At 43.0% G+C, this 72,089-nt stretch overlaps 1 protein-coding gene and 2 pseudogenes across 1 annotated transcript; 2 read left to right on the top strand and 1 right to left on the bottom strand.

Moving 5' to 3' along the window:
* The first annotated feature begins 3,349 nt into the window (after nt 1-3,349).
* On the top strand, nt 3,350-5,140 carry LOC149752707 (uncharacterized; annotated as a pseudogene).
* Nucleotides 5,141-34,732: 29,592 nt separating this feature from the next.
* LOC148702272 (uncharacterized) lies at nt 34,733-35,377 on the bottom strand. The gene has a single exon (XM_088705291.2). It carries the CDS (start codon nt 35,375-35,377, stop codon nt 34,733-34,735), a length of 645 nt encoding a protein of 214 aa, XP_088561417.2.
* A 13,240-nt stretch (nt 35,378-48,617) lies between these two features.
* Nucleotides 48,618-55,195, top strand: LOC149752706 (uncharacterized; annotated as a pseudogene).
* The last annotated feature ends 16,894 nt before the right edge of the window (nt 55,196-72,089 follow it).

The following is a 72,089-nucleotide window of genomic DNA, read 5'->3' as shown; positions in this document are numbered from 1 at the left end:
ATAAATAATAATTTTTAGAGGTATGAAAAAGATATACCAGAAATGATATGACACCATATATAATTTTTGTTGTCGCATATGGATCATATTCCATCAACGAACTTCAAAATAACATCCACTTGGTTATATCCAAACAAGCATTTCTAGTCATGGAGTTAAACTATCTATAGTCGATGCAAACACGCCAGCTAGTGGTCGTGCATGTGGGTATCAACTCTCCTTTTGCATTTTCAACTACAGTAATGCCCGACTTCTTTGGTACTACTTGAGTAGGACTCACCTAGTTGCTATCAGAGATAGGGTAAATAATTCCGGCATCTAACAGCTTTATTACGTGAGTCTCCTTTGCATTTCACGGGTAGGTTTTGCATCTTCTTCTAGGTGAATTCGATGCATGCAAATAGATGGGTCAATCCCCTTCAGATCGGTTACGGACCATCCAATTGCATGTTTATGTTCTCCTAGCATGCTCAAAAGTTGACTTTTCTGTTTGTCAGATAGGTCAGCCGCGATGATTACAGGTAGGATATCTTTTGGTCCTTGAAAAGCATACTTAAGCGTTACCGGAAGTGGCTTTAACTCAAGTTTGGGAGGGGACTCGATGGAGGTGCAAAGTGGCACACTAGAAAGGGTAGGAAGAGGTTCATATCGGATTCGCCAAGGATGATAATTTGTGGGGGACAGATTGTCGAGCAGGACATTGACTTCTTCTATGGTCTTGTCTAAATCAAAGTATCAATATCAAAATGGGCTAAGCATGCTTCTAAGGGGTCATCTGCCAGAATATAGGAAAGGACTTCTTCTACAAGATTGTCCATTTTGTCTATTAGGAAGCACTTATCTTCTCTTGCAGGTTAATCAGAGGCATGGAATACATTTAGCTTGACCTTCATGTTTTCAAAAGATATATCCATCACCCCATTTCTACAGTTAATACATGCATTGGCTGTAGCTAGGAAGGGGTGACCAAGAATCATAGGGATCTGTTTCTTAAGGTTCGACACAGGTTCCATATCAAGGACGATGAAATCGACTGAAAAATAAAATTTATCTACCTTGACTAGGACGTCTTCAATTGTTCCTCGTGGTATTTTTACAGATCCATGACTAATTGCAGAGACACCGAAGTAGGCTTTAATTCACCTAATCTAAATTTCTTATAAACTGAGTAAGGAAGAAGGTTCACACTTGCCCCTTCTAGTAGTGCTCGATCAATAGAATTGTCTCCTACCACACAAGAGATGGTAGGTGCTCCAGGATCTTTGAACTTAGGAGGGGTTTTGTGCTAGAGGATGGAGCTCACTTGTTCAATTAGGAAGACTTTTTTGGGCACATGTGTCATAGATTTTCGTTTTTGGGTACAAAGGTCCTCGAGAAATTTGGCATAGGATGGAACTTATTTTATGGCATCAAGGAGAGAGAGGTTGATTTTGACTTGTTTAAAAACCTCCATTATTTCTTCTAACGAAGTTCCTTTCATGCTAAAGGTAGAAGGTTCATTTAGATATTGCCGGAAAGGGGAATTCGGTGTAAAATGTGTGGTCAATACTGAACTAGATGGTGACAAAGAAGAGTTTGGATTCTCCTTAGGCATAGTCATACCCTTGTTGTCACTTTCCTTATGCTCTTGTTCTCCAATCTTATTGTCCACTACACGTCCGCTTCTTAAAGTAGTCATAGCATTAGCTTGTTCATGGTGAACATCATTCGGTGAGTCTCTTGAGCCATATACTGCCCCCTCGGGTTATTCACTGGTTGGCTCGGAAGCTTGCCTTCCTCTCTCCTATTTAGTGCACTTGCTAGCTGCCCTAGTTGGGTTTCTAATTTGGCAATAGACTGGGTATGGGAGTGCAACAATTGTGTATTGGCTTCTAGTCCTTAAAGGGCAGTCAATATTTTTTGCTCAAAAGCCATATCTCTTTGGGGTGCTGGAGGAGAGACATGTTGGAATTGTGAATAGTGAGTAGGAGGACGGTTTGGATGAAAATTCTGGAAAGACTAAAAATTTTGGGAATGAGGTTGGGAAGTACTAAGAGTTTGCTGCTTCCAAGAAAAATTTGGATGGTTGCACCATCCCGGGTTATAAGTGGTGGAATATGAACCATTATCTGGTCGGGACTGTGTTTGGGCAGCATTAACGTGTTCTTGTACAAATTCAGGAAATTGAGCTGCCGAAGGGCACTCATAAACAGTGAGACGGGCTAGAACAGAGGGCACATACTTGTGCTTAGGGAAAGTTTAGAAGCTGTTCTCTATACATTAATTGATCAATCTTGTGGAAAAGTGCATCTACTTTGTCAGATAGACCTATGGACTGGCTAACTTCATATATGATCCCTTTTCTTTGAGAATTCGGAGGTACTTGATGAGCGGAGGAGGCATGGTGGAGGAAATTTTTATTGAGGTTTTCAAACAACTGCCATGCCTCATGCTCACTCTTAAGCATGAAAGTTCCCCCACAAGAAGCATCAACCATTTGACGGTTTCATTCAGACAACCCGTCATAAAAGCATTGCACTAATTGCCATTTGGGTATTTGATGATGCGGGCATTTTCGGAGTAAGTCTGATAAAGACGCAACCAGCCCATCTAAAGATCCTTTGCATGGAATTGAAGGTCCTATGACTAGGGCCAAGACTAAGAGGATGAAACAAGCTTTGGAAAGCCTGATCATAAAAATCAAAGGAAAAGAAGACCAACGTGAGATAGAGGCTGCACCTAATTAGGTCACTTTCATACAATTGGGTGAAGATGCTTTGAGTCCAACCTGAAGACAGCACTTTGGAAAGTCCAAATCACATGACAAGAAGCATTCATGGGAAGGCCAACTTTTCTATTATATTTGGATTTTCGTGCATATTTTTGGGATGATTTTTTAGATGATATTTTGTATTCCCCAAGTCACATTCAGACTTTCTTGTAGTTCCCAAAGTCACTATAATTACTTTGGGATCTTTTTCCTAAGTTCTGGTTACTTTTCTAGGAGTAGGTGTAGCATGCATTTTTTCAAGCCTTGGTAAACGCAGCCTTGGTAAATGCATGACAAGTAGTGCTATGTAATTTCCTACGAGTTGCTTCTCTTTGAAGCCATTTCAGCCTTAAAATAGCACCTGATTGTACTTGAGAGGAGGAGGACGCATGAATGAAATTTGAGAGTTTCTCTTATGTGAGAGCTTCACCTCTGTTCTTGGATTAGAACTTGATAGTGTTGGTTCTACCGGCAGGTCGCGGTTAGGGTCACGCTTCTTTTGATAACTTTGGTTCTACCGGCAGGTCGCGGATAGGGTCAAGTTCCTCTTTCTCTACCTGTTTCCAGGACGGTCCGAAGTGTGCTCTTATCATTTGGTATCAGAGCCCGGTTCCTGAAATCAGGTGTTATCTATCCTTTGAGTGTTTATGTTGTTTAATTCAAAAAAAAAAGGTGTTCCGCTATTGTTTATCTCTATATCCTTGGTGACATCTTCCTTTAATCGATTTGTGTCATCATCCTTTGTTCTTTTCTGTTCTGCTATTTCAAAAAAAAAAAAAAAAGAAGAAAGAAAGAAGAAAGGAAGAAAGAAGAAGAAGAAGAAAAAAAGAAAAAAAAAGAAAAAAAAAAGAAAAATTCGGGGCAGATTTTGCTTCTAATTTTCTTGTGGGTTCTTTAACGCTTCCATTGAATTGTTCTCAATTCAAACCTTCCTTGAACCCTTTGTTGGTTCCAATTAAATTGTTTCTTGCGAGTTTTTGTTCCCTAAGGTTATCATCGACTCCTTACTGTTTCCCGTTGTATAGAAACATCCAAAAGGTTCTTATTTAAGAGCTCATAAGGTGAAGCTAAGTGGTAAAAGGCAAGAGGGTGAGATCATCATCAAGAAAAAGTCATAAAAGAGTGTCCACCAGAGAGAGGAGTTTGTGAGGACCTATTTCATTTATACTAATCTTTTGATTGCAGCATACAAAGATGAGTAGTGAAAGTAGTGAACAACCAGATGTTGATATGAAGTTATGGATGAAAGCCATTGCTGATCAACTTACTAAGCCTGGTGCACGAGTGAATGATTTGGAATCACCAAGCAGACTCAAACCTTTGAGGGGGCGGATGTTTGAAGAAGGAGAAGAAGAGGAGTATTCGGATGGAAGAAGTAATGGAAGGAGGCAAAGAGATGAATCAAGAAAAGACAGTCATTTGGGAAGTATTAAGATGACAATCCCTGCATTCCAAGGTAAAAATGATCCTGAATTATATTTAGAGTGGGAGAGAAAGGTTGAACATGTGTTTGAATGTCATAATTATTCCGAGGAGAAGAGGGTTAAACTAGCCATTGTTGAGTTCCATGATTATGCTAGTATTTGGTGGGATCAAATTGTGACTAGTAGATGTAGAAATGGGGAGAGGCCTATTGGTACATGGGATGAGATGAAGGCTGTCATGAGAAAAAGGTTTGTACCCAGCCACTACTATAGAGATTTGCACAGAAAATTGTAAAGTCTAACTCAAGGCTCCATGAGTGTGGAAGATTACTATAAGGAGATGGAAATAGCCATGATTAGAGCCAATGTTGAAAAAGACCGAGAGACAACTATGGCTAGATTCATTGGAGGTTTAAAGAAGGAGATAGCTGATGTGGTAGAATTGCAACATTATATAGAGATGGAGGATTTGCTGCACAAAGCTACTCTAGTGGAAAGGCAATTGAAAGCTAAGAGTACTTCCAAATTTACTACTAGTTCTTCATGGAAATCGAATTGGCAAAACAACAAATCTGTGTCAAAGCCAAAAGAAGATGCAAAGGCCAAAAATTTGATTGCTGCACCTAAAGGTAAAATGGAAACTAATTCATCCTCTAGATCTCGTGATATCAAATGTTTCAGGTGTCAAGGTGTTGGACATATTGCTTCTCAATGTCCAAATAAAAGAGCCATGATACTGCTGGATAATGGAGACATAGAGAGTGTGAGCTCAAGTGATGATGACATGCCACCTGACACGAACGAAGGGATTACAAAGCGAATCCCAACAACGTGCGGCTCAGTCTATCAAAGATAACCGATCAGCCTTCCTGGCGTGGGTACCTAGTCTCTATGACTTAGGTCACGCCTAACAACAATAATGCAGCGAAACACAACACCAGAAAATACCACGAAGGAGAAGAAGAAATGTAGGGGAAGAGAACTTTATTGAATAACCACTCAACTGATTACAATAAACTCTCTTGGCCTCTCCAGCTCTACCGGATACCAATCCCTCCCCTTTGAGGGTCCTCTTATAGAGGAACAACCTCCAGTTACAAGTCCCTCACGAACTCAACTTCCCATGCACAAGATAAGGATGAATTCTAGATAAGATAGGAAAACCCCGATTCCCGCAGGATTCTGCGCAATCAGATAAAACAGCCAAGTTCGTGCCTCAAACGAACTCCGATTACCATGAAACTAGATTCGTTGGATTCAGGACGAAGAATCCTTCCAGATGGCACCTTTTCCACTTTGAACAGACTTCTGTAGAGTTCCCAAAATGCCCCTCAAAGTGAAAGCGCGTGGAAACAGCGTTTCAGCCACGTCTTCTAACCATACACGTTTTCAGTTATAAAAACGTGTTAAAACGTGTCCCTTGCCATCTGGAGACTTATGCCACGTTCCTCCATTAGTGGCACACATTTCCATGCATCCCAATTTCCCGGATTCAGTCCATGCTTCGAGATAAGCCCACAACGCTGAATCAGTCTCGTTGCAGCAGCTTTCCTCCTAATGATGAACCAGCATGTATTCTCAACAATACACGCCTTGGAGCACGTGCCCACGGCCCCATGCTCTTGGGTATTCCACCTACATCTTGCACACGTTTCCCTAGGTGATCCTAGGGTCCAGATTTGGTCTCCAAGTTGCCCAAATCTCTAGAGAGCACCGTCAGACCTCGAACCCGTCAGCGACCTGATCTGGTTTATACCTTGATCCGCGTCCGGTCCAGCCCCGATTCGAGGAGCCGTGACACCCTCCCCCACCTAAGCCGAAGTCGCCCCTGACGAGGCTAGGCGGTACTCGTTGATGATGTCTTCGAACTGCCATAGTTCGTCACCATATTCCCAGCTTGCTTCTGAATCTGATAATCCTTTCCATCGGACTAAGTATTGCACACGGTTACCCTTTTTCCTGTCCGCCTTGATTTCAGAAACCTTCTTGGTGTAATGAACTCGTACGGCCACTGGAGCTCGCCCGCTTCGAGCCCGGGAAGGGTCAGTTGTGTCCTCTTTGAATGGTTTCAACAAGGACACGTGGAACACCGGGTGCACTTTCAGCTTGGAAGGCAGCGACAATCGGTATGCTGTCTCTCCAATTCGATGTGTGATGATGAAGGGACCTTCATACCTCCTCACAAGTGCTTTGTGGTAGCCCGACTTCAATTTCATGTGATGATAAAGCTTCACCAATACCCGATCACCAACCTGAAATTCAGCTGCCCGCCGCTTTATGTCAGCCCACTTCTTCATCCGTTTGGTCGCCTTCCACAAGGAGACCTGAACCAAATCTGTATCCTCCTTCAGATCCCTCACGAACCTGTAGGCGGTCGGACTACGTCCCATGTAGTCCGCTGCGATACTTCCTGGAGTGTCTGGTTGCAGCCCTGTAATCACCTCGAATGGTGATTTACCTGTCGACTCCGATCGCTGTAAGTTGTAGCTGAATTGGGCTTGGTCCAAGAGTCGCACCCAATCCCGCTGGTTGGCACTCACATAGTGCCTCAAATACATCTCCAATAATGCATTGGTTCGCTCTGTTTGGCCATCGGTCTGAGGGTGGAAGGCCGTGGACATCTTCAGCTCCGTTCTGAGTATCCGAAATAACTCCGTCCAGAACCTTCCCGTGAAGCGAGCATCACGATCAGAAACGATACTCCGCGGTATCCCCCAATATTTCACCACATATGTAAAGAACAACCGCGCCACGTCCTCCGCATGGCAAGTAGTAGGTGCTGCAATGAAGACTCCGTACTTCGAGAAGCGATCCACCACTACCATGATAGAGCTGTTCCCATCCGCCAGAGGTAGCCCGATGATAAAGTCCATGGAGACACTCTCCCACGGACGCTCTGGTATAGGTAATGGCTCCAACAACCCCGCAGGCCGTCGATGTTCAACCTTGTCTTGTTGGCATAGTAGACAAGTGCGAACATACTCCTCGATGTCATCCCGCATCTTCGGCCAATAGTAGTTATGTTCTATGAGAGCTTGGGTCCGATGCACCCCCTGGTGTCCCGCCCACATAGAATCATGGTGTTCTCGCAACACCTCGCGCCTCAGCCCTCCATCTGAAGGCACATAGACACGTCGCCCTCGTGTCAAAATCAGCCCTCCTTCGGTCCAGAAACGGCGCGCCTTGCCGTCCTTGATGAGTTCACCCATGGAAGTGGCCCATTGATCCTTCTCCATCTCGGTCTTGACCCTCTCCATTAGGTTACTTGCTGGTCCGAAAAAGGAAGAGACTGCAGCCAGCTGTGCCTTTCTACTCAAAGCATCAGGGACTGAATTTGTTCGGCCCGGCTTGTACTCGATGTCGAAATCAAATTCAGCCAGAAACTGCTGCCATCTCGCCTGCTTGGGGGTGAGTTTTGGTTGGGTCTGAAAGTAGCTTGTGGCCACGTTATCCGTGCGCACCACAAACTTAGATCCGAGGAGGTAATGACGCCAGGTTCGAAGACAGTGCACAATTGCAGTCATTTCCTTTTCATGAACCGTATACCTGCGCTCGGTGTCGTTCAACTTCCGACTCTCGTAGGCCACTGGGTGCCCTTCCTGCATGAGCACCCCTCCAATGGCAAAATCTGATGCGTCGGTGTGGACTTCAAAAGAAATAGAAAAGTCCGGTAGCACGAGGACCGGCTCCGCCGTGACCGCCTGCTTGAGACGATCAAATGCCTCCTGACATTGGTTTGACCACCGCCATGGACGATCCTTCTTTAACAAATCCGTCAGTGGGGCGCATAACTTCGAATATCCGGTGATGAACCTCCTATAGTAATTTGCCAAGCCAAGAAAAGAGCGTAAGTGTGTAACACGTGTAGGTACCTCCCACTCGGCTATGGCTGAAATTTTTGAGGGATCCATCATGAGCCTTCCATCCCCAATGATGTGCCCGAGGAACGGCACCCTCTGCTGCGCAAACACACACTTCTCCTTCTTCACAAAGAGTTGGTGCTGCCGTAGGGTAGAGAAGACTTGCCTCAGGTGTGCCACATGCTCATCCAATGTCCGGCTGTATACAACAATGTCATCCAAGTATACTACCACGAATTTATCGATGAAGTCGTGGAGTACACGCTGCATCAAAGCACAGAAAGTTGCTGGTGCGTTGGTGAGGCCGAAAGGCATGACAAGGTACTCGAAGCTCCCGTACCTTGTCACACATGCAGTCTTCTCAATGTCCTCCTCCGCCACGCGAACCTGATAGTACCCGCTGCGAAGATCCAACTTGGAAATCCATCGTGCCTTGCCAAGTTGATCGAACAAATCATCAATCCGAGGAATGGGGTACTTGTTCTTCACCGTGAGCTTGTTGAGGGCCCTGTAGTCGATGCAGAGTCTCAACGAACCATCGTGCTTCTTCTGAAAAAGTACCGGTGCTCCATACGGACTCTTCGAAGGTCGAATGAACCCGCTGTCCACCAACTCCGTTAGCTGCCTCCTCAGCTCCTGGAGTTCAGGTGGGGCCATCCTATATGGTGCTTGAGCTGGTGGACGTGCTCCATGCACCAAATCAATCCGATGATCGATTTCTCTTTCTGGCGGCAATTGCTTGGGTAACTCGGGGGGCATCACATCTCCGAATTCAGTGAGAACACCCTCGATGGGCGCTGGAATCTCCTCTCCTTCCAGTAGTTCTTCCTCCTGAAGGGACGCAATATATGTTGGAAGTCCCCTTCTCAGCTCCTTACCAAGTTGCATCGCCGATAGGACTCGCTGCGGAGTCCCTTTAACTCGCTTCCCTGGAACTACGCAAGCTCCACTCGGATTCAGGACCACCACCACATCTGAATCCGGCTTTATCATGGCTTGTAGCTGGGTAAGCAAAGACATGCCGATGACCACCTCGTAGTCGTCGATCGGGGCGACCACCGCTGTCACCCGTCCGGTCCATGCGCCGAATTGGATCTCAACATCCTTCGACGTTCCGCTGGTAGCCTCTTCTGCGGAATTGACCGCCTTGAACGTGTGTTCATCATGTTCAATCTTCAGATTTAACCTCTTTGCCGTAGCTAGGTCCACGAAGAAGTCAGTGGCACCCGTATCAATGAGTGCCTGGAAGATGTGACCACCAATGCAGATAGGTGCATAGAGCAGACCTCGTGGCCCCTTGGCCTTCAGGGCATTGAGACTGAGTGAGCCCATCCTTTGGTCGGTCTCTTGCTTCTCCTCCACCGCCATAGATGCTATCTTGCCCCTCAATGGACAGTCCTTCACCTTGTGCGGTCCATTGCAAATATAGCATGAGATGGTGCTGGTACCTTGCGCCACCCCTTTGCCCTTCGCTTGGGAAGCCCCTCCACTCGAGGAGCTCGGATTCGAGCCCTTTGTACCTCCTTTGTGACCTGATTTCGCTCCCCCACCTTTGCCCTGTTTCGATGCTTGGGCTTTGGGAGCTGTGGGTTGAGTCTTGAACTCGATGAGAGCCTCCGCTTGAGCTATCGCCTCGTTCAAACTCTGGACTCCTCTTCGCTGCAACTCCATCTTTGCCCATGGTTTGAGCCCGTCAAGAAAAGTGAAGAGAGAGTCCTCGTTGCTGAGGTCTGGTACCTCCAACAACAATTCGCTGAACTCTCGCACATACTCACGCACATCGCCCTTTTGCGTGAGCCGCCGTAGTCGTGCTCGAGCATCATCCTTAGCGAACGCGGGGAAGAATTGCTTTCGAAGTTCAGTTTGGAACTGTACCCAAGTGGTGATTGGAACAGCCCCTCGCTTCACATCGTCGGCCCGACGTCGCCACCAAAGCATCGCCACATCCCTCAAGAACATGGCCGCCGTGCTCACCTTCATGGCTTCCTCCCTCACGCCGGTAACCTGCAAGTATTGCTCCACGGCGAAAAGAAAGTTATCCACCTCCTTCGCGGACCGTCGTCCGCAGAACTCTTGTGGCTTGGGAACATCAAGCTTGTGTAGGGGGCGCGTAGCCTCTCTTGCGACCTCCATTGTCAATGGAGAAGAGGATACGCCTGTGGTGGTACTCTCCTTTAAAAGGCCAACCACCTGATTTTGGAGAGCCTTCACCATGATCTCCAACTCCTCGTTACGCCGCAGCACTTCCTTATAGCGCCGCTCCATATCGAAGGAAATCTGGTTCAGCTGAGCGGCGATCTCACCTCGGAGGGTTGCGTCCCTACCCTCAAGGTCCTCCATCCGTCCTTCAACCTCAGCTATTTGGGCCTCGCACCTCCGTAATCGATTGTCGGCGGAGATAACCGGAGATGCAATACGTAACCCATACAGAGATTCATCAACTAGATGCGCTCCACCCATCGCCGTGCCTCCTCCTGAGGCTGGATTGGGATCCATGGTCGAGGATGATGCGTCCGCCATTCCCACCTTGGAAGTTACCGTAGAGGTCGTCTCCTTCATTTCTGGTATGGCTCTGATACCAAGTGACACGAACGAAGGGATTACAAAGCGAATCCCAACAACGTGCGGCTCAGTCTATCAAAGATAACCGATCAGCCTTCCTGGCGTGGGTACCTAGTCTCTATGACTTAGGTCACGCCTAACAACAATAATGCAGCGAAACACAACACCAGAAAATACCACAAAGGAGAAGAAGAAATGTAGGGAAAGAGAACTTTATTGAATAACCACTCAACTGATTACAATAAACTCTCTTGGCCTCTCCAGCTCTACCGGATACCAATCCCTCCCCTTTGAGGGTCCTCTTATAGAGGAACAACCTCCAGTTACAAGTTCCTCACGAACTCAACTTCCCATGCACAAGATAAGGATGAATTCTAGATAAGATAGGAAAACCCCGATTCCCGCAGGATTCTGCGCAATCAGATAAAACAGCCAAGTTCGTGCCTCAAACGAACTCCGATTACCATGAAACTAGATTCGTTGGATTCAGGACGAAGAATCCTTCCAGATGGCACCTTTTCCACTTTGAACGGACTTCTGTAGAGTTCCCAAAATGCCCCTCAAAGTGAAAGCGCGTGGAAACAGCATTTCAGCCACGTCTTCTAACCATACACGTTTTCAGTTATAAAAACGTGTTAAAACGTGTCCCTTGCCTTCTGGAGACTTATGCCACGTTCCTCCATCAGTGGCACACATTTCCATGCATCCCAATTTCCCGGATTCAGTCCATGCTTCGAGATAAGCCCACAACGCTGAATCAGTCTCGTTGCAGCAGCTTTCCTCCTAATGATGAACCAGCATGTATTCTCAACAATACACGCCTTGGAGCACGTGCCCACGGCCCCATGCTCTTGGGTATTCCACCTACATCTTGCACACGTTTCCCTAGGTGATCCTAGGGTCCAGATTTGGTCTCCAAGTTGCCCAAATCTCTAGAGAGCACCGTCAGACCTCGAACCCGTCCAGCGACCTGATCTGGTTTATACCTTGATCCGCGTTCGGTCCAGCCCCGATTCGAGGAGCCGTGACACACCGTTGGAGGATTGTAGTGATGTTGAAGTTGCTGAACCTGTTGTTGGAGATGTGCTTGTTACTAGGCGTGCTCTCAACATGCAACCTAAGGCGGGTGGTAATGAGGAGCAACGTGAGCATATATTTCATACAAGATGCCATATAAACGACAAGGTATGCAGCTTAATCATTGATAGTGGAAGTTGTGCTAATGTTGCTAGCACCTTGTTGGTTGAAAAATTGAGTTTGCCCACATTAAAGCACCCTAATCCATATAGACTTCAGTGGCTGAATGATTGTGGAGACATAAGGGTGACTAAGCAAGTGATGATTTCATTTTCCATTGGTAAATACAAGGATGAAGTTCTTTGTGATGTGGCACCTATGCATGCTGGACATCTACTTCTTGGGCGTCCGTGGCAATTTGATAGAAGGGTTATTCATGATGGGTACAAAAATAGATACACTCTTGTTATGAACAATCACACCATTGTTTTAACACCTCTCCAACCAAACGAGGCCTATGCTGATCAAATCAGAATTACAAGAGAGTGTAAGTTGAGAGAGGAGCAATTGAGCATTCAAGAAAAAGAGAGGAAAGATAAGAAAAATGAGAGTGAGCAGAAGAAAGAAAAGAATAAATCAGAATCCAAAGAAGAGAAAAAAAAGAGAGTGAGTGCATTTGCAAGCAAAAGAGAGGTTGAGAGTGCCTTGTTAGCAAAAGAGCAGCTATTGTGCTCATACAAAAGGATGTTTATTTCACTAACGAACTCAATTCTTCTTTGCCTAGTATGGTTGCTTCTTTGTCACAGGAATTTGGTGATATTTTTTCAGAAGAAATCCCCCATGGATTACCTCCTACAAGAGGTATTGAGCATCAGATTGACTTAATTCCAGGTTCTTCAATCCCAAATAGACCAGCATACAGAACAAGTCCAGAGGAAGCAAAAGAAATTCAAAGGCAAGTAGATGAGTTGCTGCAAAAAGGATTTGTGAGGGAGAGTATCGATAAAGGATTTGTGAGGGAGAGTATCCCAAATAGCCCATGTTCTGCTTCCGTGATCTTGGTTCCGAAGAAAGATGGGACGTGGCGCATGTGTACGGACTGCCGAGCCATAAATAAAATCACTGTAAAGTATCTATATCCTATCCCTAGATTGGATGATATGCTTGATGAATTGCATGGTTCGTGTGTTTTTTCTAAAATAGATTTGAATAGTGGATACTATCAAATTCGCATGAAAGAAGGTGATGAATGGAAAACAACTTTTAAAATAAAATATGGTTTATATGAGTGGATGGTGATGCCATTTGGCTTATCTAATGCACCCAGCACCTTCATGAGGTTAATGAACCATGTTTTGCGTTCTTTCATTGGAAAATTTGTTGTAGTGTATTTTGATGATATTTTGATTTATAGCAAAACCTTAGATGAACATGTTAATCATTTGCATGTTGTTCTTAATGTTTTGAGAGAAAACAAATTATATGCTAATCTTAAAAAGTGTTCATTCTGCCATGAATCTGTTGTGTTTTTGGGTTTTGTTGTAAGCTCGAAAGGAATAAGTGTGGATGAGAAGGTAAGGGCAATTAGAGAATGGCCTACACCTAAGAATGCAAATGAGGTAAGAAGTTTTCATGGTTTAGCAAGTTTTTATAGAAGGTTTGTAAAGAACTTTAATTCTATTGCTGCACCTTTGAATGAACTTGTTAAAAAGAATGTTGTGTTTAAGTGGAATGATGTGCATGAGGAAGTTTTTAATTCATTAAAAGAAAAATTGACCAATGCACCTTTGCTTTGTTTGCCTAATTTTGATAAAGCTTTTGAAATTGAATGTGATGCATCTGGTGTTGGTATAGGGGCCGTACTAATGCAGGACTCTAAACCAATTGCTTACTTTAGTGAAAAGCTTAATGGGGCATCATTGAATTATTCCACGTATGACAGAGAGTTGTACGCTTTGGTGAGAGCTTTGCAAACTTGGCAACACTACTTATGGTCAAGGGAATTCATAATTCATTCTGACCATCAAAGCTTGAAGTTTCTAAGATCTCAAGGTAAGCTTCAAAAAAGACATGCCAAGTGGTTGGAATTCATTGAGATGTTTCCTTACGTAAACAAGTACAAGAATGGTAAGGAAAACAAAGTGGCTGACGCATTGTCCAGAAGGTATGCATTGCTTACTTCTTTGCAAACTAAATTACTTGGTTTTGAGTTTATAAAGGACTTATATGCTAATGATTCTGACTTTGGCCAAGTATGGGATTCTTGTTCTAAACATGCTTTTGGGGACTATTATAGGCATGATGGTTTCTTGTTTAAGAAAAATAAGTTGTGTGTGCCTGTTTGTTCCTTGCATGAAATGCTAGTTAGAGAAAGTCATGGTGGTGGATTGATGGGACATTTTGGGATAAAAAGGACTTTAGAAATATTGCATGAGCATTTTTATTGATCTAATATGAAGCATGATGTGCAATCTGTCTGTGATAAGTGCATAGCATGTAAACAAGCTTAATCTAAAGTCATGCCCCATGGCTTCTATACACCTTTGCCTGTGTCTAATCAACCTTGGATTGATATTTCAATGGATTTTGTGTTAGGATTACCTCGATCTCAAGGTGGCAAAGATAGTATATTTGTCGTTGTTGATAGGTTTAGTAAAATGGCACATTTCATTGCATGCTCTAAAACCAATGATGTAACACATATTGCTGATCTATTCTTTAAAGAGATAATGCGCTTGCATGGATTGCCTAGAACAATAGTAAGTGATAGGGATGTGAAGTTCCTAAGTCATTTTTGGAAAACTTTGTGGAATAAACTAGGAACAAAACTCTTATTTTCTACTGTTGCACATCCTCAAACGGATGGACAAACTGAAGTAGTAAATAGAACACTTACTACCTTGTTGCGTGCTATCATTCAAAAGAATTTGAAAAATTGGGAGAAATGCTTGCCCCATGTTGAGTTTGCTTATAATAGAACTATTCATTCTACTACTTCTTATTCTCCTTTTGAAGTTGTGTATGGCTTTAATCCTTTGACTCCTTTGGACATCTTACCTTTGCCTACTAATGAGTGTACCAATTTGGATGGTAAGAAAAAGGCGGATACTATTAGGGAGTTGCATGCAGAAGTTCGAGCCAACATTGAGAGGAAGAATGAGCAATATGCAAAGCAAGCAAATAAAGGGCGTATTAAAGTTATTTTTGAACCGGGAGATTCGGTTTGGGTTCATATGAGGAAGGAGAGGTTTCCCACTCAAAGAAAATCTAAGCTGCAAACAAGAGGAGATGGACCCTTTCAAATTCTAGAGAAGATCAATGACAATGCCTATAAGCTGGACTTGCCAAGTGAATATGGTAATGTAAGTGCTACCTTTAATGTGGCTGATCTATCTTTGTTTGATGTAGGTGATGAATCTGATTCGAGGACGAATCCTTTTGAAGAGGGAGGGAATGATAGAGACGCAACCAGCCCATCTAAAGATCCTTTGCATGGAATTGAAGGTCCTATGACTAGGGCCAAGACTAAGAGGATGAAACAAGCTTTGGAAAGCCTGATCATAAAAATCAAAGGAAAAGAAGACCAACGTGAGATAGAGGCTGCACCTAATTGGGTCACTTTCATACAATTGGGTGAAGATGCTTTGAGTCCAACCTGAAGACAACACTTTGGAAAGTCCAAATCACATGACAAGAAGCATTCATGGGAAGGCCAACTTTCCTATTGTATTTGGATTTTCGTGCATATTTTTGGGGTGATTTTTCAGATGATATTTTGTATTCCCCAAGTCACATTCAGACTTTCTTGTAGTTTCCAAAGTCACTATAATTACTTTGGGATCTTTTTCCTAAGTTCTGGTTACTTTTCTAGGAGTAGGTATAGCATGCATTTTTCCAAGCCTTGGTAAACGCAGTCTTGGTAAATGCATGACAAGTAGTGCTATGTAATTTCCTAGGAGTTGCTTCTCTTTGAAGCCATTTCAGCCTTAAAATAGCACCTGATTGTACTTGAGAGGAGGAGGACGCATGAATGAAATTTGAGAGTTTCTCTTATGTGAGAGCTTCACCTTTGTTCTTGGATTAGAACTTGATAGTGTTGGTTCTACTGGCAGGTCGCGGTTAGGGTCACGCTTCTTTTGATAACTTTGGTTCTACCGGCAAGTCGCGGATAGGGTCAAGTTCCTCTTTCTCTACCTGTTTTCAGGACGGTCCGAAGTGTGCTCTTATCAAAGTCTCTGAATTTTTTCCAAGTTTCATGAAATTCTTCCCTGTCAGATTGGGAGAAGCTCGTGATAGCACGCCTAAATTGGTTTGTTCTTCCTATGGAAAAATATTTCTTTAGAAATTCATGTTGCATTTGAGCCCATGAAAGAATAGAATTGGCTTCTAATGAATGGAGCCACTGCTTCGCTCTATCCTTAAGAGAAAAAGGGAACAACCTAAGTTTCAGAGCATCATCAGTGAAGTTCTAAATTTTGACAGTAGTGCAGATCTCAAGGAACTCATCTAAATATTTGTATGGGTCTTCATTGTTGAGTCCATAAAAAGAGCAAAGCATTTGGATGACACTAGACTTAATTTCAAACTGTACAGCAGCAATGGTATTAGGTAGTCGAATACAAGATGGAGAGGTATAAATAGAAGGAGTAAGGTACTTCTTTAATTAAATTAGTCTATACCTTCTGGCTTAACCTATCCCAGCTCAGCTGGGTAAGCAATCCTACCTGGACTCCTTTTCGAGTCCACCTGAGTTGACATGATAAAATCCTGGATTTCAATAGAGAGCATGTGCGCATACATACCGACCGACATCAAATTCAGGGCATGATATTGACCTTGAACTGGCCTAGTCCCAGCTCAAAGGGGGTGAAAGAATAACCCAACCTGGACTCTTTTGAGTTGGCTGGTGGACCTGATGTGCCAACCTGACACATTTCTATTCAAAATTGAATCATCTGCTACTGTATATCCATGGGGCTTCTGCAATACTTTGTCATTCAGATTTGAGTAGGACATGTTAAAAGGTTAAATTTTGTTACATTGGGGATGGAATTCCTAGTGCTATTAGGATTTTGTAGAGAGGTGATTGATATGCCTCTGTGTACAGGGCTATGTGAAAATTCAAGTTTCGCAGTAGCCGGAAATAGATTTGCTGGGAGAAGTCTCAGTTTATATTTTTCTCCCTCCTTTCATTCACCCTTCTTCTCTAATGTCTTTGTTTTATCTCCTTACATGCTGCACCAAAATAGTGTACAAAGTTTCTAATTGCTCTCTTTTTGTCTTCTGCTCGGACATTTGGGGCCATAAATCTGTCCACTTTTTCCCTTGCTGGAGAAATTTTAATCATGTATACGTTTAACTGCTAACAAGCTCTCGAGCGTGCTAGACCAGAAACAAGTTAAAACTGAATTTTATCATATTGTACAGAATGTTATGAGCTTCCATATGACAATGGTCCATGAAAAGGGGCTGCCTGCTATGTAAGCAATGAAGAAAGCAGAGAACTCACGTCCTGGATGAAAGACCTCAAGATGCGCAAACGGCAAGGACTTTAGGGTTGGGACAGGCCGCCTGGGCTGATCGATTATTAGATTGGACAATAATCTGATAATACAAAACCATGTGAAATTAATCCGACGGTGGATAACTAGGGTAAAAAGGGTACATAGCTGGGAAAATATTACTCATTTTTCCTCCTTTTTTTTGTGTGTGTTCCTGTATCTTTGGAAAATTGTATTTATATAATTGGGAAATTTGTTAAAAGTTCTTGCAGTAGTTCTTCACTCTCTCTTATTTATTTGGCCAGTGGACCAGCAACTGTTACTTTGGTTGGTGCCTTGTTCTCCAAGTGAGATGTTTCAGGTTCAAATATGTGATAGTGGTGAATAACTACAGTATTCTCAAAAAGAATTCCATCAAGACCGCAGGATCAAGATACCTAGTAGCCTTACCTGTGAATGATGGGAGTTAACTGCTTCAGTAGTTTTTGACGATCCTAGGTGTCTTTAGGAGAAATTTCTTTCATTCTTAATTTGTTAACACTATGATAAATATTCAAAAGTTAGCCTTTGGTAAGTAAGACTCTCTGCTGAAAGAGAGAGAGAGAGAGCACCAAAGGCCTCAATGTTTATGGTAAATGAGGCGATTCTCGTGTAACCAGGGTGACATTATCTGATGCCTCTCAGTGAACAGTGAAAGTAGAAATAATAAACGTACTTAGTTCGCATAGTATTAGAGCCAGCTATGTCCTAAAGTTAGGACTAATGGTTAGTCCACATTAGTAGCAACCTGTAGCCATCTCCATTTCACGCCAATTTCTCGTTTCATGTGCAACTATTATTATATTTGGCGTCTACAATCTAACAACCTATTTTTGAAAATATTTAAAATATTTTCTTCTCAGAAAAAATAAAAATAAACTTAATATTTCCGCTCATGTAGACCTAGGTTTGTTGTTTAGCAATAAATTGAATCCAAATCCGCGTCAAACAAAGCAATAAATTAACAACCTGTTGAGTTTGCAGAAAAAATCTTTTCTTACCATTATATTTCTTTTAAAAAAATAATTTTTGATAATATAATATTTGAGAAAATAGTTCGACTCAATCCTAGCAAGCTTTTGATTTTAAGAAAAGAACTAGTAAATGCATTAAGATGAGAATGCTTGATTACGTTATGTATTATATTTGATTGCGCCTAATTGTTTTTTTATCATCCTTAATTAGCAGCATGTGTTACCTGAATTTCGAGAATCTAATATACAATTTTTCACGTAAATTACAATGGATGTTGTCCGTCGGGACCAACATACATGTAATCCTACTATCTCGATAGCATGACACCTAACTCACGGTAAGTTTTCTTTGAAAATGTTATTAGTTGAATCATTGAACAGTGAAAAGGCTGAATAATACCGGTAACTTTCATTGAGAAAATTCCATTAAAAATATAAAAAAAGAGCTTTCATTGAGAAAAGCCAATCTTAATGTGATCTTGTACTGTGAACGGGCGTCCATGTGAGGATCCATTGGTCATTTGAAACATCTTTGATGATTTTGTTGTAATTTTCTTTTCCAGCGAAACCCTAAAGTCGAAACCAGGTATATAAAACTCGTCGTGGAGCCCGGCTCTTTCTTTATCGCCTGTGTTTCAGCCGTAAGCTCCATTTCCTTCGTTTCCTGTCAAGTTCTTTGTGATCGGAGATTCTTTTTATTTCTTTTCGTGCTGGATTTGCCTATGTTCTGGAGTCTTGAGCATTTTCCAACTTTTTTTTCTTTTTTTTTTCCTTTCCCAATCCTTGAGCTTGATGAAAGAGAGATGGAATTATGGACTTCATATACGAAACACAATACCCTCAACCGAAGGTACTTTTTTTTTGTGGGATATTTTTTCAACTTTTTCAATTAAATTTATCGTGTGATCTTGATTTTGAGGGTTTCAATTCGAAATTGCTTAAATGATTTTTTTCTGCGGAGAGGGAACCTCAATGTGATTTTTTTTTTTTTTTAATGCAAATGTATGTTGAGAGGGGAAAGAGTGTGAAGCATCTGATAATCCTTATAGCGAAAGCTGATGTAATCACTAAATATTGGATGTCTTTCCCATATCAAAACAGAATCTTAATGCTTGCCTGCCTGCTTCCATTGTGGCTCGCAAGTTTGGCTTTTCTGTTACATGCCATGCTAATTTTCTTTTTAGGTAGCCATTTTCCTAGTTTTCTAGTTTACTTGATCTTTATCATCTCATCACTAAAGTCTTTTGAAGCCATGAGCAACGAAAGGAGGTTAAAATATTCTAGTAAAAAAAGAAGAATACGTAAGGAGAAATCAAAATGAGGTGTACCAAAAATATTTGGTAGTAACTGATATTTAAATGATGTCCATTTACTGTGATATGTGCTTGTAAATATTTTTAATAGTAAATATATTCTATTTTAGTAAATGGTATTTTGTGAGTTTCAGTCTTCAATGCCCTAATTTATCATCTTACGAGCTCACAGTAAATATTTTACATCCAAAAATGCTAGGATAGATTATTACTTTTAATGATAAAAGCAGATAAGAATACGTATTATTTAAAGTCTTCAAAAAAAAACAAAAATTTTACCAACAATGACCTCGTCAATATATATCAACTTCCAGTTCTATTTGCACTAGATTTGTATTTAAGGACAAACAGATGACATGCAAGTGTAGGCATGGACATCACAACTTGAAATTTATAGGGCTTTCAGGGGGGAAAAAAAGAAGAAAAAAAGGCTTATAGATCTCTCTTTCAAAGTCGACATGGTTTTATTGAAGTTTTTTTTTTATTATTACATTCCAATATCTGTACTTATCAAACCATCTAATGGAGCCAATACTCTAGTATGGAATAACTGAGGGGAAAGCAGCTTGGCTCCATTTGTGGAAGGCTCACTTCATAAGTTAAAAGAAGGTGATCCGGCTTTCCATTCTATATGAGCATTATTTTATGATTATGTTAACATGAAGTACAGCTGCTGGTCGCTTTGAGATCAGAGCACACTGATGAATGATAAGAATTTAGAATGTTTTTAGAGCTGTGCGGTTGGTGATTCAAGAGGTGGATTCCCGCGAATGATGGTGAAACCTTCTTTCGCGCCAAGATACAGCCCAGTCTATTTACGTCGGAAAAGATCTTCACCTTCTTTCGCGCCCAGTCTATTTACGTCGGAAAAGATTGTCGTGCATCACAAGATGATGCCGGTGGGGCCTTGTGTCTCATCGGGAACGAACATAGACTCTTGACAAGGCGACACCTTTGCTACCGACGCATTCAAGGCTCGAATGAAGGTGAAACCTTCTTTCGCGCCAAGATACAGCCCAGTCTATTTACGTCGGAAAAGATTGTCGTGAATCACCAGATGATGCCGGCGGGGCCTTGTGTCTCGTCGAGAACGAACATAGACTCTTGACAAGGCGACACCTTCGCTAGCGACGCATTCAAGGCTCCGTCACAAAAGTTCCTTCTTCATTCAAGATAACGGCGTGACTTTCGATGTCCACACTGAGACGCAGTTCCTCCCCAATAAAACGGGTGATGAAAAAAATATTAAATACCTTGGCCATGGATCAGACGGACCTCGGAATAAATTAAGGTGAACAAACTTAAGCTCTAGTCGAGGAGCCATTAGCTGAGAAGTTGATTAACACGCGTCGACAATGACTACAGTCCTAGTAATGGGCTATCGTAACAGCAACTGGTCGATGTGACAACTCTGTATTTGACGCACGGTCAGTACTGTACGCTGCCTACGTAGATTGGCTCCCATGCCATGGCTATACTACCAGTCGTTGCCTGACCATCAGTGTAACATTGATTCAGAAGGTATAGACTTGCTCATAATTGAAACTAATCTAACGGTTTCTTCTACTTCTAGTTGGGTTATAGATTCTGGTTCTAGTGCTCATCTATGCACTACCATGCAGGGTCTAAAGGAAAGTAGAAGGCTGGCGGAAGGTGCGGTAACCCTTCGGGTTGGCAATAGGGCAAAAGTTGCTGCTGTAGTTGTGGGCACCTACCATCTGCGACTACCGTCTGGTTTTAGTTTATTACTTAGAGACTGTTATTATGTACCTGTTGCTAGCAGAAATTTGATTTCTGTTTCATGTCTAGCATAGGAAGGTCATGTTTTTACATTTGACAAAGACTGCTGTTCTATTTATTTAAGAAATAAAATAGTCGCACGTGGTTTTATGATTGACAGTCTCTATCATTTACATATGGATGTATCTGTGAATGTTACTGAGCAAGAAGTGAGTGCCAAAGGGTCCAAGAGATCCAGAGATGAGATAAACCAAAGATATTTGTGGCACCTCAGACTTGGCCATATTGGAGAAGATAGGATGAACAAAATGGATAAAGATGGGCTTCTCGGCTCATTGACTTCCGAGTCATATCCAGTTTGCGAGTCCTGTCTTCAAGAAACTCTGCCGAGAAATGAGGTGTACCAAATATCACAGTAAGTTACTCTATCCGTGGAGGGGAAAGCGGTTGTTTTGATTCATGATGAAGAGGAGATGATTTTGGATTAGGGGATGTGAAGGAATCGGCTGATTAGTTGCCATTTGTTGGGAGTTTTGCTCTTCACGGCTGAAATAAGGGATTCGATTTGAAAAGAAGATTACGAACAAGATGAGGGCTGGTTGCTTGATCAGCGGACGTGGAAGAAGTTTGGACGAATCTGGGACTTAATTCCGAAGCAGAGAAAGATGTGGAGGACTTTGTTCCGTTTGGGAAGATGAACTCGATCACAGGTGATTCGGAAGATTTACTGGCGTGATCCGGAGAAGAGGATGAGAGGATAAGCTTGGGAAAGATGAACGTGGAATGAATATTTGATTTTCTTCAGCTGGAAACAGGTTCATTTGGCTGGGAGATTGGTTGGATTTGTGAACAAGATGTGAGGAGTGGTTATAGGATGGACTCGGAACAGGAGAGAGGACGCATGAACTTGGGATGGGCTGAGAAAGGAATTTGGGAAGTTTGGACATGTGGAAAGACTTGTTTTTGATGGGTGAATGTGTGAAGAAAAGGAAAGAAATTGATGAAATGCTGTGTGGGTTTAAGCATCATTCAATTGGGTTTGACTCAACCTGCATACATAAGGCTTTAATCAATAAATAATCAAATCAAACTCCAATTTATTAGAATGCAATGATGAAGGGAAACACATTTTCTCATGTGTAGATTTAAAATATGTGCATAAAAATAGTGATAAGTGCTACGTAAAGTAAATTAATTTATATATTATTTAGCACTTATCATAATCCTTTTTGGTGGATGTAAACTTGAATGCTCTTCAATGGATACTTTGTTCTTGTCTCCTTTTTCCTTTTAAACACTTTTCAAAGCCTTCCTTTTCGAAAACTAGCCATTACAAAAGGTAAAAGAGCTATTCTGACTTAACTATGCAATCTGATAATATGACCATTGAGATTGGAGTCGACTCGCGTGACTTGGAGACGGCTCGGTTGTGGCTGGAGACGACTCGTGTTCTTCAGGTGATGACTCGCTCACTGCATCTTTTTAAAGTACTCATCAGGCTATTTTTTAGGAGTCGGCTCGCGACATTCCGAAGTCGACTCGCTAAAAGCGAGAGACGGCTCATGTGTGGGCACAAGTGTGGCGCATCCAAAGCAAGGAATGTAAGAAACTGCAGTGAAAATAATGCAAGGGTCGACTCATGTTGTTAATGAGTCGATCCCTGAAGAGCAAGGGTCGACCCATGCTGTTAATGAGTCAACGCCTAAAGAGCAAAGGTCTACCCGTGCTGTTAATGAGTCGACCCCTGAAGAGCAAGAGCCGACTCATGATGTTAAAGGGTCGACCCCAGGCCTGTTTCAGATTTAGGTAGAGACGGGATTTGGTCTTCTACCTGCTTGAGACTCAAATATTTGGGTTGTGGCTAACTATAATTGGGCTAGGTTCAGGCTCAAAGGGAGAGAGAGCATGCAAGTCATGGGTGTACATGGGCTTGGGTTGAGAGTTTTCTCATGTGGTTTAACCTAGGGGAGTTTTTGGATTTGGATCATGATTAACCATGTATATATACACTAATATATTTTGTGTATGGATGGAATGAAATCGGATGATACTCCTTTCTCCCTAAAAATCCTATTTTCTTCTCTTCCTCTCATGCACGCAAGCCGCCGTCCCCAAGAACCCTAGGCCATAAGGAAGAGAAGCCTATTTCCGCTTGGCTCTTGTTCTCCTCCACCATCAAAGAACCATTGATCCATGCCTCTAGCAGCCAAAGGAAGTCTCCAGGTGTTGTGGTTTGAGGCGGTTCATCTTCTCATGATTGGGATCAGATCCATTCAGTCTTCCACGATTGGTATCAAAGCCATTGGTTGCTGATTGGGGGGAGGAAAATCAAAATCTATGTTCATTAAATTTCTGTTTGGTGTTATGGCCTCGAAAAATCTCAAAGCAGATTTTGAGAAGTTCGATGGCAAGGGAAACTTCACCCTATGGCAGCAAAGGGTGAAGGATTTGCTGGTACAACGAAGGATCTATAGTCTTGGTTAGGGAAAGACCGAAAAGTTTCAGTTTGGAAGATTGGGAGGAGTTAGAGGAGATAGCATTTAGCACCATTAGAATGTGCTTGGCTGATCAGGTTCTACTTGAGATTTGCTCAGAGACCATGGCCAGAGGGCTATGGGAGAGGTTAGAGAACACCTATATAGGAAAGAGTATGACTAATAAACTGTGGTTGAAGAAACAGTTGTATAGTCTGCGGATGCCAGAGGGAGGTGATCTGATTTCTCATATTCGAAAGTTCAATCAAGTTTGCTCGGAGGTCATGAGCCTTGATGTGAAGATTGAGGAAGAAGATAGGACCCTTCTACTGTTGTGTTCTCTCCCAGGATCATATGATGGGCTAATCACTATCCTAGTGTATGGGAAAGACACCCTGAATTATGAAGAGGTGCTTGGTGTTCTTCGGTCTAATGAGCAAATAGAAAAGATTTGCAAGGGGAGTTCTAACTCAGAGGTTCTTGCTGTTAATGAGAGGCAAGGGAGGCCTCGAAAAAGGGTTAGAGAGAAGTCCAAGGGTAGATCTAAGTCTCGGGGCAAGCAGAAGGCTTGGAAGTGCTACAAATGTCATCAGATTGGATACATAAGGAGAAATTATCCTTTGCTGAAATCTGAGAAGGAAAAGAACTCTTCCATGGGTGGTTTGGCTAGTCATGGTGGTGCTCTTACATCTGAAGATAGTGGAGATAATATCCTGGTTGATTCAAATGGTCACATGAAGGAAAACAGTCGGTGGACATTGGATTCAGCATGTTCGCATCACTACACTTCACATCGGGAGTGGTTTGATACCTATGAGAATACCAATTGATGGAGTGAGTTTAGGTGATGATCATCCTTGCAAGGTTGCTGGGGTAGGCACCATTAAGGTGAGGATGTATGATGGGGTCATCAGAACATTGACCAATGTCAAGCATGTCCTGGAGTTGAAGAAGAATCTAATTTCATTGGGCAACTTGGAGGAGCACGAGTATGTTTTTGGTAGCCAACCGGGCAGCGGCTGTTTGAGGATCACCAAGGGGGCTTGGTGGTGATGAAGGACAGAAGGATGGCCAATAATCCCTATGAGATGGAAGGCTCAGTGGTAACAGATTGTGCAGAGGTGTTGGCGGCAGCACAAGAGAAGCAGTTGGTCTACAAACTGTGGCACTATCGAATGGGTCACATGAGCGACAGGAGGCTCACGGAAATCGAAAAGAGAGGTCTGATTTTAGTAGTTGAAAAAGAAGGGAATGACATATGTTAGCCTTGAATTTATGGCAAACAGCATAGGGTAAAGTTTGCCAACAGTTTCAAGCGAAGTGAAGGCGTTCTGCAGCTAGTTCACTCGGATGTTTGGGGATTGGCGCTTGTTTCAGCTAGAGGTGGAGCAAGGTATTTTTTGACCTTTATTGATGACTTCTCCAGGAAGGTATGGGTCTATCTGATTAGGAAAAAATCAGAGGTGTTTGCTCGGTTTAAATCCTAGATGGCTGAAGTTGAAAAGGAAACAGGGCAGTCAGTGAGATGCCTGAGGTCTGACAATGGAGGGAAATATATAAGCTCTGAGTTCAGAAGGTACTGTGAGGAGCATGGCATCAAATGCAATCTCACAGTAAGGATGACTCCCCAACAGAATGGTGTGGCCGAGAGGATGGACCGTACATTGACAAAGAAGGCTAGGAATTTGAGGCTGCAGACATCACTTCCCAAAACTTTTTGGGGTGATGCGATAACTTTTTCTTATTTTCTTGATGGAGGCATTCCAGAGGAGATCTGGAGTGGGAAGAAGGTAGATCTTGGCCACCTAAAGGTATTCGGTTGTCCGATCTATGCATTAGTGAAGGCAACCGAAAGAAGCAGACTTGATCCGAAATCACAAAAGATGGTTTTCATCGGATATCCACAAGGTGTCAAGGATTATTTGCTATGGGATCCTTATTCACAGATGTCCACCATCAGTTGGAATGTTATCTTTGATGAAGAGAGTATCCTGAAGAGGCCAGGAGTAGCAGTTGAAGCGCAAAAGGCTGGACAGGGCAGCAGTGGACAGTACTCACTAGCAGGTGATATTCCTTCAAATTCTACCTCGAAACGTGTTTCTTTTGAGATGGAATTTTGTAGACATGTTCCCACACATGTGGAGGACCAGCTAGGAGAGCCATCAGTCTAGGAAGAGGTGCAGGTAGAGCCACAGATTTTCTGTTTGAGGAACCTTGTTAGGGGAGTTGCACCACACAAGCAAAAGCGCATCATCTTTAAGCCGGTCAGGTATGGCACTGATGAGACCATCTCCTATGCTCTCATCACTGCCAATGGAGATCTAGAGATATTTGAAGATGCCATGGAGAGCTCAGAAAGGGAGTCATGGATTCAAGCCATGATGGAAGAGACGTAGTCTCTTGAAAAGAACAGGACATGGCAGTTTGTGGATCTACCGGAAGGTTCATTGGTTCTAAATGGGTTTTCACAAAGAAAGAGGTGCTTTCAGAGCAAGGTGGAGTTAGGTACAAGGCAAGGCTAGTAGCCAAGGTGTATTCACAGAGAAAGGGAGTGGACTACATAGAGGTATTCTCTCCGATAGTGCGGCATACTTCAATATGGGTGTTGCTACCTTTGGTAGCATAGTATGATATGGAATTGGAGCAGATGGATGTGAAGACGGTGTTCTTACATGGGAGCCTAGAGGAGACGATATACATGCAGCAACCAGCTGGTTTCAGGCAGCCGGGGTTGGAAGAAAAGGTGGGTCTACTAAAGAGATCTCTCTACGGTTTGAAGCAGTCACCCCGACAGTGGTACAAGAGGTTTGATACCTTTGTTCTTAAGTCTTGGATTTTCCAGATGTGAACATGATAATTGTGTCTATGTAAAGGATGTGGATGAGGAGAATGCTCTATATTTGCTTCCATATGTGGATGATATGCTCATTGACAATAGGAGTATCAATGCAGTGAATGAGCTGAATCATTGTCTGCTGAATTTGAGATGAAGGATTTGTGATGTGAACCCCATAAGATAGATTCTTAGAAAGCCACGAACAAGTTGATGAATAACCCAAGAAAGTCTGAAAATCAGTTTGGAAGAGATAGAACCTTGACCCAATGTTTAGCAAAACATGAACCAAAGGTATAGAAGGTTGTTGACGCCACACCCTAATAGAACCAGGATGATAAGTCATTTGAACGCCACAAGGGTTGCCTTGATAAGTTCTAAGTTCAATGAAGAACCAAAGAAGTGAATAACCTCACCAATTTTCATTCAAATTCAAATCTGATCTGTTTACCTGAGGAACATCCTTTTTATAGCCAGAGGAAAACCTACCAGCCTTTAATTAAAGTCTAATCCCTAGAACAATAATAACTCCACTAGTCATATTTCAATCTCCTAGGAAATTAATGAAGACAGTTTCCTAGAACATTAATGAAGCTCCACTAGTCAAAGTTGAATCTCTTAGGAAATTAATGAAGACAATTTCCTAGAACATTAGTGAAGCTCCACTAGCCTTTGGAAATTCAGCAACATAAAAGTAAATCTGAAAGCTCCAGCAATATTTCCACCAAGTAAGCATCTAATTTGGCCTAATAATTGCATGGATCATGTTGACTAGTCCACAAGCTATCTTCAAGTCCAAATCCACTCCAATAGCCTCTTGCTGGGTCCAAGCTTCCTCAATCAGCCCATTAAGTGCTTCCTTCATTCTTTTAGCTTTGGACGGAGTGATTGGTCCTCCACCAGTGTGTAATGGATCATCAAGATGTATCAGACCAGAATGCTCCACACATTGCTCCTTGCTTCCCACAGCCTTGGATAGTCCCTCCTTAGGTTGCTTGGTGGCTGCATCTTGGTTTCCATCATTCCCCCTCTCCTTAAAAGGATTCGTCCTCGAATCTTCATCACCCGCATCAAAAGGGGAAAGATCAGAAACATTAAATGTAGTACTAACATTATACTCACCTGGTAAATCGAGCTTATGTCACGGCTCCTCGAATCGGGGCTAGACCGGATGCGGATCAAGGTATAAACCAGATCAGGTCGCTGGACGGGTTCGAGGTCTGACGGTGCTCTCTAGAGATTTGGGCAACTTGAAGACCAAATCTAGGCCCTAGGATTACCTAGGGAAATGTGTGCAAGATGTAGGTGGAATACCCAAGAGCATGGGGCCGTGGGCACGTCCTCCAAGGTATGTATTGTTGAGAATACATGTTGGTTCATCATTAGGAGGAAAGCTGCTGCAACGAGACTGATTCAGCGTTGTGGGCTTATCTCGAAGCATGGACTGAATCCGGAAAATTGGGATGCATAGAAATGTGTGCCACGTATGGAGGAACGTGGCATAAGTCTCTAGAAGGCAAGGGACACGTTTTAACACATTTTTATAACTGAAAACGTGTATGGTTAGAAGATGTGGCTGTAACGCTGTTTCCACGCGTTTTCACTTTGAGGGGCATTTCGGGAACTCTACAAAAGTCTGTTCAAAGTGGAAAAAGGTGCCATCTAGAAGGGTTTTTCGTTTCGAATCCAACAAATCTAGTTTCATGATAATCCGAGTTCGTTTGAGGTATAAACTTGGCTGTTTTATCTGATTGCGCAGAATCCTGCGGGAATTAGGGTTTTCCTATCTTATCTAGAATTCATCCTTATCTTGTGCATGGGAAGTTGAGTTCGTGAGGGACTTGTAACTGGAGGTTGCTCCTCTATAAGAAGACCCTCAAAGGGGAGGGATTGGTATCCGGTAGAGTTGGAGAGGCCAGGAGAGCTTATTGTAATCAGTTGAGTGGTTATTCAATAAAGTTCTCTTCCCCTATATTTCTCCTTCTCCTTCGTGGTATTTTCTGGTGTTGTGTTTCGCTGCATTATTGTTGTTAGGCATGACCTAAGTCATAGAGACTAGGTACCCACGCCAGGAAGGATGATCGGTTATCTTCAATAGACCGAGCCGCACGTTGTTGGGATTCGGTTTGAAATCCCTTCGTACGTGTCACTTATATGCATTATTATTAATGCAAGCAATGACTTGACATGGCCCATCTCCTCTAGGGTGCAACTTAGAACGTCATTTTGCTGCACCCAAACCCAATCTCCTGGTTCAAAGATCACTTTCTTCCGCCCTTTGTTGGCTTGAGTAGCATAATGTTTAGTTCTTTTCTCAATGTTTTGCCTAACTTTCTCATGCGATTGCTTCATCATTTCAGCTTTCCTTTTGCCATCTAAACTAGCATGCTCATCAATAGGTAAAGGTGACAAATCCATTGGAGTTAAAGGATTAAACCCATACACTATTTCAAAAGGAGAAAAGTTAGTAGTAGAATGAACGGACCTATTATAAGCAAATTCAACATGTGGCAAACACTCTTCCCAATTCTTCAAATTCTTTTGAATGATGGCACGCAATAAAGTAGATAAAGTTCTATTAACTACCTTGGTTTGCCCATCAGTTTGTGGGTGGCAAGTTGTAGGAAACATGAGCTTAGTACCTAACTTACCCCACAAAATTTTTCAGAAGTAGCTCATGAACTTAGCATATCTATCTGAAACAATGCTCCTTGGCACGCCATGTAGTCGCACTAAGGAAATGACTCGATGAACTCCACCCATTTAGCATGGCGTCGGTTCAGCTTACCTTGGCTCTTCAAATGCTTTAAGGATTCATGATCCGTATGAATGACAAACTCCTTGGGCCACAAATAATGATGCCAAGTCTCCAAGGCTCTTACCAAAGCATACATCTCTTTGTCATAAGTTGGATAGTTCAAAGCTGCCCCATTGAGTTTCTCACTAAAATAGGCGAGGGGTCAGCCTTCTTGCAGCAAGACAGCTCCAATACCTATACTTGAAGCATCACACTCAACTTCAAAAGTTTTAGCAAAATTAGGTAAAGCAAGTAATGGCGTTAATTTGAGGACCTTCAGGATAATGTGGAATTTGAAGAGGGAGAGTGTTATTTTTCTGAAAATGATGTTGAAGAGCATACACCCAAAATGGATGAAGCTACTCCACAACCGCTAGCTACTTGTGCTGATGGTGCTACTACTCCTATGGCTAATCAGTTTGCTATTAAGGCAAAGGACTCGCTTGAAAAAAAGAAAATGAAAGGGTCAGGTGGCAAGGGCAAGAAAGGGCGGAAATACTACTCCCCGAGGGGGGGCAAATGGAGGTAATTTTTTATGGAGCTTGATTTCTCTCTCTTTTCTTAGTTTCAATGATTATTGGCTGTTGGAATGTTAGGGGTTTGAATGACCCTTTCAAGCATTCAGAAGTGCAACAACTTATTCGAAAGGAAAGACTGTCACTTTGTGGTTTGGTGGAAACTAAAGTTAAATAAAGAAAAGGTGGCGAACACCATCTTTCGAAATTGAGGTTTATTGTGCAACTATAATGCTTCTTCTCATGGATGGATTTGGATTGGTTGGAATCCTCAGGAGGTGGATGTGGATCTTATAAATTCATCCGACCAAGTGATGCATGTGCATGTTAGGGATCTTGCTAAGGATTCCTCTTTCATTGTCTCGATTGTGTATGGTGATAATTGCCCTATTAAGCGGAGTGAATTGTGGGCTGATTTAGTTTCTCCCAATGTGGGATGGGAATCTTCTCCATGGGTGCTCATGGGGGACTTCAATGCTATAAAGTCACAAGAGGAGATGGTTGGGGGCTCTCATAGTTGGCCTTCTTGGAAGAATGACCTTGCTACTTGTTTATTTCAATCTGGCCTAAGTGATTTACGACAGAATGACTGTCTCTTTACATGGTCTAATCGGCAGGACAAGGCTCCTATTATGAAGAAGTTAGACCGGGTCCTTGCCAATTTGACATGGGAGTGTGACTTTTCAGGCTCTGAAGCTTACTTTCCTCCCACTGGTGTTTCGGATCATTCTCCAATAGTGGTAACACTTGCTGCCTTACCTTCGCGAAAAACACCATTTAAATTCTTTGATCTTTTTTTTCTTTGATCTTTGGGCTGAGCATCCACAATATCTATCCGTGGTAGCTAAGGCATGGGCTACAGATGTAAAAGGAACTCCGATGTATCAACTATGCCATAAGTTGAAGCATTTGAAAGGGGAGTTGAAAAAGTTCAATAAGGAGTTCTTTGCAAATTTGCCTCGGCGAGTGGTGCGAGCTAAAGAGGCTTTGGAGGAGGTACAACGTATGATTCAGCGTTATCCCCTTGACTCGACTTTTCACACCGAGGAGTCAAGGCTCATTAAGGATCATTTGGAGTTGAGCAGAGCGGAAGAAAGTTTTTTGAAGCAAAAGGCTCGGGTTTAGTAGCTGAATTTGGGAGACAAGAATTCGAGGTTCTTCTTCCAATCTATGAAGCTTTTTCAGAGTCGTAGCAAGATCACATCTATTTCTATTGATGATGGGGCTCGGGTGGAGACTCCAGGTGAGGTCAGTGACACCATTGTGCAGTTCTTTCAGAATCTTCTAGGTTCTCATGAGGTTGCGGGTGTTGATGAGGACATGCTTCGGCGAGTCCTTCCAAAGCGGCTCAATAAGATTCAGAGGGAGGATTTAGATCGATCTGTTTTAGATGATGAAATAAAGATGGTGATGTTCTCTTTGAAGGACAACAAGGCTTCCGGTCCAGATGGTTTTAGTGCTGGCTTCTTTAAGAAGGCTTAGAATATAGTTGGGGCAGATGTCATAGCGGCTATCCAATCTTTTTTCTCCTCCGGGCATCTTCTGAAACTAGTAAATGCTACAACACTTTCTTTGATTCCTAAGGTTCAAAACCCTACCAAGGTAAAGGACTTTAGACCAATTTCTTGTTGTAACACTGTTTACAAGTGTATTGCAAAGCTCATAGCAAATAGGGTGAAGGTGGTACTTCCGGGATTAGTGGGACCCTTCCAAACGATCTTAATTGCGAGTCGACGTATTAGTGATAATATTATCCTCTGCCAAGGGTTAATGCGGAACTATCATCGCTCTGGTGGCTCTCCGAGATGTGCTCTTAAGGTGGATCTAATGAAGGCATATGACTCCATTCGGTGGGATTTTTTACTGGCTCTATTACGTGTTACGGGGTTTCCGGATAGAGTTATTAGATGGATTGCGGAGTGTATCTCCACTATTCGCTTCTCCATCTCTATTAATAGCGAACTTCATGGATTCTTCCCTAGGGGTCGGGGCTTGCGGCAAGGGGATCCTATGGCACCTTATCTTTTTGTCCTAGCCATGGAGATCTTTTCGGGTCTGATGGCTAATATGGTAAGGGACAGTGGTTTCAAGTAGCATTGGCGTTGTAAAAAGAAAAAGATCTCTCACTTGTGCTTTGCAGATGATCTTATGATTTTCTGTAAAGCGGATTTGGCTTCTGTGTCTTTGATCGGTGGTTGTCTTCAGTAATTTCGAGACTTCTCTGGACTTATACCAAATCTAGATAAAAGCAGCATGTTCATTTGTGGAGTGCCTTCCGAGCTTTGAGTGCAGATTTTGGATATCCTCGGGTATAATGAAGGAGCGCTTCTGATTAGGTAAAGGTAAGTATGTATATATCCAAATTGAAGATATGACGTACAAATGCATAGGGGCATACCCTAGAAATCAAAGGCTAGGAGGGCATACCCCTCTAGCCACAAGAACTAACTACAAAGCTTGTAAGAACAAAATGATGCGAGTATCAAAAGATATCATCAGAGAATCCCCATGAACTGTGAAGCCATCTATTAGCAGGAGATGGAATCACTCCCCGTGTGAGATTAATCCGAGTCACAATACAAAAAGTAATCTCTCTCAGAAGAACACACTCATGTGTAGGGCCATCGCCATGCAAACGAGCATTACGTTCCTGCCAAACATCGTAGACCGCAACTGCCACCATAAGCTTTGCAGTTCGACCCAAGAGTGAACGACCATCCATGTGAGAAAGCCAAAAGATCATATCCATCCATCTACGTGAGGCCCACGGAATATTACACTTGGCACAAAGAACGGACCAGATGCGCTGAGAGAATGGGCACTCAAAAAATAAATGATCCACATCCTCATACCCACCCCACACAAAACACATTGGGCGACCTGAATAATGCCAAAGCGTATAAGCTTAGCTTGAGTATACAAGGCATGGATGGCTAACCAAAAAATAAAGGACATCCTTGGAATAGCTTGGCTATGCCAAACAAGCTTCCACCAGTCCACTTTACTATGACGCGGGCGCAACGACTCCCAAACACCATGAACAGAGAAGGAACCCTTCGGAGCATCAATCCACTGCAAGACATCCGGCCTTCTGCTATCTGGCTGAAATGAAGTAGGAGTACTACTAATGAGCTCAAGCCATGCAGGGGAGCGAGAGATAGGCCAGTGCCACTCCTAGCCATCAATAATAGCCTCCACCTTGGCATTCTGCCCAAGGCCAGAATCATAGATAAACCTTTCCCCAAACACCTCAATAAGAGGACCAAGGGGATGCCAATGGTCAAACCAAAGTGAAATACCCACTCGATATCTCATCTTCCATTGGACAAGGCTGCGAAGACTAAGAATCTTTCGCTAACTCCAAGAGCAATCCCTGGGGCATTTGATCTCTCAAATACTTCTGCCTCGCAAAAGATAAGAGCAAACCCAAGAAGACCAAAGAGAGTTACCATCATCATTACAGAGAGCCCATAAGTGTTTGGTCATGGCTGCCCTATTCCAAGTCACCATGTTCTTAATGCCCAAACCCCCTTCCTCTTAGGCAAAAAAATATTGTCCCATGCTACCTTCGCACCTCTAGTGCTAAGCTCACAACCCTTCCAGAGGAAAGAGCGTAAAGGGGATTCCACCTTCCTAATAATTGATTTGGGCAAGATGAATAAGAAGGACCAATAAACTTGGATGGAAAACAAAATAGATTTGATGAGTTGTAATCTACCTGCAAAGGAGAGAGCACGGCAAGTCCAACTCTTGGTTTTGGGAATAATCCGGTCCACCAACACCTTACAATCAGTAGCCTTTAACTTAGTCGTTATAAGTGGCACACCAAGATACCTAATCGGAAGCGCTCCTTCATTATACCCGAGGATATTCGAAAGCTGCATTCGAAGCTCGGAAGGCACTCCACAAATGAACATGCTGCTCTTATCTGGATTTGGTATAAGTCTAGAGAAGTCTCGAAATTGCTGAAGACAACCACCGATCAAAGACACAGAAGCCAAATCTGCTTTACAGAAAATCATAAGATCATCTGCAAAGCACAAGTGAGAGATCTTTTCCTTTTCACAATGCCAATGGTACTTGAAACCACTGTCCCTTACCATATTAGCCATCAGACCAGAAAAGACCTCCATGGCTAGGACAAAAAGATAAGGTGATATAGGATCCCCTTGCCGCAAGCCCCAACCCCCAGGGAAGAATCCATGAAGTTCGCCATTAATAGAGATGGAGAAGCGAGTAGTGGAGATACACTCCGCAATCCCTCTAACAACTCTATCCGGAAACCCCATAACACGTAATACAGCCAGTAAAAAATCCCACCGAATGGAGTCATATGCCTTCAAAGAAAGTGTTAGCATTTACTTGTTTCAGAAGATGCCCGAAGGAGAAAAAAGATTGGATAGCTGCTATGACATCTGCCCCAACTATATTCCAAGCCTAAAGAAGCCAGCACTAAAACCATCCGAATCGAAAGCCTTGTTGTCCTTCAAAGAGAACATCACCATCTTTATTTCATCATCTGAAACAGATCGATCTAAATCCTCCCTCTGAATCTCAGTGTGCCGCTTTGGAAGGACTCGCTGAAGCATGTCCTCATCAACACCCGCAACCGCATGAGAACCTAGAAGATTCTGAAAGAACTGCACAATGGTGTCACTGACCTCACCCGGAGTCTCCACCCAAGCCCCATCATCAGTAGAAATAGATGTGATCTTGCTACAACTCTGAAAAAGCTTCATAGATTGGAAGAAGAACCTCGAATTCTTGTCTCTCAAATTCAGCCACTGAATCCGAGCCTTTTGCTTCAAAAAACTTTCTTCCGCTCTGCTCAACTCCAAATAATCCTTAATGAGCCTTGACTCCTCGGTGTGAAAAGTCGAGTCAAGGGGATGACGCTGAATCATACATTATACCTCCTCCAAAGCCTCGTTAGCTCACACCACTCGCCGAGGCAAATTTGCAAAGAACTCCTTATTGAACTTTTTCAACTCCCCTTTCAAATGCTTCAACTTATGGCATAGTTGATACATCGGACTTCCTTTTACATCTATAGCCCATGCCTTTGCCACCACGGATAGAAATTGCGGATGCTCAGCCCAAAGATCAAAGAATTTAAATGGTGTTTTTCGTGAAGGTAAGGCAACAAGTGTTACCACCATTGGAGAATGATCCGAAACACCGGAGGGAGGAAAATAAGCTTCAAAGCCTGAAAAATCACACTCCCATCTCAAATTGGCAAGGACCCGGTCTAGCTTCTTCATAATAGGAGCCTTGTCCTGTCGATTAGACCATGTGAAGAGACAGCCATTCTGTCGTAAATCACTTAGGCCAGATTGAAATAAACAAGTAGCAAGATCATTCTGCCAAGAAGGCCAACTATGAGAGCCCCCAACCATCTCCTCTTGTGACTTTATAGCATTAAAATCCCCCATGAGCACCCATGGAGAAGATTCCCATCTCACACTGCGAGAAACTAAATCAGCCCACAATTCACTTCGCTTAATAGGGCAATTATCACCATACACAATCAAGACAATGAAAGAGAAATTCTTAGCAAGATCCCTAACATGCACATGCATCACTTGGTCGGATGAATTTATAAGAACCACATCCACTTCCTGAGGATTCCAACTAATCCAAATCCGTCCATGAGAAGAAGCATTATAGTTGTACAGTAAACCCCAATTTTGAAAGATGGTGTTCGCCACCTTTTCTTTATTTCTCTCTTTAACTTTAGTTTTCACCAAACCACAAAGTGACAGTCTTTCCTTTCAAATAAGTTGTTGCACTTCTGAATGCTTGAAAGGGTCATTCAAACCCCTAACATTTCAACGGTCAATAATCATTAAAACTAAGAAAAGAGAGAGAAATCAAGCTCCATAAAGGATTACCTCCATTTACCCCCCTCGGTGAGTAGTGTCACGGCTTCTCGAATCAGGGCTGGACCGGACGCGGATCAAGGTATAAACCAGATCCGGTCGCTGGACGGGTTCGAAGTCTGACGGTGCTCTCTAGAAATTTGGCCAACTTGGAGACCAAATCTGGGCCCTAGGATCACCTAGGGAAACGTATGCAAGATGTAGGAGGAATACCCAAGAGCATGGGGCCGTGGGCACGTGCTCCAAGGCGTGTATTGTTGAGAATACATGCTGGTTCATCATTAGGAGGAAAGCTGCTGCAACGAGACTGATTCAGCATTGTGGGCTTATCTCGAAGCATGGACTAAATTCGAGAAATTGGGATGCATGGAAATGTGTGCCACTGATGGAGGAACGTGGCATAAGTCTCCAGAAGGCAAGGAACACGTTTTAACATATTTTTATAACTGAAAACGTGTATGGTTAGAAGACATGGCTGTAACACTGTTTCCATGCGCTTTCACTTTGAGGGGCATTTTGGGAACTCTACAGAAGTCCGTTCAAAGTGAAAAAGGTGCCATCTAGAAGGGATTTTCATCCTGAATCCAAAATCCAGTTTCATGGTAATCCGAGTTCGTTTGAGGCACGAACTTGGCTGTTTTATCTGATTGCGTAGAATCTTGTGGGAATCGGGGTTTTCCTATCTTATCTAGAATTCATCCTTATCTTGTGCATAGGAAGTTGAGTTCGTGAGGGACTTGTAGCTGGAGGTTGCTCCTCTATAAGAGGACCCTCAAAGGGGAGGGATTGGTATCTGGTAGAGCTGGAGAGGTCAGGAGAGCTTATTGTAATCAGTTGAGTGGTTATTCAATAAAGTTCTCTTCCCCTATATTTCTTCTTCCCCTTTGTGGTATTTTCTGGTGTTGTGTTTCGCTGCATTATTGTTGTTAGGCGTGACCTAAGTCATAGAGACTAGGTACCCACGCCAGGAAGGCTGATCGGTTATCTTCGATAGACCGAGCCGCACGTTGTTGGGATTCGCTTTGAAATCCCTTCGTACGTGTCACTTGGTATCAGAGCCATACCAGAAACGAAGGAGACGACCTCTACGGTAACTTCTATAGTGGGAATGGCGGACGCATCATCCTTGACCGTGGATCCCAATCCAGCCTCAGGAGGAGGCACGACAATGGGTGGAAAACATTCAGTTGATGATTCCCTGTATGGGTTACGTATTGCATCTCCGGTTATCTCCGCTGACAATCGATTATGGAGGTGCGAGGCTTAAATAGCTGAGGTTGAAGGGCGGATGGAGGACCTTGAGGGTAGGGACGCAACCCTCCGAGGTGAAATCGCCGCTCAGCTGAACCAGATTTTCTTCGATATGGAGCGGCGCTATAAGGAAGTGCTGCGGTGTAACGAGGAGTTGGAGATTATGGTGAAGGCTCTCCAAAGGAGAGTACCACCACAGGCGTATCCTCTTCTCTATTGACAATGGAGGTCGCAAGAGAGGCTACGCGCCCCCTGCACAAGCTTGATGTTCCCAAGCCACAAGAGTTCTGCGGACGACGGTCCGCGAAGGAGGTGGATAACTTTCTTTTCGCCGTGGAACAATACCTGCAGGTTACCGGCGTGAAGGAGGAAGCCATGAAGGTGAGCACGGCGGCCATATTCTTGAGGGACGTGGCGATGCTTTGGTGGCGACGTCGGGCCGACGATGTGAAGCGAGGGGCTGTTCCAATCACCACTTGGGTACAGTTCCAAACTGAACTTCGAAAGCAATTCTTCCCCGCGTTCGCTAAGGATGATGCTCGAGCACGACTACGGCGACTCACGCAAAAGGGCGATGTGCGTGAGTATGTGCGAGAGTTCAGTGAATTGTTGTTGGAGGTACCAAACCTCAGCAACGAGGACTCTCTCTTCACTTTTCTTGACGGGCTCAAACAGTGGGCCAAGATGGAATTGCAGCGAAGAGGAGTCCAGAATTTGAACGAGGCGATAGCTCAAGCGAAGGCTCTCATTGAGTTCAAGACTCAACCCACAGCTCCCAAAATCCAAGCATCGAAACAGGGCAAAGGTGGGGGAGCGAAATCAGGTCACAAAAGAGGTACAAAAGGCTCGAATCCGAGCTCCTCGAGTGGAGGGGCTTTCGAAGCGAAGGGCAAAGGGGTGGCGCAAGGTACCAGCACTATCTCATGCTATATTTGCAATGGACCGCACAAGGTGAAGGACTGTCCATTGAGGGGCAAGATAGCATCTATGGCGGTCGAGGAGAAGCAAGAGACCGACCAAAGGATGGGCTCACTCAGTCTCAATGCCCTAAAGGCCAAGGGGCCACGAGGTCTGCTCTATGCACCTATCTGCATTGGTGGTCACACCTTCCAGGCACTCATTGATATGGGTGCCACTGACTTCTTCGTGGACCTAGCCACGACAAAGAGGTTAGATCTGAAGATCCAATTCGGCATTGATACGTTCAAGGCGGTCAACTCCGCAGAAGTGGCTACCAGCGGAACGTCGAAGGATGTTGAGATCCAATTCGGCGCATGGACCGGACGGGTGACAGCAGTGGTCGCCCCGGTCGACAACTACGAGGTGGTCATCGGCATGTCTTTGCTTACCCAGCTACAAGCCATGATAAAGCCGGATTCAGATGTGGTGGTGGTCCTGAATCCAAGTGGAGCTTGCGTAGTTCTAGGGAAGCGAGTTAAAGGGACTCTGCAGCGAGTCCTATCGGCGATGCAACTTGCTAAGGGGCTGAGAAGGGGACTTCCAACATATATTGCGTCCCTTCAGGAGGAAGAACTACTGGAAGGAGAGGAGATTCCAGCGCCCATCGAGGGTGTTCTCACTGAATTCGGAGATGTGATGCCCCCCGAGTTACCCAAGCAATTGCCGCCAAAAAGAGAAATCGATCATCGGATTGATTTGGTGCATGGAGCACGTCCACTAGCTCAAGCACCATATAGGATGGCCCCCCCAGAACTTCAGGAGCTGAGGAGGCAGCTAACGGAGTTGGTGGACAGGGGGTTCATTCGACCTTCGAAGAGTCCGTATGGAGCACTGGTACTTTTTCAGAAGAAGCACGATGGTTCGTTGAGACTCTGCATCGACTACAGGGCCCTCAACAAGCTCACAGTGAAGAACAAGTACCCCATTCCTCGGATTGATGATTTGTTCGATCAACTTGGCAAGGCACGATGGATTTCCAAGTTGGATCTTCGCAGTGGGTACTATCAGGTTCGCGTGGCGGAGGAGGACATTGAGAAGACTGCATGTGGGACAAGGTACGGAAGCTTCGAGTACCTTGTCATGCCTTTCGGCCTCACCAACGCACCAGCAACTTTTTGTGCTTTGATGCAGCGTGTACTCCATGACTTCATCGATAAATTTGTGGTAGTATACTTGGATGACATTGTTGTGTACAGCCGAACGTTGGATGAGCATGTGGCACACCTGAGGCAAGTCTTCTCTACCCTACGGCAGCACCAACTCTTTGTGAAGAGGGAGAAGTGTGTGTTTGCGCAACGGAGGGTGCCGTTCCTCGGGCACATCATTGGGGATGGCAGGCTCATGATGGATCCCTCAAAAATTTCAGCCATAGCCGAGTGGGAGGTACCTACACGTGTTACACACTTACGCTCTTTTCTTGGCTTGGCAAATTACTATAGGAGGTTCATCACCGGATATTCGAAGTTATGCGCCCCACTGACGGATTTGTTAAAGAAGGATCGACCATGGCGATGGTCCAACCAATGTTAGGAGGCATTTGATCGTCTCAAGCAGGCGGTCACGGCGGAGCCAGTCCTTGTGCAACCGAACTTTTCAATTTTTTTTGAAGTCCACACCGACGCATCAGATTTCGCCATTGGAGGGGCGCTCATGCAGGAAGGGCACCCAGTGGCCTACGAGTGTCGGAAGTTGAATGACACCGAGCGCAGGTATATGGTTCATGAAAAGGAGATGACAGCGATTGTGCACTGTCATCGAACCTGGCGTCATTACCTCCTCGGATCTAAGTTTGTGGTGCACACGGATAACGTGGCCACAAGCTACTTTCAGACCCAACCAAAACTCACCCCCAAGCAGGCGAGATGGCAGCAGTTTCGGGCTGAATTCAATTTCGACATCGAGTACAAGCCGGGCCAAACTAATTCAGTCCCTGATGCTTTGAGTAGGAAGGCACAACTGGCTGCAGTCTCTTCCTTTTTCGGACCAGCAAGTAACCTAATGGAGAGGGTCAAGACCAAGATGGAGAATGATCAATGGGCCACTTCCATGGGTGAACTCATCAAAGATGGCAAGGCGCGCCGTTTCTGGACCGAAGGAGGGCTGATTTTGACACGAGGGCGACGTGTCTATGTGCCTTCAGGCGGAGGGCTGAGGTGCGAGGTGATGCGAGAACACCATGATTCTATGTGGGCGGGACACCAAGGGGTGCATCGGACCCAAGCTCTCATGGAACATAACTACTATTGGCCGAAGATGCGGGATGACATCGAGGAGTATGTTCGCACTTGTCTGCTATGCCGACAAGACAAGGTTGAACATCGATGGCCTGCGGGGTTGTTGGAGCCATTACCTATACCAGAGCGTCCGTGGGAGAGTGTCTCCATGGACTTCATCATCGGGCTACCTCTGGCGGATGGGAACAGCTCTATCATGGTAGTGGTGGATCGCTTCTCGAAGTACGGAGTCTTCATTGCAGCACCTACTACTTGCCATGCGAAGGACATGGCGCGGTTGTTCTTCACATATGTGGTGAAATATTAGGGGATACCGCGGAGTATCGTTTCTGATCGCGATGCTCGCTTCACGAGGAGGTTCTGGACGGAGTTATTTTGGATACTCGGAATGGAGCTGAAGATGTCCACGGCCTTCCACTCTCAGATCGATGGCCAAACAGAGCGAACCAATGCATTATTGGAGATGTATTTGAGGTACTATGTGAGTGCCAACCAGCGGGATTGGGTGCGACTCTTAGACCAAAGCCCAATTCAGCTACAACTTACAGCGATCGGAGTCGACAAGTAAATCACCATTCGAGGTGATTACAGGGCTGCAACCAGACACTCCGAAAAGTATCGCAGCGGACTACATGGGACGTAGTCCAACCGCCTACAGGTTCGTGAGGGATCTGAAGGAGGATACAGATTTGGTTCATGTCTCCTTGTGGAAGGCGACCAAATGGATGAAGAAGTGGGCTGACATAAAGCGGCGGGCAGCTAAATTTCAGGTTGGTGATCAGGTTTTGGTGAAGCTTTATTATCACATAAAATTGAAGTCGGGCTACCACAAAGCACTCGTGAGGAGGTATGAAGGTCCCTTCATCATCACACATCGAATTGGAGAGATAGCGTACCGATTGTCGCTGCCTTCCAAGCTAAAAGTGCACCCGGTGTTCCACGTGTCCCTGTTGAAACCGTTCAAAGAGGACACAACTGACCCTTCTCGGGCTCAAAGCAGGCGAGCTCCAGTAGCCGTACGAGTTCATTACACCAAGAAGGTTTCTGAAATCAAGGCAGACAGGAAAAAGGGTAACCGTGTGCAATACTTAGTCCGATGGAAAAGACTATCAGATTCAGAAGCAAGTTGGGAATATGGTGACGAACTATGGCAGTTCGAAGACATCATCAATGAGTACCGTCTGGCCTCGTCCGGGGCGACTTCGGCTTAGGTGGGGGAGGGTATCACGGCTCCTCGAATCGGGGCTGGACCGGACGCGGATCAAGGTATAAACCAGATCAGGTCGTTGGACGGGTTCGAGGTCTGACGGTGCTCTCTAGAGATTTGGGCAACTTGGGGACCAAATCTGGGCACTAGGATCACCTAGGGAGACGTGTACAAGATGTAGGAGGAATACCCAAGAGCATGGGGCCGTGGGCACGTGCTCCAAGGCATGTATTGTTGAGAATACATGCTGGTTCATCATTAGGAGGAAAGCTACTGCAACGAGACTGATTCAGTTTTGTGGGCTTATCTCGAAGCATGGATTGAATTTGGAAAATTGGGATTCATGGAAATGTTTGCCACTGATGGAGGAACGTGGCATAAGTCTCCAGAAGGCAACGAACACGTTTTAACATGTTTTTATAATTGAAAACGTGTATGGTTAGAAGACGTGGCTGTAACGCTGTTTCCACGCGCTTTCACTTTGAGGGGCATTTCGGAAACTCTACAGAAGTTCGTTCAAAGTAGAAAAGGTGCCATCTAGAAGGATTTTCCGTCCCAAATCCAACGAATCTAGTTTCATGGTAATCCGAGTTCGTTTGAGGCACGAACTTGGCTGTTTTATCTGAGTGCGTAGAATCTTGCGGGAATCGGGGTTTTCCTATCTTATCTAGAATTCATCCTTATCTTGTGCATAGGAAGTTGAGTTCATGAGGGACTTGTAGCTGGAGGTTGCTCCTCTATAAGAGGACCCTCAAAGGGGAGGGATTGGTATCCGGTAGAGCTGGAGAGGCCAGGAGAGCTTATTGTAATTAGTTGAGTGGTTATTCAATAAAGTTCTCTTCCCCTATATTTCTCCTTCTCCTTCGTGGTATTTTCTGGTGTTGTGTTTCGCTGTATTATTGTTGTTAGGCGTGACCTAAGTCATAGAGACTAGGTACCCACGCCAGGAAAGCTGATCGGTTATCTTCGATAGACCGAGTCGTACGTTGTTGGGATTCGCTATGAAATCCCTTCGTACGTGTCAGTAGTATTTCCGCCCTTTCTTGCCCTTGCCACCTGACCCTTTCATCTTCTTTTTTTCAAGCGAGTCCTTTGCCTTAATAGCCAACTGATTAGCCATAGGAGTAGTAGCACCATCAGCACAAATAGCTAGCGGTTGTGGAGTAGCTTTATCCATTTTGGGTGTATGCTCTTCAACATCATTTTCAAAATAACACTCTCCCTCTTCAAATTCCTCATTATCCTGAAGGTCCTCAAAAGCAATGAATTGCATGGACTTCTCATCCATCCTCTCCGAGCTAGGTGAATGTAAAACAATCGCATTAGATGGTGTTGCTTCCAATTCACGCCCACAAGGTGCTGTCAACCCTTTATTCTTACAATGAGGAGTTGAAGGTGCCCCACATTCCACCGGTGACTTTCCTTTTTTACGCCTTGTACCATTCACCTTCACTAGTAGAACCCACCTTAGGCACCACTTTGTCACCACCATCGATCTTAGGAACCCAAACTTGCTTTGTTTTCTCCTTGGCCACCTAAGGGCAAGTGCCATTCGAATGGCCAAACACTCCACAAAGTCCACATTTATGAGGCAGCCACTCAAAGTCAACAACAACACATATTTGCTCCCCATTAGGGCATTGCAAATCAAATTCCTTAATGAGATCCTCAGAAGCATCAATCTCCACACAAACCCGAACAAAACTAAGTCGCTTCCTTGCAGGGTGATGTGATCCGCATGCAAAGGAATCCCAACAGCACTAGCCACAAAGCTTAAGCCTTGAACAGTCCAATATTCAAGTGGCACATTGTAAAGCCGAACCCACACCGGGATCTTCCGCATATCTTCTTTGGCCAACTTCAATTTAGGTTGCCACCTTTTAAGCACTAGCGGCCTATTCGCCATATGCCAAGCCTTGTCTAGGATGTTGCATGCATGCTCAACACTATCAAACTTGAAGAAGAAGAAGCCACTTTCAGAGGCTAGAACCTCTTTCAATCCCGAACTACCCCATATCTTATGAGCAATCGAATTCACAATTGGAAATGGGAGCTTATTTCCAACAGAGTAGCCAATGAGAGTAGCCTTCCATACCTCACACCCTTCTTCAACAATGCTAGGAGGTGGTAGCACCTTAACCCGACCTTCTTCTCTCAATGGTGGTTCATAATGCAACGAATGAGAGGTCTTGGAATGTTCTACCAATTGAGGCCCACGCAATACATTAATAAAGCTAGGCTGAACTTTAGGATTTTCAGCCACAATCACACTAGGCCCATTGGTATGCACGGCACCCACAAGATCACAGCCCACTCCGAGGCCTTGAGCTTGATTCAAACTTGAAGTAGAGGCTGGCTGACTTTTTTTTGGAGATAAATGAATCTCCCAAAGGCAGCTGATCATTCAAATAATTTCCAAAAGTAGTAGCTTGCAATACAGGAAAGTTACCTAGTTGGGCTTGAGAGACAAAGGAAGGAGAGGGTGGCTGACTTAATTTGGATAGATTTGAATCTTCTAAAGCCAGCAGATTTTTAAAATTCTTCCCATAATTACTAGCTTGCAAGGAAGGAAAGTTTCCTTCATAATCAGCATCATTCATAGGCAATAATTTACTTCCAAAAATAGCTCCTTTGCCATCAATAGAAAAATCTCCATTTGAATTTTGCAGCAGTTGTTGAGGGAAGAGTATTGCCGTTGTAGGACGCTGTATTGCCCCTTGAGGAGGCACATCACCATCACCATCACCAATGGCTCCAAACCGACTTGCATTCTCACCTCCAAGTGGATGCACTATATGATCCAACCCAGCAACTTGAACGCCACCATTAACATCTCCAACCTTGGTATTTGGCAACCCTAAGGCTATTCGTGCAGAACTAGCATCCACCACTCCCTTTTTGTCACCAAGAACAACCTTTGAACTAGCAGCACCACCACACTTAGACCCACTCGGATCAAGATTCAAAGCACCGCAACCAGGGCCTAAACAACCAATAACTCCACCACCAACAAGATTCTTCTTCACCTCACCATCATTCGAAGGAGAATCCATCAAAGAGGTGAAAAGAAGAGCCCACCAGAATGAAACAATCCCGCAGAAAAAAAACCACCAAAGTAATCGGATCAAAAAGAGGCATCCAACTACAGAAGAGAGAAAAGAAGGAATAATCGTAATCAACAAGAAGAATCAAGGATGATCACGAAGGAAGAAGAGAAATAAGAGAGGGAGGGAGGAAGAGAGAGAGGTCCTCATTAGTTAATCCAAAGGGCATAACTCCTTTCTTTTCTCTTTGAAGTAATCAACCCTTGATGAACTTCAAATCAGAAGGGATGAAGAGGAATGAATGGAGGACTCAAGAGATGAAGAGGATCTATGATGGCATGTTAGAGGAAGAGGGGAGATCGCATGAAGCTTTTCTTCATACGTTTGATCATCATCATAACCTCAATTCCCTTAGTACTAACAACATAACCAAGAAATACAATTTGACTAGTACAAAAAGAACATTTTTTGAGGTTAGCATACAACTTCTCCTCTCGCAAAATACTTAAAACCTTATGCAAATGATCAACATGCTCATTTAAGCTTTTGCTATAAATCAAAATGTCATCAAAGTATACAACAACAAGCTTACCAATAAAAGCACGTAAGATATGGTTCATTAATCTCATGAAAGTACTAGGGGCATTAGTTAACCCAAAAGGCATAACTAACCACTCATATAAACCATATTTAGTCTCAAAAGCAGTTTTCCATTCATCACCCTCACGCATGCGAATTTGATGATAGCCGGATTTTAAATCAATCTTAGAAAAGATGCAAGAACCATGCAATTCATCAAGCATATCATCTAACCTAGGAATGGGGTGGTGATACTTTACCGTAATCTTGTTGATAGCCCTACAATCAACGCACATTTGCCAAGTTCCATCCTTCTTAGGCACAAGCAAAACAGGAACAACACATGGACTCAAGCTTTCTTTCACATGCCCTTTTGCTATCAACTCCTCAACTTGTCTTTGGAGTTCCTTTGTCTCCTCGGGGTTACTGCTATAGGCTGGTCTGTTGGGAATTGATGCACCAGGGATGAAATCAATCTGATGCTCTATTCCCCTAAGTGGTGGCAATCCATCGGGAACCTCATTGGGAAAAACACCAGCAAATTCCTGCAAAAGAGATGTAGCAACAGTAGGCAAAGAAGGATGAAGGTCGTTAGTATAAGCCTCCTTATACTGAAGTACAATCATTGGCTGTTTTGAAGAAAAGCTCTCTTAACTTCACTTTCTTTTGCATAAAAAGCTCCCCTTTTTTTTTCTTGCTCTTGAGGCTTTTCTTTTTTATCTTTATTTTTGTTTTTAGCCTCTTTTTCATTTTCATTCTCATTCTTTTTACCACTCCTCTCGGCCTCACTTCTTTTCTCACAATCACTTTTGATTTTCTTTTGATCCTCATACACTTGCCGAGGTATTAATGGTATAAGAGTTATAGGTTTGCCATTCATTACAAAAGAATATCGATTCTTGAACCCATCATGCATAACCTTTCTATCAAATTGCCAAGGTCGGCCCAAAAGAATATGGCCAGCATGCATTGGCACTATATCACAAAGCACCTCATTATGATACCTCCCAATGGAAAATGAAACCAGCACCTGTTTATTCACCTTAATTTCTCCACAATCATTCAACCATTGAAGCTTATAAGGTCTAGGATGCTTAATAGTAGGTAAGTTCAACTTTTCAACCAAAACAGTGCTTGCTACATTAGTGCAACAACCCCCATCAATTATCATGCTGCATACCTTCTCTTGGATATGACAACAGGTGTGAAAGATGTTTATCTCGCTGTGCATCATTCTCCTCCTTTACTTGCACATTCAAAGCTCTCCTGGTGACAAGGGTTTCACCATTAACCGGATATTCTTCTCCATCACTCTCCTCCAATGGTGGCATGGGCTCTTCATCTTTATCCGATTCACTTGCTATCTCAACATCCCCATCTTCCCTTAATAACATCACTTTTTTATTTGGATATTGAGATGCAATATGTCCCCTTCCCAAGCACTTAAAACATTTAATATCTCTATTTCTAGAAGTTTGGGAAATAGATTTACCTTTATCCAAGCTAGAACCCGCATCCTTGCCTTTGGAAGTTTCAGCCTTACTCTTGGATTCAACCTTGTCATCCTTTTTGCTCCAATTTGATTTCCAAGTGGAAGACCCCAAATTCCGTTCATGCCTTGTTGAACCCTTTCTTTTGAGTTGTCTCTCAACCTTCATGGCCATGTGTACCATGTCCTCAAGCTCCACATAATGTTGCAATTCCACTATATTGGCAATGTCTAGATTCAAGCCTTGCAAAAACCGTGCCATGGTTGCCTCTCGGTCCTCCATTAGCCCGAATCATGGCTATCTCCATTTCCTTATGATACTCTTCCACACTTTTGGACCCTTGGGTTAGGCCTTGCAACCACTGGTACAAGTCCCTATAGTAATGGGATGGAATGAACCTCCTCCTCAAGATAGCTTTCATCTCCTCCCAAGTGTCAATGGGTCTCTCACGGTTTCTTCTCCTAGACAAAACAAGTTGATCCCATCAAATAATAGCATAGTCAGTGAACTCAACAGCAGCAAGTTTTACCTTTTTTTCTTCGAAATAGTTGTGGCAATCAAAAACCAACTCCACTTTCTTTTCCCATTCCAAGTATGCCTCAGGATTGCTCTTGCCTTGAAATGAAGGAATCTTCATTTTAATGTTTCCCAAGCTGCAATCAACATCATCTACCCGTCTTCCTCTCCAACCACCTCTATCAACTCTAGCATGATCGAACATGTTATAAGATGCTTTTTCATCAAAATCGTCATCGTTCTAATCGTCATGCTCAACTTGGAATTGACGCCTTGCTTGCCTTTGCACATTAGGACCTTTACGTGCATGGGTCCTTTGCAACGCAGCAATGTTAGCATCTTGTCTTTCCAACCTGTCCAAAATTTCACCAAATCTGACTTCCATGCGCTTAAAAAGTTGTCGCATAGCTCGTTGTTCAGGTGTCTCTCCCATCCTTTCTTCCTCGCCACTAGACATCATTGTAGTAACCTATCAAGAATGTTAAGAAACCTCACAAGTTTCCCTCTCAGGTGTTTTACCTGAATGATATGTCACTCACCAAGTGTTTCACTCTTGCCTTTTACCTCTCAATTCACTTAAATTAGTTCTTCAAGGAACTAGAGAAACTCAAATCAAAGCAATTACCTTGCGATGTCCAAACAACTTATCCACGAAACTCAGAGGGTGGACAAGAATTGAAAAGAATCAAGAATAACAAGTCAAATACATACTTTCTTGCTCAGTTCAAATCTGTTTCAAAATCCCAAACCGAAGCCACACAATTTTTTTTTTTTGCACAATTTCTTTGTTTTCCGTTTTTTTTATATATATAAAGCACAATAGAGGCACTTTAAACTTCAAGGAATAGAAATTGAAAATATGGAAAGCAACAATGAAGAAGATGAAAAGGCCAAAATAAAATAAGAAGCACTAAGGATAGAAACTGATTTAGAAGACCTGGGCTCTGATACCGACTGATCTGAACCCCGAAAGATAGATTCTTAGAAACCCACGAACAAGTTGATGAATAACCCAAGAAAACCTACCAGCCTTTAATTAAAGTTTAATCCCTAGAACAATAATAACTCCACTAGTCATAGTTCAATCTCCTAGGAAATTAATGAAGACAGTTTCCTAGAACATTAATGAAGCTCCACTAGTCAAAGTTCAATCTCTTAGGAAATTAATGAAGACAATTTCCTCGAACATTAATGAAGCTCCACTAGCCTTTGGAAATTCAGCAACATAAAACTAAATCTGAAAACTCCAGCAATATTTCCACCAAGTAAGCATCTAATTTGGCCTAATAATTGCATGGATCATGTTGACTAGTCCACAAGCTATCTTCAAGTTCAAATCCACTTCAATAGCCTCTTGCTAGGCCCAAGCTTCCTCAATCAGCCCATTAAGTGGTTCCTTCATTCTTTTAGCTTTGGACCGAGTGATTGGTCCTCCACCAGTGTGTAATGGATCATCAAGATGTATCGGACCAGAATGCTCCACACATTGCTCCTTGCTTCCCACAGCCTTGGATAGTCCCTCCTTAGGTTGCTTGGTGGCTGCATCTTGGTTTTCATAATTCCCCCTCTCCTTAAAAGGATTCGTCCTCAAATCTTCATCACCTGCATCAAAAGGGAAAAGATCAGAAACATTAAATGTAGTACAAACATTATACTCACATGGTAAGTGATGGAAACCAGGATGCAGCCACCAAGCAACCTAAGGAGGGACTATCCAAGGCCGTGGGAAGCAAGGAGCAATGTATGGAGCATTCTGGTCCGATACATCTTGATGATCCATTACAAACTGGTGGAGGACCAATCACTCGGTCCAAAGCTACAAGAATGAAGGAAGCACTTAATGGGCTGATTGGGGAAGCTTGGAACCAGCAAGAGGCTATTGGAGTGGATTTGGACGTGAAGAGAGTTTGTGGACTAGTCAACATGATCCATGCAATTATTAGGCCAAATTAGATGCTTACTTGGTGGAAATATTGCTGGAGTTTTCAGATTTAGTTTTATGTTGCTGAATGTCTAAAGGCTAGTGGAGCTTCATTAATGTTTTAGGAAATTGTCTTCATTCATTTCCTAGGAGATTGAACTTTGACTAGTGGAGTTTCATTAATGTTCTAGGAAACTGTCTTCATTAATTTCCTAGGAGACTGAACTATGACTAGTGGAGTTATTATTGTTGTAGGGATTAGACTTTAATTAAAGGCTGGTAGGTTTCCCTTTGGGCTATAAAAAGGGTGTTCCTTATGTAAACAGGCAGATCTGAATTGGAATGAAAATTGTGAGGTTATTCACTTCTTTGGTTCTTCATTGAACTTAGAACTTATCAAGGCAACCCTTGTGGCGTTCAAGTGACTTATCATCCTGATTCTATTAGGGTGTGGCGTCAACAACCTTCTTTACCTTTGGTTCATGTTTTGCTAAACATCGGGTCAAGGTTCTATCTCTTCCAAACTGATTTTCAGACTTTCTTGGGTTATTCATCAACTTGTTCGTGGGTTTCTAAGAATCTATCTTACGGGGTTCACATCAGTTGGTATCAGAGCATAGGTCTTCTAAATCAGTTTCTATCCTTGGTGCTTCTTATTTTATTTTGGCCTTTTCATCTTCTTCATTGTTGCTTTCCATATTTTCAATTTCTATTCCTTGAAGTTTAAAGTGCCTCTATTGTGCTTTATATAAAAAAAAAAAAAATCAGAAAAAAAAATTGTGAGGCAAAAAAAAAAAAAAAAATTGTGTGGCTTCAGTTTGGAATTCTGAAACAGATTTGAACTGAAAAAGAAAGTAAGTATTTGACTTGTTATTCTTGATCCTTTTCAATTCTTGTCCACCCTCTGAGTTTCGTGGATAAGTTGTTTGTACATCGCAAGGTAATTGCTTTGATTTGAGTTTCTCTAGTTCCTTGAAGAACTAATTTAAGTGAACTGAGAGGTAAAAGGCAAGAGTGAAACACTTGGTGAGTGACATATTATTGGGGTAAAAACACCTGGGGGGGAACTTGTGAGGTTTTCTTAACATTCTTGACAGGTTACTACAATGATGTCAAGTGGCGAGGAAGAAAGGACGGCAGAGACACTTGAACAACGAGCTATGCGACAACATTTTGAGCGCATGGAAGTCAGATTTGGTGAAATTTTGGACCGGTTGGAAAGACAAGATGCAAACATTGCTGCATTGCAAAGGAACCATGCACGTGAAGGTCCTAATGTGCAAAGGCAAGCAAGGCGTCAATTCCAAGTTGAGCATGAGGATGCGAACGATGATGTTTTTGATGAAAAAGCATCTTATAACATGTCCGACCATGCTAGAGCTGATAGAGATGGTTGGAGAGGAAGGCGGGTAGATGATGTTGATCGCAGCTTGGGAAACATTAAAATGAAGATTCCATCATTTCAAGGCAAGAGCAATCCTGAGGCATACTTGGAATGGGAAAAGAAAGTGGAGTTGGTTTTTGATTGTCCCAACTATTCTGAAGAAAAAAAGGTAAAACTTGCTGTTGTTGATTTCACTGACTATGCTATTATTTGGTGGGATCAACTTGTTTTGTCTAGGAGGCGAAACCGTGAGAGACCCATTGACACTTGGGAGGAGATGAAAGCTGTCATGAGGAGGAGGTTCATTCCATCCCATTACTATAGGGACTTGTACCAGCGGTTGCAAGGCTTAACCCAAGGGTCCAAAAGTGTGGAAGAGTACCACAAGGAAATGGAGATAGCCATGATTCGGGCTAATGTGGAGGAGGACCGAGAGGCAACCATGGCACGGTTTTTGCAAGGCTTGAATCTAGACATTGCCAATATAGTGGAATTGCAACATTATGTGGAGCTTGAGGACATGGTACACATGGCCATGAAGGTTGAGAGACAACTCAAAAGAAAGGGTTCAACAAGGCATGAATGGAATTTGGGGTCTTCCACTTGGAAATCAAATTGGAGCAAAAAGGATGACAAGGTTGAATCCAAGAGTAAGGCTGAAACTTCCAAAGGCAAGGATGCGGGTTCTAGCTTGGATAAAGGTAAATCTATTTCCCAAACTTCTAGAAATAGAGATATTAAATGTTTTTAAGTGCTTGGGAAGGGGACATATTGCATCTCAATGTCCAAATAAAAAAGTGATGTTATTAAGGGAAGATGGGGATGTTGAGACAGCAAGTGAATCGGATAAAGATGAAGAGCCCATGCCACCATTGGAGGAGAGTGATGGAGAAGAATATCCGGTTAATGGTGAAACCCTTGTCACCAGGAGAGCTTTGAATGTGCAAGTAAAGGAGGAGGATGAAGCACAGCGAGATAACATCTTTCACACCCGTTGTCACATCCAAGACAAGGTATGCAGCATGATAATTGATGGGGGTAGTTGCACTAATGTAGCAAGTACTGTTTTGGTTGAAAAGTTGAACTTACCTACTATTAAGCATCCTAGACCTTATAAGCTTCAATGGTTGAATGATTGTGGAGAAATTAAGGTCAATAAGCAGGTGCTGGTTTCATTTTCCATTGGGAGGTATCATGATGAGGTGCTCTGTGATATAGTGCCAATGCATGCTGGACATATTCTTTTGGGCCGACCTTGGCAATTTGATAGAAAGGATGGGTTCAAGAATCGGTATTCTTTTGTAATGAATGGCAAACCTATAACTCTTATACCATTAACACCTCGGCAAGTGTATGAGGATCAAAAGAAAATCAAAAGTGATTGTGAGAAAAGAAGTGAGGCCGAGAGGAGTGGTAAAAAGAATGAGAATGAAAATGAAAAAGAGGCTAAAAACAAAAAGAAAGATAAAAAAGAAAAGCCTCAAGAGCAAGAAAAAAAAAGGGGAGCTTTTTATGCAAAAGAAAGTGAAGTTAAGAGAGCTTTCTTTTTAAAATTAGCCAATGATTGTACTTCTGAACAAGGAGGCTTATACTAACGACCTTAACCCTTCTTTGCCTAGTGTTGCTATATCTCTTTTGCAGGAATTTGCTGATGTTTTTCCCAATGAGGTTCCCTATGGATTGCCACCACTTAGGAGAATAGAGCATCAGATTGATTTCATCCCTGGTGCATCAATTCCCAACAGGCCAGCCTATAGGAGTAACCCCGAGGAGACGAAGGAACTCCAAAGACAAGTTGAGGAGTTGATAGCAAAAGGGCATGTTAGAGAAAGCTTGAGTCTGTGTGCTGTTCCTGTTTTGCTTGTGCCTAAGAAGGATGAAACTTGGCGAATGTGCATTGATTGTAGGGCTATCAACAAGATTACGGTAAAGTATCGCCACCCCATTCCTAGGTTAGATGATATGCTTGATGAATTGCATGGTTCTTGCATCTTTTCTAAGATTGATTTAAAATCTGGTTATCATCAAATTCGCATGCGTGAGGGTGATGAATGGAAAACTGCTTTTAAAACTAAATATGGTTTATATGAGTGGTTGGTTATGCCTTTTGGGTTAACTAATGCCCCTAGTACTTTCATGAGATTAATGAACCATATCTTGTGTGCTTTTATTGGTAAGTTTGTTGTTGTATACTTTGATGACATTCTGATTTATAGCAAAAGCTTAAATGAGCATCTTGATCATTTGCATAAGGTTTTAAGTATTTTGCGAGATGAGAAGTTGTATGCTAACCTCAAAAAATGTTCTTTTTGTACTAGTCAAATTGTATTTCTTGGTTATGTTGTTAGTACTAAGGGAATTGAGGTTGATGAAGAGAAGGTTAAGGCAATCCGTGAGTGTCCTACACCTAAAACCATAACTGACGTACGTAGCTTTCATGGGTTGGCTAGTTTTTATAGAAGGTTTGTTAAGGATTTTAGCACCCTAGCTGCACCTTTAACTGAAATTGTGAAAAAAAGTGTTGGATTTAAATGGGGAAGTGAACAAGAATCGGCTTTCGATTTGATCAAAGAAAAACTAAGTTCAGCACCATTACTTGCTTTGCCTAATTTTGCTAAAACTTTCGAAGTTGAGTGTGATGCTTCAGGTATAGGTATTGGAGCTGTCTTGCTGCAAGAAGGCCGACCCCTCGCCTATTTTAGTGAGAAACTCAATGGGGCAGCTTTGAACTATCCAACTTACGACAAAGAGATGTATGCTTTGGTAAGAGCCTTGGAGACTTGGCAGCATTATTTGTGGCCCAAGGAGTTTGTCATTCATACAGATCATGAATCCTTAAAGCATTTGAAAGGCCAAGGTAAGCTGAACCGACGCCATGCTAAATGGGTGGAGTTCATCGAGTCATTTCCTTATGTGATCAAGTACAAACAAGGTAAGGAAAACGTGGTTGCGGATGCTTTGTCTCGAAGGTACACTTTGATCTCTACTTTGAATACTAAATTGTTAGGATTTGAGTACATTAAAGATTTGTATTCTAATGATTCTGACTTTGGTAATGTGTTTGAAACTTGCGAACATGCGGCATTTGGAAAATTTTATAGGCATGAGGGATTTCTATTTAGAGAAAATAGATTATGTGTGCCTAATTGTTCTTTGAGAGAGTTATTAGTTCGAGAGGCTCATGGTGGGGGACTAATGGGACACTTTGGTGTGAGGAAAACCTTAGATGTCTTGGCTGAACATTTCTTTTGGCCACACATGAAACGAGATGTAGAGAGGGTTTGTGCGAAGTGCATCACTTGTAAGCAAGCTAAATCTAGATCTTTACCTCATGGATTGTATAAGCCATTGCCAATACCTAGTGAACCTTGGGTAGATATTTCCATGGACTTTGTGTTGGGTTTACCGAGGTCAAAAAGGGGTATGGATTCTGTTTTCGTGGTTGTAGACAGGTTTTCTAAAATGGCACATTTCATTCCATGTCATAAAACTGATGATGCTAACCATATTGCAGATCTGTTCTTTAAAGAGATAGTGCGACTACATGGCATGCCAAGGAGCATTGTTTCAGATAGAGATGCTAAGTTCTTGAGCTACTTCTGGAAGACTTTGTGGGGTAAGTTAGGTACTAAGCTCATGTTTTCTACAACTTGCCACCCACAAACTGATGGGCAAACCGAGGTAGTTAATAGAACTTTATCTACTTTATTGCGTGCCATCATTCAGAAGAATTTGAAGAATTGGGAAGAGTTGTTGCCACATGTTGAATTTGCTTATAATAGATCCGTGCATTCTGCTACTAACTTTTCTCCTTTTGAAATAGTGTATGGGTTTAATCCTTTAACTCCAATGGATTTGTCACCTTTACCTATTGATGAGCGTGCTAGTTTAGATGGCAACAGGAAAGCTGAAACGATGAAGCAATTGCATGAGAAAGTTAGGCAAAACATTGAGAAAAGAACTGAACAATATGCTACTCAAGCCAACAAAGGGCGGAAGAAAGTGATCTTTGAACCAGGAGATTGGGTTTGGGTGCATATGAGAAAGAAAAGATTTCCAGCAAAACGGCGTTCTAAGTTGCACCCTAGAGGAGATGGGCCATTTCAAGTCATTGCTCGCATTAATGATAATGCATATAAGCTTGACTTACCAGGTGAGTATAATGTTAGTACTACATTTAATGTTTCTGATCTTTTCCTTTTTGATGCAGGTGATGAAGATTCGAGGACGAATCCTTTTCAGGAGAGGAGGAATGATGGAAACCAGGATGCAGCCACCAAGCAACCTAAGGAGGGACTATCCAAGGCCGTGGGAAGCAAGGAGCAATGTATGGAGCATTCTGGTCCGATACATCTTGATGATCCATTACAAACTGGTGGAGGACCAATCACTCGGTCCAAAGCTAAAAGAATGAAGGAAGCACTTAATGGGCTGATTGGAAAAGCTTGGAACCAGCAAGAGGCTATTGGAGTGGATTTGGACGTGAAGAGAGTTTGTGGACTAGTCAACATGATCCATGCAATTATTAGGCCAAATTAGATGCTTACTTGGTGGAAATATTGCTGGAGTTTTCAGATTTAGTTTTATGTTGCTGAATGTCTAAAGGCTAGTGGAGCTTCATTAATGTTCTAGGAAATTGTCTTCATTCATCTTCTAGGAGATTGAACTTTGACTAGTGGAGTTTCATTAATGTTCTAGGAAACTGTCTTCATTAATTTCCTAGGAGACTGAACTATGACTAGTGGAGTTATTATTGTTCTAGGGATTAGACTTTAATTAAAGGCTGGTAGGTTTCCCTTTGGGCTATAAAAAGGGTGTTCCTTATGTAAACAGGCAGATCTGAATTGGAATGAAAATTGTGAGGTTATTCACTTCTTTGGTTCTTCATTGAGCTTAGAACTTATCAAGGCAACCCTTGTGGCGTTCAAGTGACTTATCATCCTGATTCTATTAGGGTGTGGCGTCAACAACCTTCTATACCTTTGGTTCATGTTTTGCTAAACATCGGGTCAAGGTTCTATCTCTTCCAAACTGATTTTCAGACTTTCTTGGGTTATTCATCAACTTGTTCGTGGGTTTCTAAGAATCTATCTTACGGGGTTCACATCAGTAAGTCAAGCTTATATGCATTATCATGAATGCGAGCAATGACTTGAAATGGCCCATCTCCTCTAGGGTGCAACTTAGAACATCATTTTGTTGCACCCAAACCCAATCTCCTGGTTCAAAGATCACTTTCTTCTGCCCTTTGTTGGCTTGAGTAGCATATTGTTTAGTTCTTTTCTCAATGTTTTGCCTAACTTTCTCATGCAATTGCTTCATCATTTCAGCTTTCGTTTTGCCATCTAAACTAGCATGCTCATCAACAGGTAAAGGTGACAAATCCATTGGAGTTAGAGGATTAAACCCATACACTATTTCAAAAGGAGAAAAGTTAGTAGCAGAATGCACGGACCTATAAGCAAATTCAACATGTGGCAAACACTCTTCCCAATTCTTCAAATTCTTTTGAATGATGGCATGCAATAAAGTAGATAAAGTTCTATTAACTACCTCGGTTTGCCCATCAGTTTGTGGGTGGCAAGTTGTAGAAAAACATGAGCTTAGTACCTAACTTACCCCACAAAGTCTTCCAGAAGTAGCTCAAGAACTTAGCATCTCTATCTGAAACAATGCTCCTTGGCACGCCATGTAGTCGCACTATCTCTTTAAAGAACAGATCTGCAATATGGTTAGCATCATCAGTTTTATGACATGGAATGAAATGTGCCATTTTAGAAAACCTATCTACAACCACAAAAACAGAATCCATACCCCTTTTTGACCTCGGTAAACCCAACACAAAGTCCATGGAAATATCTACCCAAGGTTCACTAGGTATTGGCAATGGCTTATACAATCCATGAGTTAAAGATCTAGATTTAGCTTGCTTACAAGTGATGCACTTCGCACAAACCCTCTCTACATCTCGTTTCATGTGTGGCCAAAAGAAATGTTCAGCCAAGACATCTAAGGTTTTCCTCACACCAAAGTGTCCCATTAGTCCCCCACCATGAGCCTCTCGAACAAATAACTCTCTCAAAGAACAATTAGGCACATAATCTATTTTCTCTAAATAGAAATCCCTCATGCCTATAAAATTTTCAAAATTTCGCATGTTCACAAGCTTCAAACACATTACCAAAGTCAGAATCATTAGAATACGAGTCTTTAATGTACTCAAATCCTAACAATTTAGTATTCAAAGTAGAGATCAAAGTGTACCTTCGAGACAAAGCATCCGCAACCACGTTTTCCTTACCTTGTTTGTACTTGATCACATAAGGAAATGACTCGATGAACTCCACCCATTTAGCATGGCGTCAGTTCAGCTTACCTTGGCTCTTCAAATGCTTTAAGGATTCATGATCCGTATGATTGACAAACTCGGGCCACAAATAATGCTGCCAAGTCTCCAAGGCTCTTACCAAAGCATACATCTCTTTGTCTTAAGTTGGATAGTTCAAAGCTGCCCCATTGAGTTTCTCACTAACATAGGCGAGAGGTCAGCCTTCTTGCAGCAAGACAGCTCCAATACCTATACCTGAAGCATCACACTCAACTTCAAAAGTTTTAGCAAAATTAATTAAAGCAAGTAATGGTGCTGAACTTAGTTTTTCTTTGATCAAATTGAAAGCCAATTCTTGTTCACTTCCCCATTTAAATCCAACACTTTTTTTCACAATTTCAGCTAGGGTGCTAAAATCCTTAACGAACCTTCTATAAAAACTAGCGAACCCATGAAATCTACGTGCGTCAGTTATGGTTTTAGGTGTAGGCCACTCACGGATAGCCTTAACTTTTTCTTCATCAACCTCAATTCCCTTAGTACTAACAACATAACCAAGAAATACAATTTGACTAGTACAAAAAGAACATTTTTTGAGGTTAGCATACAACTTCTCATCTCGCAAAATACTTAAAACCTTATGCAAATGATCAAGGGATCATAGAGGCCTTCAACCTATCACAGCCTTGTCTACCATAGAGGCCGAGTACATAGGGATCACAGAGGTTGGTAAGGAGGCTCTTTGGTTGAAGAGGCTCATCAGGAGATGGGGGTGAAGCAGAGTACAGTGGTGCTGCACAGTGACACTCAGAGTGCTCTGCAATTGGTTCAGAATCTTGTCTATCATGCTCGCACAAAGCATATAGATGTGAGGTACCACAAGATCAGAGAGTTAGTAGAGGAATGTGAGGTGATACTAGTTGAAGTTCATACGAAGAAGAACCAGTCAGATGCACTTACGAAGATTCTTCCACAAGATAGTTTTCTCTCTTGTGTGGGGTTGATGGGGTTGACGAACTAGGTGGAGCTTGCAAAGGCTTTGGAGCACCAAGATGGAGATTATGGGCATAAGTGTGGCACATCCAAATCAAGGAATGCAAGAAAATGCAGTGGAAACAATGCAAGGGTACATGAGTCGACCCCTGAAGAGCAAGGGTTGACCCATGCTGTTAATGAGTCGACCCCTGAAGAGCAAGAGCTGACTCATGCTGTTAAATGGTTGACCCTAAGCCTATTTCAGATTTAGGTAGAGACAGGATTTGGTCTTCTACCTGCTTGAGACTCAAGTATTTGGGTCTTGAGGTGGCTAACTATAATTAGGCTAGGTTTAGGCTCAAAGGGAGAGAGTGTATGCAAGTCATAGGTGTACATGGGCTTGGGTTGAGTGCTTTCTCACGTGGTTTAGCTTAGGAGAGATTTTGGATTTGGGTCATGATTAACCATGTATATATACACTCACGTATTTTGTGTATAAACGGAATGAAATCAGATGATACTCCTTTCTCCCTGAAAACTCTATTCTCTTCTCTTCTCTTCCTCTCATGCATGTAAGCCGCCATCCCCAAGAACCCTAGGCCATAAGGAAGAAGAGCCTATTTCCGCTTGGCTCTTGTTCTCCTCCACCATTGAAGAACCAGTGATCCACGCCTCTAGCAGCCAAGGAAAGTCTCCAGGTGTTGTGGTTTGAGGTGGTTCATCTTCTCATGATTGGGATCAGATCCGTTCAGTCTTCCACATCACGTCCTTCAAGTGTCGGCTTGATCTTGGTATGCTAGAAACTAACTTTCTGTCTTTTCTTATCGGAGTCGACTCTCGCATCTTCTGGAGTCACCTCGCTAGAAGTTGGAGGCGGCTCGCGATCTTTAGATGTCGACTCGATCTCAGTCTCGTAGAAAACAATCTTCTATATTTCTTCTCGGAGTCGACTCGGTAACATTCGGAGTCGACTCGATATCAGTTGGGTTGAAAAATAGATCTTCTGTCTTTTTGCTGAGTCGACTCGGCAACAATCGGAGTCGATTCGATATCAGTTCTTCAAAAAATAATTTTCTGTCTTTGTTCTTTGAGTTGGCTCGGTATTAGGTGGAGACGAGTCGGTATTTGTTGGCTTAGAAATGAGTCTTCTGTCTTTTCTCCGGGGTCGACTCAATATCAGGTGGAGTCGACTCGGGCTCTGCACTCGGTAATTCAGCTCTTTGCCAATCTATTAGGAGTCGACTCACCCAACCTGGTTGTCGACTCGAGGTTGTGCTAAATAACAACTTTTGTGCTAGAGTAGACTCGAAAAACCTTGGAGTCGGCTTGAGTGCAGGGCAAGACTAAAATGGTTCCAAATATTATAAAAACTGATCTTAAGAATCTTGAACCATTTTCTAAGTCATCCTAATATATATAACAATATATTTTCTGAAACACTCACTTGAATTCATTAGTAAAATATAAAATATACTCAAGTATTTTGGGCTCATCAAAATCAAATAAAGGAACAACAATCACTCAACAATCTACATCTTTTTGATGATGACAAAACATTGAGCATATACAAATAAATTTACACATACTATGAATTGAGTCAAACGAATTTAAAATGAATTCAATATTTAATAATTTTGTTTCTCCAAAAGTTGAAGGGTATGGACAATAAACTTTAAACTTAAGGCTCCCCCTTTCATTTGGAATTGTATAAGCATTCATAATGATAGAGACGCAACCAATGATAGAGACGCAACCAGCCCATCTAAAGATCCTTTGCATGGAATTGAAGGTCCTATGACTAGGGCCAAGACTAAGAGGATGAAACAAGCTTTGGAAAGCCTGATCATAAAAATCAAAGGAAAAGAAGACCAACGTGAGATAGAGGCTGCACCTAATTGGGTCACTTTCATACAATTGGGTGAAGATGCTTTGAGTCCAACCTGAAGACAACCTTTGGAAAGTCCAAATCACATGACAAGAAGCATTCATGGAAAGGCCAACTTTCCTATTATATTTGGATTTTCGTGCATACTTTTGGGGTGATATTTCAGATGATGTTTTTGTATTCCCCAAGTCACATTCAGACTTTCTTGTAGTTCCCAAAGTCACTATAATTACTTTGGGATCTTTTTCCTAAGTTCTGGTTACTTTTCTAGGAGTAGGTGTAACATGCATCTTTTCCAAGCCTTGGTAAATGCAGCCTTGGAAAATGCATGACAAGTAGTGCTATGTAATTTCCTAGGAGTTGCTTCTCTTTGAAGCCATTTCAGCCTTAAAATAGCACCTGATTGTACTTGAGAGGGGGAGAATGCATGAATGAAATTTGAGAATTTCTCTTATGTGAGAGCTTCACCTTTGTTCTTGGATTAGAACTTGATAGTGTTGGTTCTACCGGCAGGTCGCGGTTAGGGTCACGCTTCTTTTGATAACTTTGGTTCTACCGGCAGGTCGCGGTTAGGGTCAAGTTCCTCTTTCTCTACCTGTTTCCAGGACGGTCCGAAGTGTGCTCTTATCATTTGGTATCAGAGCCCGGTTCCTGAAATCAGGTGTTATCTATCCTTTGTGTGTTTATCTTGTTTAATTCAAAAAAAAAAAAGGTGTTCCGCTGTTGTTTATCTCTATATCCTTGGTGACATCATCCTTTAATCGGTTTGTGTCATCGTCCTTGTTCCTTTCTGTTCTGCTATTTCAAAAAAAAAAAAAGGAGAAGGAAGAAAGAAGAAGAAGAAGAAAAAAAGAAAGAAAAAAAAAAAAGAAAGAAAAAATTCGGGGCAGATTTTGCTTCTAATTTCCTTGTGGGTTCTTTAACGCTTCCATTGAATTGTTCTCAATTCAAACCTTCCTTGAACCCTTTGTTGGTTCCAATTAAATTGTTCCTTGCGAGTTCTTGTTCCCTAAGGTTATCATCGACTCCTTACTGTTTCCTGTTGTGTAGAAACATCCAAAAGGTTCTTATTTAAGAGCTCATAAGGTGAAGCTAAGTGGTAAAAGGCAAGAGGGTGAGATCATCATCAAGAAAAAGCCATAAAAGAGTGTCCACCAGAGAGAGGAGTGTGTGAGGACCTATTCTGTTTATACTAATCTTTTGATTGCAGCATACAAAGATGAGTAGTGAAGGTAGTAAACAACCAGATGTTGATATGAAGTTATGGATGAAAGCCATTGCTGATCAACTTACTAAGCTTGATGCACGAATGAATGATTTGGAATCACCAAGCAGACTCAAACCTTTGAGGGGGCGGATGTTTGAAGAAGAAGAAGAAGAGGAGTATTCGGATGGAAGAAGTAATGGAAGGAGGCAAAGAGATGAATCAAGAAAAGACAGTCATTTGGGAAGTATTAAGATGACAATCCCTGCATTCCAAGGTAAAAATGATCCTGAATTATATTTAGAGTGGGAGAGAAAGGTTGAACATGTGTTTGAATGTCATAATTATTCCGAGGAGAAGAGGGTTAAACTAGCCATTGTTGAGTTCCATGATTATGCTAGTATTTGGTGGGATCAAATGGTGACTAGTAGACGTAGAAATGGGGAGAGGCCTATTGGTACATGGGATGAGATGAAGGCTGTCATGAGAAAAAGGTTTGTACCCAGCCACTACTATAGAGATTTGCACAGGAAATTGCAAAGTCTAACTCAAGGCTCCATGAGTGTGGAAGATTACTATAAGGAGATGGAAATAGCCATGATTAGAGCCAATGTTGAAGAAGACCGAGAGGCAACTATGGCTAGATTCATTGGAGGTTTAAAGAAGGAGATAGCTGATGTGGTAGAATTGCAACATTATATAGAGATGGAGGATTTGCTGCACAAAGCTATTCTAGTGGAAAGGCAATTGAAAGCTAAGAGTACTTCCAAATTTACTACTAGTTCCTCATGGAAATCGAATTGGCAAAATAACAAATCTGTGTCAAAGCCAAAAGAAGATGCAAAGGCCAAAAATTCGATTGCTGCACCTAAAGGTAAAATGGAAACTAATTCATCCTCTAGATCTCGTGATATCAAATGTTTCAGGTGTCAAGGAGTTGGACATATTGCTTCTCAATGTCCAAATAAAAGAGCCATGATACTGCTGGATAATGGAGACATAGAGAGTGTGAGCTCAAGTGATGATGACATGCCACCATTGGAGGATTGTAGTGATGTTGAAGTTGCTGAACCTGTTGTTGGAGATGTGCTTGTTACTAGGCGTGCTCTCAACATGCAACCTAAGGCGGGTGGTAATGAGGAGCAACGTGAGCATATATTTCATACAAGATGCCATATAAACGACAAGGTATGCAGCTTAATCATTGATAGTGGGAGTTGCACTAATGTTGCTAGCACCTTGTTGGTTGAAAAATTGAGTTTGCCCACATTAAAGCACCCTAATCCATATAGACTTCAGTGGCTGAATGATTGTGGAGACATAAGGGTGACTAAGCAAGTGATGATTTCATTTTCCATCGGTAAATACAAGGATGAAGTTCTTTGTGATGTGGCACCTATGCATGCTGGACATCTACTTCTTGGGCGTCCGTGGCAATTTGATAGAAGGGTTATTCATGATGGGTACAAAAATAGATACACTCTTGTTATGAACAATCACACTATTGTTTTAACACCTCTCCAACCAACCGAGGCCTATGCTGATCAAATCAGAATTACAAGAGAGTGTAAGTTGAGAGAGGAACAATTGAGCATTCAAGAAAAAGAGAGGAAAGATAAGAAAAATGAGAGTCAGCAGACGAAAGAAAAGAATAAATCAGAATCCAAAGAAGAGAAAAAAAAGAGAGTGAGTGCATTTGCAAGCAAAAGAAAGGTTGAGAGTGCCTTGTTAGCAAAAGAGCAGCTACTTGTGCTCATACACAAGGATGTTTATTTCACTAACGAACTCAATTCTTCTTTGCCTAGTATGGTTGCTTCTTTGTTACAGGAATTTGGTGATATTTTTCCAGAAGAAATTCCCCATGGATTACCTCCTACAAGAGGTATTGAGCATCAGATTGACTTAATTCCAGGTTCTTCAATCCCAAATAGACCAGCCTACAGAACAAGTCCAGAGGAAGCAAAAGAAATTCAAAGGCAAGTAGATGAGTTGCTGCAAAAAGGATTTGTGAGGGAGAGTCTTAGCCCGTGTTCTGCTCCTGTGATCTTGGTTCCGAAGAAAGATGGGACGTGGCGCATGTGTACGGACTGCCGAGCCATAAATAAAATCACTGTAAAGTATCGATATCCTATCCCTAGATTGGATGATATGCTTGATGAATTGCATGGTTCGTGTGTGTTTTCTAAAATAGATTTGAAGAGTGGATACTATCAAATTCGCATGAAAGAAGGTGATGAATGGAAAACAGCTTTTAAAACAAAATATGGTTTATATGAGTGGATGGTGATGCCATTTGGCTTATCTAATGCACCCAGCACCTTCATGAGGTTAATGAACCATGTTTTGCGTTCTTTCATTGGAAAATTTGTTGTAGTGTATTTTGATGATATTTTGATTTATAGCAAAACCTTAGATGAACATGTTAATCATTTGCATGTTGTTCTTAATGTTTTGAGAGAAAACAAATTATATGCTAATCTTAAAAAGTGTTCATTTTGCCATGAATCTGTTGTGTTTTTGGGTTTTGTTGTAAGCTCGAAAGGAATAAGTGTGGATGAGGAGAAGGTAAGGGCAATTAGAGAATGGCCTACACCTAAGAATGCAAATGAGGTAAGAAGTTTTCATGGTTTAGCAAGTTTTTATAGAAGGTTTGTAAAGAACTTTAGTTCTATTGCTGCACCTTTGAATGAACTTGTTAAAAAGAATGTTGTGTTTAAGTGGAATGAAGTGCATGAGGAAGCTTTTAATTCATTAAAAGAAAAATTGACCAATGCACCTTTGCTTTGTTTGCCTAATTTTGATAAAGCTTTTGAAATTGAATGTGATGCATCTGGTGTTGGCATAGGGGCCGTACTAATGCAGGACTCTAAACCAATTGCTTACTTTAGTGAAAAGCTTAATGGGGCATCATTGAATTATTCCACGTATGACAAAGAGTTGTACGCTTTGGTGAGAGCTTTGCAAACTTGGCAACACTACTTGTGGTCAAGGGAATTCATAATTCATTCTGACCATCAAAGCTTGAAGTTTCTAAGATCTCAAGGTAAGCTTCAAAAAAGACATGCCAAGTGGTTGGAATTCATTGAGATGTTTCCTTATGTAATCAAGTACAAGAATGGTAAGGAAAACAAAGTGGCTGACGCATTGTCCAGAAGGTATGCATTGCTTACTTCTTTGCAAACTAAATTACTTGGTTTTGAGTTTATAAAGGACTTATATGCTAATGATTCTGACTTTGGCCAAGTATGGGATTCTTGTTCTAAACATGCTTTTGGGGACTATTATAGGCATGATGGTTTCTTGTTTAAGAAAAATAAGTTGTGTGTGCCTGTTTGTTCCTTGCGTGAAATGCTAGTTAGAGAAAGTCATGGTGGTGGATTGATGGGACATTTTGGGATAAAAAGGACCTTAGAAATATTGCATGAGCATTTTTATTGGTCTAACATGAAGCATGATGTGCAATCGGTCTGTGATAAGTGCATAGCATGTAAACAAGCTAAATCTAAAGTCATGCCCCATAGCTTCTATACACCTTTGCCTGTGTCTAATCAACCCTGGACTGATATTTCAATGGATTTCGTGTTAGGATTACCTCGATCTCAAGGTGGAAAAGATAGTATATTTGTCGTTGTTGATAGGTTTAGTAAAATGGCACATTTCATTGCATGCTCTAAAACCAATGATGCAACACATATTGCTGATCTGTTCTTTAAAGAGATAATGCGCTTGCATGGATTGCCTAGAACAATAGTAAGTGATAGGGATGTAAAGTTCCTAAGTCATTTTTGGAAAACTTTGTGGAATAAACTAGGAACAAAACTCTTATTTTCTACTGTTGCACATCCTCAAACGGATGGACAAACTGAAGTAGTAAATAGAACACTTACTACCTTGTTGCGTGCTATCATTCAAAAGAATTTGAAAAATTGGGAGAAATGCTTGCCACATGTTGAGTTTGCTTATAATAGAACTGTTCATTCTACTACTTCTTATTCTCCTTTTGAAGTTGTGTATGGCTTTAATCCTTTGACTCCTTTAGACATCTTACCTTTGCCTACTAATGAGTGTACCAATTTGGATGGTAAGAAAAAGGCGGATACTATTAGGGAGTTGCATGCAAAAGTTCGAGCCAACATTGAGAGGAAGAATGAGCAATATGCAAAGCAAGCAAATAAGGGGCGTATTAAAGTTATTTTTGAACCAGGAGATTGGGTTTGGGTTCATATGAGGAAGGAGAGGTTTCCCACTCAAAGAAAATCTAAGCTGCAAACTAGAGGAGATGGACCCTTCCAAGTTCTAGAGAAGATCAATGACAATGCCTACAAGTTGGACTTGCCAAGTGAATATGGTAATGTAAGTGCTACCTTTAATGTGGCTGATCTATCTTTGTTTGATGTAGGTGATGAATCTGATTCGAGGACGAATCCTTTTGAAGAGGGAGGAAATGATAGAGACGCAACCAATGATAGAGACGCAACCAGCCCATCTAAAGATCCTTTGCATGGAATTGAAGGTCCTATGACTAGAGCCAAGACTAAGAGGATGAAACAAGCTTTGGAAAGCCTGATCATAAAAATCAAAGGAAAAGAAGACCAACGTGAGATAGAGGCTGCACCTAATTGGGTCACTTTCATACAATTGGGTGAAGATGCTTTGAGTCCAACCTGAAGACAACACTTTGGAAAGTCCAAATCACATGACAAGAAGCATTCATGGAAAGGCCAACTTTCCTATTATATTTGGATTTTCGTGCATACTTTTGGGGTGATATTTCAGATGATGTTTTGTATTCCCCAAGTCACATTCAGACTTTCTTGTAGTTCCCAAAGTCACTATAATTACTTTGGAATCTTTTTCCTAAGTTCTGGTTACTTTTCTAGGAGTAGGTGTAACATGCATCTTTTCCAAGCCTTGGTAAATGCAGCCTTGGAAAATGCATGACAAGTAGTGCTATGTAATTTCCTAGGAGTTGCTTCTCTTTGAAGCCATTTCAGCCTTAAAATAGCACTTGATTGTACTTGAGAGGGGGAGAATGCATGAATGAAATTTGAGAGTTTCTCTTATGTGAGAGCTTCACCTTTGTTCTTGGATTAGAACTTGATAGTGTTGGTTCTACCGGCAGGTCGCGGATAGGGTCACGCTTCTTTTGATAACTTTGGTTCTACCGGCAGGTCGCGGTTAGGGTCAAGTTCCTCTTTCTCTACCTGTTTCCAGGACGGTCCGAAGTGTGCTCTTATCACATAATATGCAATCAATTGTTTTGCTTATACTTTACTTAATGAGTTGCTTTTAGTCACATACTACAGAGAGTCTTTTCATTCTTAATTATCAAGGATCTTTTAGTCTGAAATTATAATTCATTCATTGTCTTAATATTTAATGCTTCTCCCCCTCAATCTAAACATTCTTATATTTAATTCTTCTCCCCCTTTTTGTCATTAGCAAAAAAAAAAAAGTACATTTCATCCAAGTCAAAATTGAATTGCCCAAAAGGATATTCATTGCATTGTAAAAAGAGGGACTACATATGTGATGTATAAGTGAGTACAAAATGTTCATGACATGATGGTGACAGTAAAAGCTTAATGGATCTATACATAGGATAATAGTCAAAAATAGTTGCATTCAAGTAGATCTATTCTTCGTATGAAGTAATATTTTTAGGACTACTAGCCCTAGAAGGAGGACCTCTAGGAAAATGCCTAAGATATCTAGTACAGGAGGCAATCCGTGTGCGCTGAGGCCGAGAATGCCCGCCAGCTGTCGCTTTGGAAGGACGACCTTTAGAAGATGATGCTGCTGGTTGCCTCCCCAAACTGCTGGCAATCCTTTCTAAATCGATCGCAAGGCGCTGGAGTCGGTCCTCTTGGAGATGAGCTATGGCCTCAATCCTCTGGATACCCTATTCTATCTTTTCTGTCAGTTTAGTATCCACTTCTTCTGTAATTAGTCTGATCATTTTCTTCATCTGATCATCATCCAATCTCATAGATGATGCTGCCGGCTGTCTAGATGATTCTAAAGATGAGCTATAGGGAGAGTCAAATGATGAAGGTGAGTTTGGTGTAGTCTTTGCTCGTGCTCGGCTAGGCTCACCTTCTACTAGTTGTCTAGATCTTTTTCGTTGCCATTTTCTATTCATTTTTCTGAACCCCATTCTGTGCAAGGATTTTTCATTATATACATCCGCATGATGGGGCACTATTTGTGGCTCCTTCTTAGGGATGATGATTTCAAATACTCTAAACAGCAAAGTGAGAACTATTCCATAGGGTAGACTCAGCCTGATCTTTGTGGCTGCCTCTCTTATATAGATCATCATCATTCTAGGTAAGTTTAGTTGAGAACCTAGCAACACAGAGTGCATGACTACAATGTCTCTCTCCATCAATCTTTCAAAACGTCCCGTCTTGGGGAACAAGATGCTCCCTAGGATGCTATGAAGAAGCCTCATTTCGACAGGTAGATGGGCTACCGTAATGGCTTCCAATGGACCTATTTCATCCTTTCCCAGTATTACTCTAAATGCCGCACCTCTATCAACATGTATTGAAGGAGTAATTTCTTCATCTGACATCCTCATAGTTCGAGCAAACAATTGTGCAGTCACTATCATTTCAATTGCTTTAACAGAGCTAATTAACGCTCCTATTCTGGTATCCATCTTCAAGGAACTATAAAATTCTCTAACTAGGTCAAGGTAGATGGGTAAATCCAACGAGCAAATGAAATCCCAACCCAAGGCTTTCAACTTTTCTCCTAATGTAAATCTCTCTCTTTCTAGAAATTCAAAATCGATTCTCCTACCTTTGGTTATGACTCTCTCGACCGAGGGTGAAGGGGAGATCGAGATTACAGACTCTGTCGGGTTGGTTTTTTGGCGCATGGACCTTCTTTCCTTTGGAGCCGCTTCTACCGGATTCTTCCTACGGAATGCGAGTTTCCTCCTAGTGTCACGGCTCCTCGAATCGGGGCTGGACCGGACGCGGATCAAGGTATAAACCAGATCAGGTCGCTGGACGGGTTCGAGGTCTGACGGTGCTCTCTAGAGATTTGGGCAACATGGAGACCAAATCTGGGCCCTAGGATCACCTAGGGAAATGTGTGCAAGATGTAGGTGGAATACCCAAGAGCATGGGGCCGTGGGACGTGCTCCAAGACGTGTATTGCTGAGAATACATGTTGGTTCATCATTAGGAGAAAAGCTGCTGCAACGAGACTGATTCAGCGTTGTGGGCTTATCTCGAAGCATGGACTGAATCCGGGAAATTGGGATGCATGGAAATGTGTGCCACTGATGGAGGAACGTGGCATAAGTCTCCAGAAGGCAAGGGACACGTTTTAACACGTTTTTATAACTGAAAACGTGTATGGTTAGAGGACGTGGCTGTAACGCTGTTTCCACGCGTTTTCACTTTGAGGGGCATTTCGGGAACTCTACAGAAGTCCGTTCAAAGTGGAAAAGGTGCCATCTGGAAGCATTTTTCGTCCTGAATCCAACAAATCTAGTTTCATGGTAATCGGAGTTCGTTTGAGGCATGAACTTGGCGGTTTTATCTGATTGCGCAGAATCCTGCGGGAATGGGGGTTTTCCTATCTTATCTAGAATTCATCCTTATCTTGTGCATGGGAAGTTGAGTTCGTGAGGGACTTGTAACTGGAGGTTGCTCTTCTATAAGAGGACCCTCAAAGGGGAGGGATTGGTATCCGGGAGAGCTGGAGAGGCCAAGAGAGCTTATTGTAATCAGTTGAGTGGTTATTCAATAAAGTTCTCTTCCCCTACATTTCTTCTTCTCCTTCGTGGTGTTTTCTGGTGTTGTGTTTCGCTGCATTATTATTGTTAGGCGTGACCTAAGTCATAGAGACTAGGTACCCACGCCAGGAAGGCTGATCGGTTATCTTTGATAGACCGAGCCGCACGTTGTTGGGATTCGCTTTGTAATCCCTTCGTTCGTGTCACTTGGTATCAGAGCCATACCAGAAATGAAGGAGACGACCTCTACGGTAACTTCCAAGGTGGGAATGGCGGACGCATCATCCTCGACCATGGATCCCAATCCAGCCTCAGGAGGAGGCACGGCGATGGGTGGAGCGCATCCAGTTGATGATTCTCTGTATAGGTTACGTATTGCATCTCCGGTTATCTCCGCCGACAATCGATTACGGAGGTGCGAGGCCCAAATAGCTGAGGTTGAAGGACGGATGGAAGACCTTGAGGGTAGGGACGCAACCCTCCGAGGTGAAATCGCCAATCAGCTGAACCAGATTTCCTTCGATATGGAGCGGCGCTATAAGGAAGTGCTGCGGCGTAACGAGGAGTTGGAGATCATGGTGAAGGCTCTCCAAAATCAGGTGGTTGACCTTTTAAAGGAGGTACCACCACAGGCGTATCCTCTTCTCCATTGACAATGGAGGTCGCAAGAGAGGCTACGCGCCCCCTGCACAAGCTTGATGTTCCCAAGCCACAAGAGTTCTGCGGACAACGGTCCGCGAAGGAGGTGGATAACTTTCTTTTCGCCGTGGAGCAATACTTGCAGGTTACCGGCGTGAGGGAGGAAGCCATGAAGGTGAGCACGGCGGCCATGTTCTTGAGGGATGTGGCGATGCTTTGGTGGCGACGTCGGGCCGACGATGTGAAGCGAGGGGCTGTTCCAATCACCACTTGGGTACAGTTCCAAACTGAACTTCGAAAGCAATTCTTCCCCGCGTTCGCTAAGGATGATGCTCGAGCACGACTACGGCGGCTCACGCAAAAGGGCGATGTGCGTGAGTATGTGCGAGAGTTCAGCGAATTGTTGTTGGAGGTACCAGACCTCAGCAACGAGGACTCTCTCTTCACTTTTCTTGACGGGCTCAAACCGTGGGCAAAGATGGAGTTGCAGCGAAGAGGAGTCCAGAGTTTGAACGAGGCGATAGCTCAAGCGGAGGCTCTCATCGAGTTCAAGACTCAACCCACAGCTCCCAAAGCCCAAGCATCGAAACAAGGCAAAGGTGGGGGAACGAAATCAGGTCACAAAGGAGGTACAAAGGGCTCGAATCCGAGCTCCTCGAGTGGAGGGGCTTCCCAAGCGAAGGGCAAAGGGGTGGCGCAAGGTACCAGCACCATCTCATGCTATATTTGCAATGGACCGCACAAGGTGAAGGACTGTCCATTGAGGGGCAAGATAGCATCTATGGCGGTGGAGGAGAAGCAAGAGACCGACCAAAGGATGGGCTCACTCAGTCTCAATGCCCTAAAGGCCAAGGGGCCACGAGGTCTGCTCTATGCACCTATCTGCATTGGTGGTCACATCTTCCAGGCACTCATTGATACGGGTGCCACTGACTTCTTCGTAGACCTAGCTACGGCAAAGAGGTTAAATCTGAAGATTGAACATGATGAACACACGTTCAAGGCGGTCAACTCCACAGAAGTGGCTACCAGTGGAACGTCGAAGGATGTTGAGATCCAATTCGGCGCATGGACCGGGCGGGTGACCGCGGTGGTCGCCCCGATCGACGACTACGAGGTGGTCATCGGCATGTCTTTGCTTACCCAGCTACAAGCCATGATAAAGCCGGATTCAGATGTGGTGGTGGTCCTGAATCCGAGTGGAGCTTGCGTAGTTCCAGGGAAGCGAGTTAAAGGGACTCCGCAGCGAGTCCTATCGGCGATGCAACTTGCTAAGGGGCTGAGAAGGGGACTTCCAACATATATTGCGTCCCTTCAGGAGGAAGAACTACTGGAAGGAGAGGAGATTCCAGCGCCCATCGAGGGTGTTCTCACTGAATTCGGGGATATGATGCCCCCCGAGTTACCCAAGCAATTGCCGCCAAAAAGAGAAATCGATCATCGGATTGATTTGGTGCATGGAGCACGTCCACCAGCTCAAGCACCATATAGGATGGCCCCACCTGAACTCCAGGAGCTGAGGAGGCAGCTAACGGAGTTGGTGGACAGCGGGTTCATTCGACCTTCAAAGAGTCCGTATGGAGCACCGGTACTTTTTCAGAAGAAGCACGATGATTCGTTGAGACTCTGCATCGACTACAGGGCCCTCAACAAGCTCACGGTGAAGAACAAGTACCCCATTCCTCGGATTGATGATTTGTTCGATCAACTTGGCAAGGCACGATGGATTTCCAAGTTGGATCTTCGCAGCGGGTACTATCAGGTTCGCGTGGCGGAGAAGGACATTGAGAAGACTGCATATGTGACAAGGTACGGGAGCTGCGAGTACCTTGTCATGCCTTTCGGCCTCACCAACGCACCAGCAACTTTCTGTGCTTTGATGCAGCGTGTACTCCACGACTTCATCGATAAATTCGTGGTAGTATACTTGGATGACATTGTTGTATACAGCCGGACATTGGATGAGCATGTGGCACACCTGAGGCAAGTCTTCTCTACCCTACGGCAGCACCAACTCTTTGTGAAGAAGGAGAAGTGTGTGTTTGCACAGCAGAGGGTGCCGTTCCTCGGGCACATCATTGGGGATGGAAGGCTCATGATGGATCCCTCAAAAATTTCAGCCATAGCCGAGTGGGAGGTACCTACACGTGTTACACACTTACGCTCTTTTCTTGGCTTGGCAAATTACTATAGGAGGTTCATCACCGGATATTCGAAGTTATGCGCCCCACTGACGGATTTGTTAAAGAAGGATCGACCATGGCGGTGGTCAAACCAATGTCAGGAGGCATTTGATCGTCTCAAGCAGGCGGTCACGGCGGAGCCGGTCCTCGTGCTACCGGACTTTTCTATTTCTTTTGAAGTCCACACCGACACATCAGATTTTGCCATTGGAGGGGTGCTCATGCAGGAAGGGCACCCAGTGGCCTACGAGAGTCGGAAGTTGAACGACACCGAGCGCAGGTATATGGTTCATGAAAAGGAGATGACTGCAATTGTGCACTGTCTTCGAACCTGGCGTCATTACCTCCTCGGATCTATGTTTGTGGTGCGCACGGATAACGTGGCCACAAGTTACTTTCAGACCCAACCAAAACTCACCCCCAAGCAGGCGAGATGGCAGCAGTTTCTGGCTGAATTCGATTTCGACATCGAGTACAAGCCGGGCCGAACTAATTCAGTCCCTGATGCTTTGAGTAGAAAGGCACAGCTGGCTGCAGTCTCTTCCTTTTCTGGACCAGCAAGTAACCTAATGGAGAGGGTCAAGACCGAGATAGAGAAGGATCAATGGGCCACTTTCATGGGTGAACTCATCAAAGACGGCAAGGCGCGCCGTTTCTGGACCGAAGGAGGGCTGATTTTGACACGAGGGCGACGTGTCTATGTGCCTTCAGGTGGAGGGCTGAGGCGCGAGGTGTTGCGAGAACACCATGATTCTATGTGGGCGGGACACCAGGGGGTGCATCGGACCCAAGCTCTCATAGAACATAACTACTATTGGCCGAAGATGCGGGATGACATCGAGGAGTATGTTCGCACTTG

The sequence above is a fragment of the Phoenix dactylifera genome, chromosome 10 (assembly GCF_051530095.1).
Source record: "Phoenix dactylifera cultivar Ajwa chromosome 10, Ajwa_hap1_PhDact_Kaust_v1.1, whole genome shotgun sequence".
Taxonomy (NCBI): Eukaryota; Viridiplantae; Streptophyta; class Magnoliopsida; order Arecales; family Arecaceae; genus Phoenix; species Phoenix dactylifera.
Note: the sequence above shows the minus strand (reverse complement) of the source record. Positions and strands in the feature narration are given on the sequence as shown.

Bases quoted from the DNA above. Each gene is read 5' to 3' on its own strand.
- LOC148702272 (XM_088705291.2), bottom strand. From the start codon at position 35,377: ATGCATGTGCATGTTAGGGATCTTGCTAAGAATTTCTCTTTCATTGTC.